At 45.3% G+C, this 72,089-nt stretch overlaps 1 long non-coding RNA gene, 1 other non-coding gene and 3 pseudogenes across 2 annotated transcripts; all 5 read right to left on the reverse strand.

Annotated features, from left to right (window-relative positions):
• Positions 1 to 13,395: 13,395 nt before the first annotated feature.
• Positions 13,396 to 13,604, reverse strand: LOC143990550 (U2 spliceosomal RNA; annotated as a pseudogene).
• An 11,932-nt stretch (positions 13,605 to 25,536) lies between these two features.
• Positions 25,537 to 29,475, reverse strand: LOC143990275 (uncharacterized). The gene is made up of 3 exons (XR_013277258.1): positions 28,603 to 29,475; positions 26,376 to 26,526; positions 25,537 to 26,256 (listed from the first exon to the last, which is right to left on the reverse strand). It is a non-coding gene; the product is annotated as an uncharacterized LOC143990275 (long non-coding RNA).
• A 1,440-nt stretch (positions 29,476 to 30,915) lies between these two features.
• LOC143990500 (U2 spliceosomal RNA) lies at positions 30,916 to 31,102 on the reverse strand. Its single transcript, XR_013277369.1, has one exon. It is a non-coding gene; the product is annotated as a U2 spliceosomal RNA (small nuclear RNA).
• Positions 31,103 to 40,613: 9,511 nt separating this feature from the next.
• LOC143990538 (U2 spliceosomal RNA) lies at positions 40,614 to 40,792 on the reverse strand (annotated as a pseudogene).
• A 12,326-nt stretch (positions 40,793 to 53,118) lies between these two features.
• Positions 53,119 to 53,292, reverse strand: LOC143990470 (U2 spliceosomal RNA; annotated as a pseudogene).
• Between the last annotated feature and the right edge of the window lie 18,797 nt (positions 53,293 to 72,089).

Consider the following 72,089-nt stretch of genomic DNA (forward strand, 5'->3'; position numbering starts at 1 on the left):
TCCATTAAGTGATAATCTCTGAGCAGACTGTGGACCAGTCTGCAACAGTCCTCGATGGACATCCTCTCCCTCTGGTGGATGAGGCGCTTTCTGGCGTACCAGATAGCCTCCTTAAAGCAGCACAGCACCCGCCAGGCACTATCAATGTCCTCCTGTGAATGAGTTCTACAGAAGAGTCCGTTCAACACACCAAAGTGTGTGATAGCAGTCTGTGGTACAAAGTCTTTGAGATCAGGTTCCAGAGCCCTCAACAGGCCCTGTGCAAAGGGACACTCCCAGAAAACATGCAGAGCAGTTTCCTCCTGGATGATGCAAAAGGGGCAGTGTCTGTATCTGCACAGGTTTCTGGCATGCATGAATGTCCTGAGTGGAAACCCCCCTTGGATTGCCATCCATGCCAGATCTTTATGCCTGTTGGTGAGTCTCTTTGAAGAAACATTCCTCCAGACCATTTTGCAAGTGGCTGAAGGGAGGCCTGGAACAGTCTCAACAATGTCCGATGCTCTAATCAACTTGTGGATAGTTTTTGGCTTCCACAAGTCGGGCTTCACTCCCATGTAGCCCCAGCTCCTTAATAAACTTGAAAGTGTCCAAGTAATACCAAGGAGTGTCCCAGTTGTAGGGGATGGAGCTGTCCCATTTGTCCCATCCAAGGGACCTCCAAAGAGGCAGGGGGTCAGGCCTGGGCGAGGTACTGCAACACAGGGAGGATCTCGCTGTGGAGTACCAGTGTTTTACCTTCGATGGTGAGTTCTCGAAGGCTCCAAAGTCGAAACTTCTGTCGCATTTCAGTCAGTCTTTCTTCCCAGGACTTCAGGGCTGCGCCCTCAGCTCCAAACCAGACCCCGAGAATTTTGATGAAGTCTGCTTTGATGCTGGAGGGCATGGGTGCAGATGAAGGCAGGAACCACTTTCCGAAGAGCATGACTTCCGACTTCCCACAGTTGACCTTTGCCCCTGAAGCTTGGCCGAAGTCCTCATAGGTCTGGGCGAGTGTGTCGATGGAGCGCCGGTTGGCACAGAACACCGCCACATCATCCATGTAGAGTGAGCACTTGACCTCCCGTCTGTCTGGTCCTGGTGCGGTCATCCTTCTGATCTCTGGATTTCCGTCTGCTTCGGGCGAAGAGCTCTATACAACAGACAAAAAGCAGAGGTGAGAGAGGGCAGCCTTGTCTGACCCCAGACAACACTGGAAAGGGGTCAGTTTTCCAACTGTTCACCAACACCACACTACAGATGTCATTATACGTTACATTTACATACGAACAAAACATTTCCCCAAGACCAAACCTGCACATACACTCATGAGAGAGACGGTCAAAGGCCTTCTCCTGGTCAAGACTGAGCAGGGCCACGTGCACACGGCGGCAATGAATGTACTGTCCGTGTCCCGGGCAAGCACAAGGCTGTCCGCAATCCTGCGACCAGTAATGCCACAAGTCTGATCCGGGTGGATGATCTTACACAAAATCGTGATCATCCCCTACCTCAGTGACAGAGGCATTCTGCCCTCCACCACCATCTCCTCGTACAGCTCGAGCAGGTCTGGGCCCACGAGATCCCACAGCGTTACATAAAGTTCAACTTGGAGACCATCGCAGCCTGGGGTCCTGCCCCGCCTAAAGGATTTAGTGGCAGAGTGCAGCTCCTCCAACACCAAGGGGGCGTTGATGGCCGATGAACCTGCAGGATCAATTGGGTTAGAGATAGCTGACAGGAACCTGTTGGCTGCCTGTGTGTCTGTTGTTTTCAGGGAGTAGAGGTTGGTGTAGTAGTCGTTGACCACTTGCATCACAGACTCTTTTTCCTTCTCGAGTGTTCTGGTCTCGTCACGCAGCTCTGACAAGGGTGTGTGTCCTGAGTGGAGTTTCCTGAAAAAGAAAGAGTTACACTTCTCACCTTTCTCAAGATTCTCCACCTTGGCATGGAAGACAATGTGCCTGGATTCTTCCTCAAAGTGCCCTTTCAGGCTCTTCTTGGTGTCCTCCAGGTCCTGCCTAACGTCCCAGCCGCAGTGGTGAAGGTCCTGCAGGGACTGCAACTGACGTTGCAGTTTCCTGAGTTCCCTCTTCCTGGCACACACTTGCTGGCGTCCCCTTGCCATAAAGAAGCTGCGCAGCTTGACCTTCGCAAACTCCCACCAGTCACTTACCCTTCCGAAGAATATTTTTTCCTCCGTCCAGGTGGCATAGGCCTCCCGGAGTTCCCCTATCAGTTCCTCATTTTCCAGCAGGGTGCTATTCAGCTTGCAGAAGCCTGGTCCACGGGCAAAGCCCTCGCCCAGGTCACCCCGAAAGTGAATTGCCCTGTGGTCAGAGAAAAAGCAGGGGGTCATAGAGAAATGACAATTCTTGACTGCTCTTGAAGTGAGCATGAAGTCAATCCTGGAATGCACCGATCCCTTGGGTCGGCACCACGAATAGGTTACGGTACCTTTCCCTATGGATCCCACGGCGTCCTGCAAGGAAGCCTCCGAGATCATCTCCCTGAGCAGCCTAGACGTAGCATCAAGTTTTGTGTACATGCTGGAGCTGCGCCCATCCTCCTCTATCGGACAGTTAAAATCACAGCCGATTACTACTGCCCTGGTGGTGACGAGTTGGGTCCGCAGGGTCTGGAAAAGTCCCAGTGGCCTTCGGAGGCTCCTTTGCTTTTTCTGGCTGCTTCTTTCCAGTGCTGGCGGATGGCTTGCCCTGGATCAGGGCTCCAGCGTAAGTCTGGGTCCTCTGGGGGCAGTGTTTAACACATGCTCGGCGACAGCACAGAGGTTACAGGCTTTGGACCTTGGACAATCCTTGGTCTCGTGGCCTGTGCCCCTACAGTTCCTGCAAACAAGTTCTGTACAATCCTTAACCATATGTCCGGTGTGGCTACACCTGTTGCAGGTGTAGGGTATCACGGATTCCCGGGATAGAATAGGATTCCTGCGGAGTTGCCCAGGGAGAAGCACGGCTGCAGGTGCTGGATGTCCCCCGAGGGTCCTGCCTAAATTTGCAGAGCACAGACCACTTAGCTATCCAGAAGCCGTTGGCATTGAGGATTCGGACAGGGTCCTTCACCACGGTGCAGAACCTCTGGATGTAGGTGGCTATGTCCTTACCTGGGTTATGGGGGTTCTTCATGGCCACTGTCACCCTCTTTTCATCCCGTGCAGCGAACTTACGGAAAGGGGATTCAGGACCACTCGTTTTCACCATCTCCCAATACCTTCTGCAGACCTGGAACGACACAAAAGTTATGAAGAAAATACCTTTTGTGAAGGCCTGCACTGCTAGCGTTTCCCCTTTTCTGAACCCCTGCTCCAGTATCATCTTCCTTCCGAAGATCTCTGGGGTCATGTCGGGGACTCTTCCGTCCTCCTCCTTCAGCTGAAGCACGACCGTCTGCTTCATCCAAGGCTCTAGGGTAGGGAGCCCGTCTGCAGGCAGGAATGGCTTGGCTGGTTTTGGCTGGCTGGCGCCGGCGGGGGTAGAGTTGGAGGTTGAGGCAGCAACATTCTTGGGGGCCTCGGAGGAAGTGGCTGGAGTCCTGTAGCCAGATCGGGTAGTCAGCCAGTCCAAAGTTCATTAACCAGATCGGGTAATCAGCCAGGCCGGAAGTCAGGGATCCAAGGAGAGCAACCGCAAGCAGGATAAGAAGCCAGGTGGGATGTCAGCAAGCCAGTCTTGAAACAAACAGAAGGAGATGGTTCCTTGTGATGTGACCAACGCGAAGGCAAATGAAAAAATGAGCAGGAAGGCTTTAAATAGGCAGGTTAGAGGAGCATCATTGGGAACATCTGGTAACTGTGGAAAGAGAAGAGAGCTGGCAATTAGCCGAAAGCTGAGCGGCCAGCCCAGAGGAGGAAGGGCTAAGCCAGCCCTGACAATGTCACCACCTCCTCCATCATTTCCTCCCCTTCCACTTCCACCTCACCGGATAAGACACCTTATCACCTTCATCACATTCTTAGTGTCTACTACTTTTTTGAAGAAGCAGCGGGAGCACCGTTCTCCTTCCTCCATATCTTGGATTTTAGCCTCGAAAATAATTTTCTTGCCCTTCCCCTTCAGTACAGCAGTTCTTTCCTCTCTGGCTTCCTCCAACTCTGCGTCCACCTCCAACCCCATTCTCCTACAGCGATGCAAAAAATGAATTCTGTGCATCAAATGCTCTTCTACCTCCTCGCTCTCGCTCTTTGCGGACCCACCCGCTTGAAGAACCATGCCACCTTCCCTTCCATCCAATCCCACCATAATAATATGTTTTCATGCTTCTTTTTCTCAAGAACCAATTCCTCCAAGAATGTTTCAAAACTCCTACACATATCTTCATCATGTAACACCGAAACATTAAGTTTCCATAGCCCACCACCAAATTTCACACTAACATTCACCTCCGCCTTACATGATACAAGCATATGGTCAGAGAAAAGCACAGCAGCAATAGTGAGATCCACCACACCCAAGGAGTTAGACAAGAAGAAAAAATCAATGCGGATTGATACCGCCTCACTATCAGAGAAAAAGGTATGTGCAGGGGAGTTCCCCTGCGCTGAAACTGCAGCATCCTTTAATCTGAAATTAGTGAATAGATCGTTAAGAAATCTGGAAGTTATATCCACACCCCCATCCCCCGTCCCTCTCCGATCATCACTTTTTCAAACACAGTTAAAATCCCCAACCAAAATCCTAGCCATTCTACCAGGGAGTGATAATCTAAAGCCCCATACACACTATCAGATTATCTGCTGACTTTATCCTTCAGATTTACCAAAATCATGTAGTAGAAGGGCCTGCCTGATTGCATACACATTGAAACTCCTAAGGTTTGTCCTCATATTATATGGTTTTGGTAAATCTGAAGGAAAAACTCAGCAGATAATCTGATAGTAGTGTGTATGGGGCTTTAGGGTCTCCAGAAAATCCCTTTGTTCACTTCTATTAGCTAGGGCATAGCAGTTGATCAAGCGTATTTTCTCACCCACATATTCAAAGACAACAGACAAACGCCTTCCCGGGATCAGTATCTTGTGGGGCACAAGTTGGATATTAGTGTTTTTGATTAAAATGCCCACCCCCTCTGCCCTTGAGCGACAACAAGGTGCCTATACCACCACTCCACTCCTCCATTCCGAAACACCAATAGGACCATCCATCCCACACTCCTGCAAACATATAACATCAGCATTAATCGTACTCATATAATCTAGCACCACCGCATTCTTCCAACTAGATCCCATTCCTCTTACAATCAATGAGCAGGTGGTTAAAGCCATCACAACTAATAGAATCATCCCAGCCATACTGTTCATTCTGATGAGCATCTTCCAAACATTCTCCACCATCCAATCTCATCTGTCTCCTCGTCGGGCCCAGGGAACTAGCCGCCTCGTCACCTGAGGCCCCAGAAGAACATATTGCAAGAGGGGGGTATCTGCCTCGGTCTCTATATCTTCCCCCTCCTCCCGTGCCCGTTTCACAGTCACTTGAAAGACAATTTCAACAGGAAATATCTTTCCTTGGCCACACTCTAGACTTTCTTCACTCCCTGCCTCCATCTCCCGCTTCCCTAACTCATAGCTAGAAGACACCTCTCCAAATGGACCAATAGGGGAAAGCAAATCTTGGCCAATTGGTAAGCCAGCAGTCTCTAGTTCATCCTCATTAGCCCAGTCCATCGCCCCCAAGGGAGCTTGGTGGTGCGCATATGGGGCATTTGTTTCCATCTCCTCTTCATCGCCAGTGGGAATCAGGAACCACTGAAACTTCCACCTGTCCTGCGTTCATGCCCTCCACAGCCACGGTCCCAGGAGCGGCGGGGACCACACCAGTCACATCAGCCACCACCGTAGCCAATACCCCAGTGGGTTCAACCACATCACCGCTCCCTACTGTTTCCTCGGGCACAGCGTCATTGGTCTCATCACGGGGGAGTTTGCCAGTCAGACTCCAAATCTTAGAAGACCCCCTGCCCCTGATCCGCTAGCAGACCTCTGCCCATCCTCTGTATTCATCCCCCCAGCTGCAGCCCCAGCAAAGGTCTTCTTCCACTTATTGTACTCACTGTCTGGCCAGATGACCCACTTTGTGACATATATCACATGTTCTACTTGCCCCACAGTCACTAGCTTTGTGACCTACCTGCTTATAGAACTGACATCTCTGTGAAAAGTCACATTCCATACTGACGTGGCCATAAGTAAAGCATTTTCGGCAATACTTTGGCTGACCCTGGTAGTAAAGGAATCCTCTCTCACCCCATATAGTGAAAGCCGATGGAGGGTGCCTCACCCCCCCCCCCCCCAATACAGTCCTTATCAATCTTAAATCTGGCAGAATCGGTACTTTCCTGTCCAAATCTTAAATCTATTCAATACCTTCTTCCCACCCTTCAACATGTCACAATACCTGGCTAAAAAAGCTCTTACCATAGCAGGATCCGCAATCGGGTTGTACATATGCACTATCACCATCTTCTCATCCTGCATGAATAGCGGTACAACTTCAATACATTTCATCACCTCCGACTCCATCTTTTCTTTAGCTTTCTCAAAAGCATTTAAACGTAAGATACGTATTTAAACGGTAGATACAAACGTAACATAATCATAAATACCTTGTAACGGGAAGTCTTGAAGACATAATATCCGACTTACCCTCACGTTACAGGTATCCATCAAGACCTCGACCACCACCATCTTCAGTGATATCTTGTCTTTAAATTCTGGCTTCATCAAGAATCGAAGAGAGTCCCGTAGTCCACGAGACGCCATTATGATAGGTGCTAAAGGACCAGCCACCTCCAGAATCCTAGGGTACCCCCACAAGGGGTAGAACGCCTCACACCGACCCACCGCGCCCTGTGGGAAACGTCCCACTATCGCCTTCTCGTGGACTTTCAGCAGCATCCTACCCAATAGCAGCAGGGGGTGCACCAATCAAGGAAACGCCCCCAGGCTGAGCAGGACTGGTGCCTTCCGTCAAACCCTCTGACTACGGTACAAGATCGCAGCCAAAAGGCTGAGAAGCGATAACCCAATTATTCTCTTTTCCGAGTGAGCGGCAACCTGGCCCGCAAGAAGAGCTCGCTGAGAGGAGCTGTCCATGCCAGTCTGCCCTTCCCCCACGTCTAGACCGGGCGGAGACGCTGATATGCAACTTTTCACACCTGGCCGGGCTTGCGGCCTAATCCCTTCCTGATGACCTAGATACACATTTCTAACACCTGTCCAACACCTGACAAGCACTTGCTGACCTTGGAGGTGACCAGCAGGTAACCTGCAGCATTAATTGCACACATCCAGATGCTCCTCGTTGATGTTCAACGAGGGAAAATCATTCGCATGTCACTGCCTCCTGGACACATGGACAAAAGCCGAAAGTCAGGGACCCACTAGAGGGAGACACAGGCTGCCGAATGAATACTCAGGCAGGGACTGCTTTTTAGCAAGCTTGCTGTACTAAGGGACAGAAATGGAGCAAAGTCAGCCCTATTTCAATGGCTGAGCTGGGATGCTGCTCTCCAATCTGACTGACATGGGCAGGAAAGAAAAGGAAAAAAAATGCCTAATTTTGGGCCTTGCTGAGAAAGTTCATTTAAACTCTAGCTAGCTGCCTTGTCGAAAAATAGGTCTATTTACTGACTTGCTGATATCATAGGTTTGGCTTCTTGCAACTACTGTCACTTCACCTGCTGCTTCCTGAGAAAAAAAAAATGGAGCGAGCGAGGAGAGAGTGAGAAAGAAAGAAAGAAAGAGGCCAAGAAACTGACACAAAGCAAAAACACCAGTACACACAGGGGTTAAATGCAAGTTTATTGCAAAAATGAACAACAGACAGACAGCTTGTGAGCAAAAGTAACATTGCAAGTGAGTGAAGAAGCAAGCAAAAGCATGAGGAGGAAGGAGAATTTTTGTTTGAATTCATTGTTTCTTTACACTCCAACATCTAGCATCCCATAACACTTCCTTAAGAATAGCAAAAAAAAAAACAGGTCTTTCGTTGTCGCCGCTCTCCTCCCACCAAACCAAAAAAACACCCCAAAAAAATCCACACTTTCCACCTCCACCACACCTTTCACAACCCCTCCACCCTTCTACACACCCTTTTAGCAAAATCACACTCCCAAAAAACATGAACTGCCATCTCCACCCCACCACGTCCTTCACTTGTGCGTGTGTCATCTCTGACCAGGTCTCTTGCTTTTAAAAAGGATTTTGTAAGCAGACAACCCTGAAAGGCCATCCAAGAGACTTCTTTTTGTCTATTGGTACTACCATCTATCAAAAACTTTCCCCAACATTTCTCAGCCGTAGCGGATCTCAGACCAAAAATGTTAGTTACCGGTTACTTTCTTTTCATCCACTTTACAAGATTAATTTTTGATGTTGCACCAACTCCCAAATCACTCAACTTAATCTGCAAAAAGAATTGCTGTAACCGTAAATATAGCGGCGAAGGTACCAAAGCCATAGGTCTTAGGTCTTTTTAACACCACCCCCATTTAAGCATACACCACCCAGCAAGATAACGCATTAATTTTGCAGCATTCCCGTTGGCAGCCCAAATCTTAAAATGGCTAATCCACAATTGGATCACAATAAAATCCTGTACATTTGAAAAGATATACCCTCCAAGTTTCACCTCTCTCATCACAATAACACGGGACACCCTCTCCATTTTTGCCCCCCAAAAGAAGAGAAAAAGGAGTCGGGAAATCTTCTGCAAGGATCTTATACTTGGTGGAAAAATCAAACTGGTATACAGAAGGAGAGGTAAAATCACTGCCTTTTTAACACAAGCACTTTCCCAGAAAGGGTCAACCGTCTCATCCTCCAAAACTCAAATTTTCTGGAAATTTTCTCTATCACCCTTAGTGAGTTACACTGGCTCATTAGATTCCTCTGAAACTGAACCCCCAAAATCTCAATTTCATGAGTGGTTTCCAAGCGGGCTTGCGCAGTATTACAAGTCCCGCTCAATACACACACGGCTCTTTTTCCAATTTACTTGTAAACCAGACATACTTCCAAAAAGTCTTAATTGCAGCTCGGTTCTATTAACATCAACTGGAGAAGAACACAAAAGCGTAACATCATCCATATAACACATGGATTTTTCTCTTATACCCTCCCCCCAGGAATAAAAAAGCCCCGAAAACTTTTGTCCTTTTTGTACATGCCGTAGAAGGGGCTCCATGACACAAATAAAAATAACAGGCGACAGAGGACACCCCTGCCTCACTCCAGAATTCACTCCAAACGGCTCTGACACTTTGCCATTAACCAGCACCTGGCTGGTCATACCTACGTATAATCCTCTGAGGACCCCCAAATTTTGTCGGGGAAGCCCATCTGTTCCAACACCCCAAACAAAAAAGAATGAGCTACTGTATAATAGGCCTTTTTAATGTCAAAGGCAGCTACAGCCAGTGGAAGATTGTTGGACTGGGCATAACAAATAAAATCCCTTAGTAATGTTAAATTGTCGGTAATTCTTCTTCCAGGGACCGCACATGTCTGCCAATCTCCCACCAGGCTTCCAATGACCTGACTAAGCCGACTCGTCAATAATTTAGATATTATTTTGTAATCTACGTTCAGCAGCGTTATTGGTTGCCAATTCTTTAGATCACGATCCTCCCCCTTTTTGTAAAACAAAGTAAGCACACACTCCTTCATAGAAGGTGACAGTTTTCCAGCTTCCACACAGAACCTTATTATCTCCATCAAATGATCTTTAAGTATTGGCCAAAACCTCACATAGAATTCCACGGGGAGCCCATCTTTCCCAGGAGTTTTATTTTTTCGGCATCCTTCTCAACATCCCCTCCATCTCTTCTTCCGTGATCATACTTAACAAGGCATCCACATCCTCACTTCCCAAGCTTCCTCTCAACACCTCACAATACTCCAAGATTTCTTCCTTAGTCGTTCCCGCTTGTTCTTCGTACAAATCCTCATAGAAACGCCTCACCTCCTCCACCACTTCTTCTCCACTCACCTCCCCATTCTCTGTGAGCACGCTCTTAATCACTTTCTTCGCCCCCATGGCTTTCTTAAAGAAGAATCTGGAGCATTGCTCTCCTTCCTCCATGTCTTGCACCTTTGCACGAAAAATAATTAGCTTTCCCTTTTCCTGCAGAAAAAGGCTCCTCTCTTCCCGCACCTTTTCCAATTCATCCTGCACTTCCACCCCCATTTTTTTGCACTTTAGAAGTAGATGTAACCTCTCCACCAAGGCCTTTTCTTTCTCTTTCTTACGCCTTGCTTACTCCACTCCTCCTCTCCTGAAAAAAACACTTATCCGCATTTTAACCCAGTCCCACCACTGCAATATCTCTTTAAACTCCCTCTTGCTTTTCACCAAACGTGCAAAAAAAAAAAACCAAACTTATCGCACGCCTCCTCCTCCTCCAACATCATAGTGTTTAACTTCCACAACCCTCTCCCGAACACAACCCCCTCCTCCAGCCTAAGGGTACAAAAAATAATTTATGGTCAGAAAAAAACAAAAGGTTGGGTACTATAACTTTCCACTGTAACAAACTTGGATGAAAAAAGAAAAATCAATCATAGAGCTAACTGTACCACGATTTGGAAGGTAAGTAGTACTATCCCCCTCCTTTTCCACCGCAGCATCCTTTAGCCGAAAGTCAGCCACAATCTCATTTAACAACCTGGATGAGGAATCCAGCTTCCCTTCTTCTCCAATACCCTCTCTGTCACTGGTTTTCCTAATACAGTTAAAGTCTCCTGCAATTATTGTAGGAATCCTCCCAGGTAGATGTAAATTCAGCATACTAAGAAATTAATTATTTTCTCGCTTATCAGCAGGGGCGTAACAATTGAAAAGTCTGAATCTACACCCAGCATACTCTAACACAACCAATAGCAGTCTTCCCGGAACAATCACTTCTTGTGCCACTATCACCACTCGCGGATTTCTAATAAGCACTCCCACACCTTCACATCTTGTTGCACAAGCCACAGACCATGCACTCCCCCCGTCTCCATTCTTGAGGTCCCGGAATTCTCTCTACCCCGCATTCCTGCAGGCAAAATATATCAACCTTGCATTCAGCCAGGCTTTCAAAAAACGCAGCTCGCCGCCAACCAGACCACACACCCCTCACATTGATAGAACAGACAGTTAAGGCCATAAAAAGGAAAATGTTCTCAGCCATAGCAAGTCTTTTGAAGAAGTCATTCCATATCCTTCTCACTTCTTCCTTGCCTACCCCTACTTTCTTTCTGCCATCTTTTCGGACCAGGAGAACTGGCAGACTCTAATTCAGAGTCTCCAGATAGGGCTATATGAAGTGACCCCCTCCCCACTCTCAGAATCTACTTCTTCAATTCTGGCTCTTTTCCCAGACACCTCCTCCCCTTCTACCGTCGAAGGCACAAAGCGCTGTCCACACTCCAGGTCTTCCTCTTCCTCCTCCTTCCATTTCTTCCTCACTGTCTGAGAGATCTCCGATCAATCTAGCCACACTCTGCCCTGACACCGAGGTTTCTGCCCCACTTACTGCACCACCATCTTCTGGAAAAACATCCTGCTGCATAGGTTCATCCTCCTCTTCTCCAGATACCACCCCTTCTTCTATACCAGGTGACGGATCCCCAGTCTCAGAGCCGGCCACTCCAGCCTCCACTTTCTTAACAGCAGAAGCTGATGCACTACCCACTCCATCAACCTGATCCCCCTTACTTCCGGTATCAGCCTCCTCGGCTGTGGCAGGGCGAGGAGCACCAGACAGGGCCGCATCATTATTAACTTCCGCGGGTCCCCCCGGTCCCTCTCCTCACGCCACCGTAATGCCTCGGCCAATTTTTCCCCTTGGCATCAATCCTCTGCTGGATCCTCTTGCTTGACATGAAATCTGAAAACGTTTCTTTTTCTTTCTGGTGCTTATCACACTGTCTCACCAGGTGACCTTCTCTTTTGCAGGTGTCACACACTCTCTAGCTTCGGAACAGTCACTTGCAGCATGTCCAGCCATATTGCAAAAACGACACACTACTCCCTCATCACAATCTGCGCTCACGTGCCCATATTTATAAAATTTTCGGCAATATTTTGGCTGTCCGGGATAGAAAGGGAAGCCCCTTTTCCCCTCCTATGGTAAAGACAGCTGGCGGCCTCTTCACCCCACCAATACATTCTTCATCTTTCTTAAAGCGCCCCTAAAACTTGTATTTTCCTGACCAGATACCGAATTTATTTAGCACTTTATCTCCGCCCTTTAGGTCTTCACAGTATGTGCTCAAGTAAGCCCATACTAAAGCCAGATCTGCAAAGGGATTATAGAGATGGACCGTAATCACCGTCTCCTCCTGCATAAAAAGAGGTTGCATCTCAAACAGCTCCAAAATCTCATCTTTCTTTACATTAGCTTCTTTCGAAAATCCTCCAGCACACCTCGGAAGAACAGAAAGTGATATCATAAGTCCCCTGCTGGGGAAAATTCCGAAGGCACATAATTTTCTTTAACTTGACATCAAAGGCTCCCATCAGCAGCTCCACGACTACCGTCCTCAACGTAACCATTGTTCTCGCCTCTGGCTTAACCAGGAATCGCAGCGAATCGCGTAAGCCTCGACCCTCATGGTGGAGCAAGCCCCCCTATTGCGCTGATATGCATCTTTTCACACCTGGCCAGGCTTGCGGCCTAATCCCTTCCTGTTGACCTAGATACACATTTCTAACACCTGTCCAACACCTGACAAGCACTTGCTGACCTTGGAAGTGACCAGCAGGCAGCCAGCAGCACTAATTGCACACATCCAGGTGCTCCTCGTTGCTGCTCAACGAGGGAAAAACATTTGCATGGCACTGCCTCCTGGACACGTGGACAAAAGCCGAAAGTCAGGGACCCACTAGAGGGAGACACAGGCTGCCGAATGAATACTCAGGCAGGAACTGCTTTTTAGCAAGCTTGCTGTACTAAGGGACAGAAATGGAGCAAAGTCAGCCCTATTGCAATGGCTGAGCTGGGCTGCTGCTCTCCAAACTGACTGACTGACATGGGCAGGAAAAAAGGCCTCATTTTGGGCCTTGCATAGAAAGTTAATTCAAACTCTAGCTAGCTGCCTTGTCGAAATGTGTCTACTTGCTGACTTCCTAGGTTTGGCTTCTTGACACAACTACTGCCACTTCACCTGCTGCTTCCTGAGCAAAAAAAATATTGAGCGAGCAAGGAGGGAGGGAGAAAGGCCAAGAAAATGACACGAAGCAAAAACACCAGTACACACAGGGATTAAATGCAAGTTTATTGCAAAAATGAACAACAGACAGACAGCTTGTGAGCAAAAGTGGCATTGCAAGTGAGTGAGGAAGAAAGCAAAAGGATGAGGAGGAAGGAGAATTTGTTGTTTGAATTCTTTCTGTTTTTGGAAACTGCATAAGAGAGGGGTGCACCGGTCCTGGAGGTACTGCAATACCAGGTTGATGCGTGGAGTGGGCAGAGAAAGCTCTTCTTTCATCTCCCTGTTCTAAAAATTAATTTAATATATGGTCCCCACATAGGGGGACGTATCAGATATTAAACTGATAAAAACAGATTTTCTATTTTATTTTTTATTTTATTTTTTTTAACTGATCAGAGTGAAACGGTACATGGCATTAAATGTCTCACCATGAGGCTTCCACAGTACCACGTCCTTCATCATTCCAGTTCCAACCACACACAACAAACATACAACACACCTAATAGCACATTTATACTACGCTATAAAACATAAAAACTACACTAAACATTCTTACCTAAAACCAAACATAAGGGATGACTTTAAACCCACCTCCCAAAAACCTCAACATCCGACCTCACACGCCACATTCTTACCTTAAACCCCCAACCCTGCCATTCACAACTACAACTTGCAAAACTGTTACCTTAAACCCACATTTAAACCTTAAAAATCATAAAGCACTACTCTATATTAACACATTCTTACTTACAAATAAAACATAAGGCATTACTTTTGAACCCACCACCCAAAACATCTAACAATCATCATCCAGACCAGAATCCACACCTATAAACCCACCTACCCTAACATTCATAAATCAAATACGCAATTCATACCATGTTGTTGATCCGAAACCTCCAGTCTACGCCTACTCGCACCAGATTACTCCAGGTTGATCTCTTCCATATTGCATTGCTTCTATCCTCACCAATCCTCCGAACCGATCCTAGATAAACCGTATGTAGTATAGCCAGATCCCTACTACAACATTGGCTTACGGATGTTTGGTATTTCCTCATGACCAATTGGTACCTCATATCCCATAGGGATTCCTTCAAAACAAACCACCACCCAAGATTTTCTCCATCCACTTTGCACAACCCTGCTCCTGTCAACAAGCTTCTATACAACAGTTTGCATTTAGAAAGTTCCTCAAAGAACATCATAAGTCATTGACGTACCTTCACTGCATACCAACTGTCCCACAGCACATGCTTTGTGGACTCCACACCAGCACATCCCTCTCTGAGGCAACAGTCAGTTGATAGAATGTCCCTTCGCTTGAGGAACTCTCGTGTCGGAAGGGCATCCTGCAAAACCAACCAGGCCACATCTCTTTGACGATTAGACACCCCAATCACCTCTAATGCACACCACGCCCTTGCTGCTTCACAAGATCTAAGGCCGGCAATATTACAAACCTTAGTTTCATTGTACAGGAGTTTCCTAACCTTTTTAGGATCACCACTCTCAACTCCTAATACCCCAAGACCATACGCCTCTATCACCTGAGCTAATTTTTTATAATGGGTAGAAAGGAAAAAGGAGACAGGCCTCACCAATTCCCTCTTACTCCACCCCCATCTCCAGAATAACCATCCACCCATGTACTCCATCATTTTCCCAGTTCTACCCCCTACCTTCAAAGTTCTCCAAGACAACAGCCAAGTGTGCATATTGATGAATTTCTCAAGATCAGGGAAGTCCAGCCCACCTAGCTGTAATGGACGTCTCACCAGCTCTCTACTAACCCGTTCCATTACAGAACCCCACAGAAAGGTGAAAAGGGCCTTATTTGTTTTAATAAGCCATACCTTCCCAGGAGAGAGTACCACTGCTGTGTACAAGATTAATGGAAGTATCACCGCTTTAATGATCAAGATCTTCCCTCTCAAAGTTTAGCTCATGCGTACTCCAAAAATCCAGCTTTCTTTTTATTTTACTCAACAGATCATTATAGCTCTCAACACCATTCACCTTTTATCACAAACTATGCCCAGCACTTTCACATTGTTCTTAATTTCCAATCTGGTGTTGTTCACCTCCCTCCCTAAATTGCACAGACAGCTCTTTGCCCAATTCACCTTCATTTGAGACATGGAGCAAAAAATCTCAGCCTGTAGGCCAAACCTATAGAATTCCCGCTGGGAGGAACCCACCAATACCACATCATCCATGTAGGCCATGGATTTTACCAACTCACCTCCCGCTCCTGGTATAGAGAAGCCCTTACAAACCTTATCCACCTGGATGTATTTCAGGAAAGGCTCAATCACACAGATAAAAGCGATTGGGGATAAGGGACAACCTGTCTCACGTCCGACTTCACTTTGAACCCGTTTGTCAAGACCCCATTTACCACAACTTTACTCATCACACCAGTATAGAAGCCTTTAATTACTCCCAAGAGTCATTCAGGGAACCCCAAACTCCTCATAACCTGAAGCATAAAGGTGTGTGAGACCCGATCAAAGGCCTTCTCAAGGTCCAGCGACTCTACTGTCAAAGGAACATTATTCTTTCCTGCATAACTTATCATATCCCTCAGAAGAATAAGATTGTCAGACAACCTCCTCCCTCGGATCGCACAGGTCTGCCAGGGACCCAAAACCTTGCCCACAACGTTCTTAAGCTTATTGGAAACCACCTTCGCAGCAACCTTATAGTTTGTATTAAGCAAGGTAATGGGCCTCCAATTCCTCAAGTTCTCTTTCGCACCTTTCTTAAAAATTAGGGTTATGACCCCCTCCTTCATTGAACTAGACACCCTTTGGGATAAAAATACCTCTTTTTTATTATCTCAAAAAACTCCTGATCGATATCCCAGAAGTTGAGGTAAAATTCTACCGGGAGACCCCCAGGTGTCTTACATCCAGGATCTTACAATAATTAAACATTTCAGAAACCTCCTCCAGCCCATATCCAGCAAATAGTTTCCTATAAAAAATTTCCACCTCCTCCACCACCTTATCACCCTTTACCTGCCTCCCATCCACCGACACCAACACATCTTTATTCCCACATACCTTTTTGAAGAAGTAGCGGGAACATTTTTCATTCTCCTCAGCAAACTTTGTCCTTGCTTGAAAGACAATTTTCCTGCCTTTCTCCTGAACAAACCCTCTAATATCATCCTTAACCATCCTAATCTCATCCTCCACCTCCTTACCCAACTCTCTGAAGATAAAGAGGGTTTTCAGTCTCGCATTAAGACGTGCAAACTCCTCCCTCTTCTCCATTGCTTTCCTCCTCCCCCATCTCTGGAAGAAAATTTTGATTGCACTTTTAGCCCAATCCCACCACTCCAAACGATCTCTAAAGTATACCTTCCTTTGGACCAAATAACCAAACAAAGCCTTAAAATCCTCCTCCACCACCCCATCTCCCAAAATTGAGGCATTCCGCTTCCATTCCCCCGGACCAAAAGTAACCTTAGAATCCAAATTAAATTTAACCTGAATTCCCTTATGATCCGAAAAAAAACACAGAAAAATTGGAAAATTCTTCTGTCTTCAGGCTTCTGGAACAAAAAAGAAAATCTATCCTAGACTTCACCTTCCCAGTCTCAGAATAAAAAGTAAAGCGGTCATCATCCAAATTGGCTTTCTTACCTAAATCAAACAAACCTAGGTCATTTAATAATATTATTAAGAATGGTTCCAGACCTATCCATCCCACCTCCACATCCACCAACCTTGTCCGCTGCATCCCTGATAGTATTAAAATCCCCTGCCACAATAACTGGTGTCCTCCCAGTTAATTATAATTGTAAATCCTGCAAAAAAGCAATCCTCTCACACTTGTCAGCAGGGGCATACATATTAAATAACTAAATTTAAACCCAGAATAATCAGCAAAAATCATAACACACCTACTTGGTGAAATAATTTTATACTCAAACTTTAATCTTATTATTTTTAATCAGAATGCCTACTCCAGCATTCCTATTTTCCGATGCAGGTGACCAGAAAGCTTCACCTTTCCACTCATCCTGCTTAGGAGCATAACGCAAACCACACTCTAAACTAAATAAAAAATCCAAAATGACCGCTCTTCTTCTGACAGCAGAGCGGATGGACCTAACATTAAGGGATGCAACTGAAACGGCCATTAGACAAAAAATAAAGAGAGCCAATTTATTCAATAAAGCCATCATTTTTTAACAGAATTATCCACTGAGATATCCATTTCTCTACTTCCTGTAACTGCCCGCACAGGAGTCTCCAAATAATCCCCATCATCAGATAATGAAATGTGACGTTAGGAGAGCTTCTGATTCTGTCTTCTGTCTTTTGACTGCAGTACCCATTTCTTCCTCATCACTGTCTTTGCATCTCTGCCCTGGTGTTATTTGAGCACTGTCATTCTGCTCCATTCTTTCTCCCCAATCTTCATTTTCAATCTGCAAAGGGTTAATTTGATCTGCTCTTTCTCCTCCCTTCACCACATCCATTACACTCTCCCTTACAGCCACTGACCCATCTATATGCATATTCCCGGCGTCAGGCTCCACCCCCCTCAGGCTTCCTCTTTTCATTCACAACACCTCCCACAATCCGCCCTTCCGCCGGCACCACGCCCCCCTCCGTGAAACAGACGGCTTTAGCTACATTAACATTAACAGTGGCAGGGACACCGACACTCCCCCCGGAGGCTCTGGCGCCATCTTCCTCCCCGCCGTCTGCCGCTCCTTCCATCTCCTCCTCCCCCTCACACGGTACACCATGCTCTAAGATAAGCCCCAGAGTACAGGACTTATCCGCCTCAGAAAAAGCAGGTTTAGGCTCCTACCCCACAGACACTGGAGCGCTCCTAGTCCTGGGGACATCCACCCTCCTCACAGCCTCCACAAAGGTATATACACTACCAGTCCCCATTCTCTGAGGGCAGTCCTTTGCAAGATGCCCACACCTTCTGGGCAACTTACACTCCCTTGCTATATGATTAGGGTCTCCACACAGCCTGCATCTAATTTTCTTATTACATTCACCACTAGAGTGGCCATACTCGTAACAAGACCTACAAAAGGTTGGTTGCCCAGTAAAAAATAAAGAGCACCTCTCCCCAGCCACAGTAAAGAAAGGAGGGGGTAAAGAGTAACCCAAAATCCCTTTCTTAAATTTAACTTTAAAGCGATATTTGCTTCTAAACATCCCCCAAGTATTTTTCACTTTCACCCCCCCGTCCACCTCCTTGCAGTATTTAAACAAAAATAACCTTAGCATCCCTTTCTCCAGGAAGAGGTTATAGAGATGAATAATGACATCACGCCTCTCCGTATCGAACAGCAGGTAAATATCCACATTTTCAAACACCTCACATCCACTTCGCTTGTTATACTCATCCACTACTCTAAAGCAGGTATCCTCCGAAAAAAACGATACGTCGTAAGTGCCAGTCGCAGGAAAATCCTGGATGGCATGGATATCACCTACCGCAATATCTAGTTCCTTCAGCAACAGCTCCTCGATTACTCTCCTTATTGGGTATTCTCTTTTTTTTCTGGTCGCCCAACCAGTCTTAGGGATTTGTTCAGCACACGATGTGCCATTGCTGCACACCGCTGCAAATGATGCCCACGAAAAATCTCTTGGACCCCCACAAGGGCAATCTAGAGTCTCCTTCCACCGACCAGTAGAGTTTTTTGATTGAAAATGTATACTTTATTTTGCAAGAAAATATACAAAACAACAAATACTTTGAACAGGGTACATTCCACTCTGTACTGTGACGCAGAGCATAAATACACTACATAACAATACAGTTCCAAGCATACAAATAAATTACATTCATCCTGCGGTATGATGCCCGATGTATAACACAACCCTCAGGGTAGGATGGGACATACAATATAATATCTAAATTGAATCAAAGATGACGATAATGGACATAATACAATGATAAATATGCATTTAATTGATACAATAAATATGATACACATTAGTAAAACATTGTTGAAACATCATATAAAATAACATAGTAAACAAGGTATCATATAATGTGATCAATATAAGCAGTACGTCCAGAATAGTCAACGGAACAGTATAAACATGTAGTATTAAATAAATAACTCATCCAAATAAAACCCATGGTATGGACATGGTTGCTGTGACATGACATCAAATATATAAGCTCTATGCGTTTCGTGGATTTGTATCCACTCATCAGGAGCAGTTTAAATAGGGATGTCTAAAATAAATAAATAATAAGTAAATAATATTCAATTCACACAGGAAGAGAGGGTGCAGCAACTACAATCCTAACACTCTTACCTGTGAATGTAAAATAGATTTGTAGAGAAACATTACAATAGGACTTTTTCCCCCTCCTCCCATTTTCCTTCTATTTTCGATGTTATTAGGGATGGAGACCTAGGTGCTGGATAGTTCTGGTCTCATATAAAGTCCCACCCATTCTTTCTTTTCATGATGCCTGATGTGTTGCGCAGAGTAATACCCCGAACCATCACATCATGCATGATGCCGCATTGCCCTGAAAGCATTACAGAAAACATGTCAGAAAAATCAGGTCCTACTGTCATAGACAAAGTCAGTCTGTGACAGTCCCTGATGGACATCCTCTCCCTCTGGTGGATGAGGCGCTTTCTAGTAATACCACGTAAGTCCTCCATTGCACACTCCTGTACGCAAATAATATCGGCCTTCACTGATTCCAGGTAGTCCATAACCAGAGCTCTCCTCCCACCAGCCTTTAGACTTCTAACATTCAAAGAGGCCACAATAAGAGCCATCATCGCAAAAGAATAAGTCTAGCCATCCATTAAAGATATCATTATCTTTTATATATTATTATATCATATCATTATTCCTTCTGAGAGTCAGTCCCCTCCTGAACCACTCTCTGTCTTCTCCTTGGACAAGGCGAACTGGCGGCCTCCTCCTCTGAGACCCCAGATAAGGCAATGTGCAGGCAGCCTTCTTCCCCACTCTCTACTTCTTCCTCCTCCAATCGGGTCTGGTTACCAGCTGAGTCTCTGATTCAGAGGACACAATCATCTGCTGACCACACTCCAAACTTTCCTCACTATCGTCATCATCCATCTCTTCCTCTTCTTCCTCACTAGAGGAAATATTCCTAACCAGTACCAATTCTGGAAAAGGGCTAGATGCCGGACTGGCATCTGGGTCTGCTCCTTCAATAAAGACCTCTACTCCCTCCTGGAAAACCTGGGAACATCCAGCCGTCTAATTGATCTCCATCTCCTCTTCTCTTCGGGGGGAGCTGCTTCCGCATCAAGACCACCCACGTGATCTCCTACTTGATCCTCGGCCATCTCTGAAGCTGCGGGGCAGGAGCGACATCAGCCGCAGCTGCAGCGACATCACCTGGTTCCCCTACTCCACCACTCCCACCTGCAGCATCATTGGGTGGAGCGTCATCGGCTGCAGACTCCGGGGTTCCACTGGCACAGCTTCCTTCATCGGGAGCCGTCTACTCAGCACCCCTTCCTTGTCTACCCATCTGCTCCTTGTTCCCCCATCCCATTCTGGTACTTGCCCGTTTCATCCTTTCCCTCGCATAATCAGGGCATTGTTTTGCCAGATGTCCCTCATGTTTGCAAATGTCACACAAAGCTAAAGACTGTAAAGCCGGAAAATTATGACCCATCTGTTGACAAAATCTGCATCTCAGTCATATCACACACGTCACTGGTATGGCCATATGTTAAACACTTTCTGCAGTATTTCGGCTTACCTTGATAAAACAAAAAAAAAAACTTTCCCCCCCAATTGTGAACACAGGAGGTGGCCGCCTCACTCCCCCAATACAGTCTCGATCCAACTTAAACCTGCCGAAAAATCTGTATTTACCAGACCAAATTTTGTACCTATTCAGGATCAGCTCTCCTCCTCTCAAAGTCTCGCAGTAGTTATCTAGAAAAGCCCTAACCAGGGCGGGATCGGCAAACAGATTATACATATGTACTACAATAATTTTTTCCTCCTCCATAAATAACGGTATAACCTGCACAAACTTCAACACTCCTTCTCCCTTCATTTTTTCCGCTTCTTCAAAGATATTCCAGCAGATCGCTGTGGAAGTAAATGTGACATCATAAATCCCCTGATTGGGAAAATTCTGTAGACACATAATATCACTCACCCGGATGTTGAAAAGGCCCGTCAAAATGTCCACGACCACGGTCTTCAATGATACTTGCTCCTTAGGCCTCATGCACACGAGACGCAGATGAAACCTCTGCAGAAACGCGCGTTTTGCCGCGTTTGCATGCCGCGTTTAGACGCGTTTAGACGCGTTTGCGTTTAAACGCGTTTATAAAGATAACATCATGTAGACCCTCCCCAAGCTCTCAAAGCATGTTTTTTTAACTATTTCTGCTATTTTGATCAGAGTGAGCAGCAGCAGCATAGAGAGCAGTTGTACACTTGCATTTGCCTCTCTTTCTGTGGTATATATTTTGAAATGGATCCCATATTGAATATATGTCAGGAAATGCTCCTGATGTTGCTCTTGATGAGACAGCAACATCGTCGCAAATTTCGTGAGAGGTCCAGAGTCAGAGCTCGTCGATATTGGACCCATCCGTTGATGGGACAGCGAATGTCCCTTGGATATTTCACAAACATGTATGTTCAGCTGCGTACCTACCCCGACAAGTTTTTTAATTTTAGCACCATTGTCACATTTGATCTGCTGTTAGAAAAAGTACGACCTGGTCTGACATTCGTGGACACCAATATGAGAAACAGTGTGTCACCAGAGGAACGTCTGTTGGTAACGATCAGGTATGTGTATATATTTTAAAAATATATTTATCTATAGATGCACAGTTAAAAAAATTTCTCTGTCCTTTTAAAAAAAAAATTATGTCTATTTATAGTAAATTATCCAATTTTTTAAAATATCTAAAATTTTATTCTCCCAATTTTTAACATGTTTTCATAGAATATATTAATATAAAACAATATTAAAATAGTTAATTATTTATTTTTTAATCTTAATATGTTTTTATTCTTTTTTTCTATTTTCAAATTGATTTATTTAAAAGCAAATCTATGTTAATTAGATTTTTTATAATTGTTTTCAATTTATTTGACCAATTTTTTAATATATTTTCATCGTGAAATATGTACTGATTAATATATTTAAATTTATTGCTGCAGTATATGGTATTATTATATTTTTAATGCCTTATTAAAATATCCATAATCCTAACACTAACCATTCATCCTAACCCTAAACAATAACACTAACCCTAACACTAACCCTAACCCCTAACACTAACCCCACCCCTAACAGCTAACCATATCCCTTACACAAACCCTAACCCTAAACAACCCTAATCCAACCAAAAAATCATAAACAATAACCCTAACCCTAACACCCAACCCTAATGACCAAATTATATTGCCGCTGATGGTCACAGTTGACTTTGAGGCCATGTATCTTTGCAGAAAAGTGCAGGACATTTTGCGACCCGACTTTGGATATGTTGTAGTGCTAGATCCACAGTGTCAGCATACCGAATTTGGGGTTCCTGGCAATAAATGGCCCCAAGATATGGGCCCCCAAAGTCGGGTCTCAAAAAGTCATTCTCTGCAGAAAAGTGCATGACTTTTTGCGACCTGACTTTGGGGCCCCCTATCTCGGGGCCACTTAGTGAGAGGATCCTCAAATTTGGATATGTTATTGTCCTAGATCCACAGTGTCAGCATACCGAATTTGGGGTTCCTGGCACTAAGTGGCCCCAAGATATGGGCTCCCAAAGTCGGGTCGCAAAATGTCATTCTCTGATGCAGAAAAGTGCATGACTTTTTGCGACCCGACTTTGGGGCCCCCTATCTCGGGCCACTTAGTGAGAGGATCCTCAAATTTGGATATGTTGTTGTTCTAGATCCACAGTGTCAGCATACCGAATTTGGGGTTCCTGGCAATAAGTGGCCCCAAGATATGGGCCCCCAAAGTCGGGTCGCAAAATGTCATTCTCTGATGCCGAAAAGTGCATGACTTTTTGCGACCCGACTTTGGGGCCCCCTATCTCGGGGCCACTTAGTGAGAGGATCCTCAAATTTGGATATGTTGTTGTCCTAGATCCACAGTGTCAGCATACCGAATTTGGGGTTCCTGGCAATAAGTGGCCCCAAGATATGGGCCCCCAAAGTCGGGTCGCAAAATGTCATTCTCTGATGCAGAAAAGTGCATGACTTTTTGCGACCCGACTTTGGGGCCCCCTATCTCGGGGCCACTTAGCGAGAGGATCCTCAAATTTGGATATGTTGTTGTCCTAGATCCACAGTGTCAGCATACCGAATTTGGGGTTCCTGGCAATAAGTGGCCCCAAGATATGGGCCCCCAAAGTCGGGTCGCAAAATGTCATTCTCTGATGCAGAAAAGTGCATGACTTTTTGCGACCCGACTTTGGGGCCCCCTATCTCGCGGCCACTTAGTGAGAGGATCCTCAAATTTGGATATGTTATTGTCCTAGATCCACAGTGTCAGCATACCGAATTTGGGGTTCCTGCCAATAAGTGGCCCCAAGATATGGGCCCCCAAAGTCGGGTCTCAAAAAGTCATTCTCTGATTCAGAAAAGTGCATGACTTTTTGCGACCCGACTTTGGGGCCCCCTATCTCGGGGCCACTTAGTGAAAGGATCCTCAAATTTGGATATGTTGTTGTCCTAGATCCACAGTGTCAGCATACCGAATTTGGGGTTCCTGGCACTAAGTGGCCCCAAGATATGGGCCCCCAAAGTCGGGTCGCAAAATGTCATTCGCTGATGCAGAAAAGTGCATGACTGCAGTATAATCCTATGGTGCCATATTCAGCTCCAAAACAATGTGCTTTAAAACATTGATTCACGTATATATACAGTATTCATTTTATTATATTGAAAAAATATATATTTATACTTGTTATTAATGAACACATTATATCTAATAAATTATTATTTTTTTAAATTTAGGTTTCTGGCAACCGGTCAATCATATGCATCTCTACATCATTATTTTTTAATGGGCGTTTCCACTATTTCCAAAGTCGTACGAGAAACCAGCACTATACTTTGGGAGGTGCTACACAGAGAGGTAATGCCAGTTCCAACACACTGTATGTGGCAGAACATAATTAATGAATTTTGGGAAAAAACTAACTTCCCAAACTGTATTGGAGCACTGGACGGCAAACATGTACGCGTCAAAAAGCCACCAAAGTCGGGCTCTATGTACTTTAATTATAAGAAATATTTTTCAATTGTGTTGCTTGCACTAGCTGACGCCAAATCTAAATTTATATGTGTTGATGTTGGAGCATACGGCAGTCAAGGGGATTCTCGTATTTTTAGAGAATCGGCCATGGGCCGTCGCATACATGAAGGTTGCTTTGGAATTCCGGGTTGGAGGCCTCTTCCCAACACTACAGAGCCCATACTACCTGCTGTCATTGTGGCTGATGAGGCATTCGGCCTTTCTGAAAATATAATGAGACCATACAGTGGACAAGGACATAGTTATCCAGAAAAAATCTTCAATTACAGATTAAGTCGTGCAAGACGCGTTGTGGAATGTGCATTTGGGATAAGTGCAGGAAAATGGCGGGTACTACTAAGTACAATGCAGTTAGATGTTGAAAACGCTATCCAAGTAGTACTTGCATGCTGTGTTCTCCATAACTTTGTAATTGAAAATGATAGAATATCCACAGATCCTGCCCCTCCCAACACCAATCAGAACATTCAATACATGGACCTATGCCCAACAGGCAGAGCAATGACCATTCGAAACAATTTTGCAGAATACTTTGTTTCACCTGTTGGTAGCGTGCCCTGGCAGGATACCCATATTTAGTCTGATTGCTAGCTCAAAGTTATTGACATTTTTGAAAAATGCTACTGTGGTTCATTCAGTTTAAATAAAGGATTTTTTCTTTGTCCCAATTTTTTATTATATTTATATTTTTTAATGTAAGCATGTTACTTTGTTTCACTTGGTAATTATTTTTTAATATAATTTCTAGGTTACTGTATTATAACCATCGATAAACACTTTAAATTATGGAGAATGGGCATGAATACTGTAATCTCGTAAAACCTTATGGGATTATAATGTCTTAGATTAAAAAAAGGATGTGATAATGTAACACTTCTCTAAATATAGAGCCACCAAAAATATATATAAATGTATATAAATAAAACATTTCATTACATTTCAACTTAACCACACATCTAATATTCATGGACACCAATTCATAATTTTCAAATATTATTTCTTTATTAAAAGAAAATTTAAAATCTAAAAATGAAAGAAAATATAAAATGCATTATAACCAAAAAGTGCAAACAGTATCATATTTCTTCAAAATCAAACATTTTACAAACAGTGCAAATATAAAAAAATTAAGTGCAAAAGGATGTGCAAAAGTGATAACTAAGAATATGAACAATAAAGGTAAAAAAACACATTAAATTGTAAAAATTAAATTATAAATTCTGATATGTCCCATAGGTATCCTGGGAACTTTCCTCAACGGAGGAAGGATTAGTCATCCTTTGCTGAAGGGGTGGGAGCTGGGACATTATCTGTGGCATAAATGGTGTGGCCATCGTTGAAGACATAGCATATTGTCCAGTCGGTCTCTGTGTATGTAACACGTTAGCTGGAACTCCCTGGCTATATGCTGAACTTCGTTGGCTTGGTATATCCATGAGAGGAGTCTGCATCCCCCCTTGGACAATATTCAGTGGTGGTGGGGGCCGCGACTGTCTTTCTGCATTAAGACAGGCCACTATATAACAATAAATATTTTCACGGCATTGACGCTCGCGGTCTTCAGACAACTGTTCAAGTATAACATACAGGCTACGGCAAAAAATACTGCGCCCATTATTTAAGTCCAGGAAGACATCACTCCGATGTCTTTCCTGGCGTAGCTCTTCTACCAAATTTAGAATGTTTGTTTCCACCCTGGTCGGTTCCTGGTCTATCTCACGCGACCGACGCCCCCTTGGCCTGCTTCTTGCAGGAGATCTACTGCGATCACCCTTGAATAAAATAAAATACATACAGTTATTGACATATACATCTTGCACTTATATGACCAAAAGTAATGATGATACATTCTTTTTTTATAAAAAATCAGAGACCATAGGTTGTGTTATACCTGTATTGAAGCAACAGGTGTTTCAGGGTCGCGTGAGATTGGAACAGTGGACAAAGACAAACTCCCTTGTGACGTACTTGCCACATCCTCCATTTCAGGTACAATATCCTGATGGACACTGCCTTCATCCTCCGAAATGTTGGATGTTGTCCTTTAAATAATAATGTTTAAGTACAGTTAGACATGTGCACAGTTTAAAATGTTATTATTTTTTTCTTCACAACCCTAAGCCTATCCCCTAACACCAAACCCCCACCCACCAACCTAAAAAAAAACCCTAGACATAACACTAACCCAACTACTCAATACAAACCCTAAACCCTAAGCCCGAAATTAAACCAAAAACTATCCCTAATTGCTAACCCTAAACCTAACCCATTTTTGCTAAACTTAACAATAACCCAGAATTGCTAACCGTAAACCCTAATTGCTAACCCTTACCCCTCTTTGCTAACCATAAATAATTGCTAACCCTAACCCTAAACTCTAATTGATAACCCTAACCCCTATTCAGTAAGCATAACCCCCATTTGCTAACCGTAAACCCTAATTGCTGACACTAACCCTAATTGCTAACCCTAAACCTAAATTGATAAGCCTAACCCTAAACCCCAATTGCTAACCCTAACCCTAAACCCTAATTGCTAACCCTAACCCCTATTTGGTAACCATAAACCCTAATTGCTGACACTAACCCTAATTGCTAACCCTAAACCTAAATTGATAACCCTAACCCTAAACCCCAATTACTAACCCTAACCCTAAACCCTAATTGCTAACCCTAACCCCTATTTGATAACCATAAACCCTAATTGCTGACACTAACCCTAACCCTAATTGCTAACCTTAAACCTAAATTGATAAGCCTAACCCTAAACCCTAATTGCTAACCCTAACGCCTATTTGGTAACCATAAACCTTAATTGCTGACACTAACCCTAACCCTAATTGCTAACCCTAAACCTAAATTGATAAGCCTAACCCTAAACCCTAATTGCTAACCCTAACCCCTATTTAGTAACCATAAACCCTAATTGCTGACACTAACCCTAACCCTAATTGCTAACCCTAAACGTAAATTGATAAGCCTAACCCTAAACCACAATTACTAACCCTAACCCTAAACCCTAATTGCTAACCCTAACGCCTATTTGGTAACCATAAACCTTAATTGCTGACACTAACCCTAACCCTAATTGCTAACCCTAAACCTAAATTGATAAGCCTAACCCTAAACCCTAATTGCTAACCCTAACCCCTATTTGGTAACCATAAACCCTAATTGCTGACACTAACCCTAACCCTAATTGCTAACCCTAAACCTAAATTGCTAACCCTAACCCTAAACCCTAATTACTAACCCTAACCCTAAACCTTAATTGATAACCGTAACCCCTATTTGGTAACCATAACCCTACCTGCTAACACTAATCCCTATTTGATAACCCTCAGCACTACCCATACTCCATTAGCATAATACTAACCACCGGACCGAATCAGAATCCCTAACCCCTTAACCTTAGCTATAACCAATGCCCTTGCCTTACTGTCACCCTTAAGCACTAACCCCTAACATAACTCTAAGGTTAATGGATGGGAGATGGAGAGAAAAGAAGAACTGGAGGAGAGGTGTAGGAAGAAAGAAGGGGGAGGGTGAGGGGACTAGAGTGAGTGAGAAGATCAGAGGGAGAGAGGGAGGTGGAAAGGCAGTGACTCAACTATAAGGGAGGAGGGAGTGAGAGGGGGGGAGAGGGAGTAGAATAGCAGAGGGAGAGAGGGAGGTGGAGAGGCAGTGAATGAAATAAAGATGGAGGAGGGAGTGAGAGAGGCAGAGTGAGATAGAATATGAGAAGAGGAGGGGGTGATGGAGAGGGACAGTGGGTTGAGATGCATACATAAATACATACATACATGCATACAAAACAAAATAATGTAACAATTAAATTTAATATATTAACGGATAATATATTATCCAGTCAAAAATTACTCTTCAAAAAAAAATTTTTTATAAATGTATTATCTATTTTAAACCCAAAAAATAGAGAAAATTATATAAAAAATATACCGAAAAAATTAGAATAGAAAAATTAAAAATATAAATAACATATATTAAAATAAAAAAATAAAGAATTTATATCTCAAGTTAAAATTTTAAAAATGTTACTTTTAAAAAAAAATTTATGTTACAAAATAATATAAATTGATAAATAAATTTAAGTTTACTTACGCTCTTGAAATTATACTGTCCCTCAAAAAAGACAATTGGTTGGTCAAGGGGTGTGCTTTGTAGGTGGATTGGGCTCCACTGCGGTTAGAGTCTTTTTCTTTTTTGAGATCTCTCTTGACTCTGTCAGACAAAGATCTCCATCTCTTTTGAAATGATGCCACTGTGCAATGATTAAAAATCAACTTAAAAACTGAAAATACAAATTAACATACCCCAAAATTTTGACCAAATATAGATTGAACTTACCTCTACTTTCTTGCTGGGATCTGGAGAGGTCTTCCCAGTTTGGGGTCAACTCTTTGGCAACATTTTCCCATGTCCTTTGTTTTGCAATTCGGTCAGGGTACAATTCATGGGATTTGTCCCATAATTGAACATAGTTCTGAATAACTTCAATTAACTGGTTTTGGCTCACATCAGACGTCATTTTGAGAGATGTGTCTTCAAAGATGGCAATCCAAGGTGTGGACAAGCCTAGCTTGGGGGAAGGGGGGTGGCTTGTGGAAAAAAGTTTCAGTTTCATGAAGGATGGGTGTTCTACATGGAAACATGGTGGGGGAGGAGGGCTGACTAGACATTAAGTTTTTAAAAGACAATGCTATGGCTTGGCCAGACTAGGTGGAGTCACTGATTAGATTAGAAATTGGATGAGTATTTGGGGAAAAGAAGTGGAGGAATTCCTCATTGTACAAGCTAATGGAAACACTAGAGATATTATGGGATTGTGTCACAAAGTAAATACGCTCTATGAATTATATAAAGTAATTACAACTTTTTCCTAACATTTTTTATTGTTTTCTATGAGTTTCAATCATATTTCTGAATTTTCAGGTACCAAAAATTGGGTTCCTTTAAAAACGCATATAAACGCAAACGCGGTTGCCGCGTTTAGCCGCGTTTTGCGTCTGAAACGCAGAAATTTTTGTTTCTGAGCGCATTTTTTTGCTTCTGGAAAAACGAGATTAAACGCAACTGCATATAAACGGAAAAAAACGAGACTGTGTGCATGGACACATAGGATAACATTGAATGAGTTCAGGTGCAGTTGAAAAAACTGTCCAACTGCATCTGAACGCGCGTTTAACTGCGGCTCGTGTGCATGAGGCCTTACAGCCTGGCTAAACCAGAAATCACAACGAGTCTTTCAACCCATGATTTGCCATGTTGAAAAAGGGTCCACAGATCCGCCTGCTCACCTATGGGAGACCCCCACAGCTCCGCCAACCGACCGATGTACCTTCGCCTTCAGAAAGGCGATCACTTCCTGTCGCTCGGGCACTAATCCTAAAGCCAATAGCAGCAAGGGGGTCCTCCGAAAAGGGACGCTCCCCCCAAGGCCGACTGTCTGGTACCCCGGGCACCTCTTGACTAAGTCTCCTACAGTAAGACTGCACTGGATCTTAGCCAAAAGGCCGAGAAGCGATAACCCAATTATTCTCTTTTCCGAGTGGCGCCCTGCCCGCAACCAAGAGCTCACTGAGAGCAGCTGCCCAGGCCCCACATCTAGACTGGGCGGAGACGCTGATACGCAATTTTTCACACCTGGCTCCGGGTTTACGAGCCTAATCCCTTCCTGATGACCTAGATACCAATACACATTTCTAACACCTGTCCAACACCTTGACAAGCACTTGCAGACCTTGGAAATGACCAGCAGGCAGCCAGCAGCACTAAATGCACACATCCAGGTGCTCCTCGTTGATGCTCAAGGAGGGAAAATGATCTGCATGAGACCGCCTCCTGGACACGGGGACGAAAGCCGAAAGGCTGGGACCCACTAGAGGGAGACGCAGGCTGCTGAATGAATACTGAGGCAGGGACTGCTTTGGAGCAAGCTGGCTGTACTAAGGGACAGAAATGGAGCATATTCGGCACCTATTGCAATGGCTGAGCTGGGCTGCTGCTGCTCTCCAAACTGACTGACATGGGCAGGAAAAAAGGCCTCCTTTTGGGCCTTGTTGAGAAAGTTCATTCAAACTCTAGCTAGCTGCCTTGTAGAAATGTGTCTACTTGCTGACTTGACAGGGTTGGCTTCTTGCAACTACTGCCACTTCACCTGCTGCTTCCTGAGCAAAAAAATATTGAGCGAGCGAGGAAGGAGGGAGGGAGAAAGAAAGGCCAAGAAACTGACACAAAGCAAAAACACCAGTACACACAGGGATTCAACGCAAATTTATTGCAAAAATTAACAACATACAGCTTGTGAGCAGCAAAAGTAACATTGCAAGTGAGTGAGCAAGCAAGCAAAAGGATGAGGAGGATGGAGGAGAATTTGCTGTTTGAATTCATTCTGTTTTTGGAAACTGCATAAGAGAGGGGTGCACCGGTCCTGGAGGTACTGCAATACCAGGTCGATGCGTGGAGTGGACAGAGCAAGCTCTTCTTCCATCTCCCTGTTCTAAAAATCCATTTAATATATGGTCCCCAGATAGGGGACGTATCAGATATTAAACTGATAAGAACAGATTTTTTTTTTTTTATTCTTTTATTTAAAAGTTTCACAGATAAAATACATAGAAAACATAAATCAAAACACATATGTACAAAATAAAATGACATAACATTTGTAAAACATATGTGACAATAAGAAATACATTTTCAGACAAAAACAGAAATTTTTACAATATTTACATAACCCACCCACGTCCCTCCCCAAGAAACCCACCCACGTCCCTCCCCAAGAAACCCACCCACGTCCCTCCCCAAGAAACCCACCCACGTCCCTCCCCAAGAAACCCACCCACGTCCCTCCCCAAGAAACCCACCCACGTCCCTAACCCCACCCACAAAAAAACAACACTCATAATATCAACAAAATAACAATAGCAATTCCATAACAATCATAAAGATAACAAGAAAATGACAAGAAAAATACAAAATAACAACGATAATAAGGTAATAAGAAAATTTTCACATCATCAAAAAAAGTAACATAATAATTTCCAAAGAAAAAACAATAATAACAAAAATAACAAATAACCCACTTCCACCCTTCGTGATAAACAACATCAAAGACTATCCCTAACATATACTGTCCCTCCACCCTATCCCTACACAAACATACTCACTCCTAAACACTTACTCCACGCTGTCCCTTTATCACCACCTGCACTCACCCTGAAAAAACAGAAAAAAGGTTAATCATCAAAAAACAAAAATATCAATAACATAGACCCAAAATACACACTATATACACCATTGCTTCCATTCCCCCAATTTCCATAACTTTCGTGCATCACCCTCACCAAGTTTCTTAAAATCATAATATGCATAATTACAAATTTTCGATCGGACCATGGCCACACATTCTCTCACTTTAACAACCTCCTGCCTAAAAATCAAAATATTACGCACATCCCACAAACATTCCTTAACACAATTCACCACTATCCACAACAATCTCTCCTCATTCCTCCCTAAATTACACAAACCATATAGCACCATCTCATACGTCACCCTATCAACATCAGTCAAACCCTTAACCATCTTCTCCATCCTAAACCACACCTTCTTGGCATAGCGACATTCCCAAAACACATGCACCACCCTCTCAATCCCTCCACACCCCGGTCTCGGGCACACCTCGCTATCCACAAATCTTCTTCTCCTCTGAAACTCCCTTGTAGGCAAACACCCATGCACCCCCATCCATGCAACATCCTTCTGTCTATTATCCACTCCCTTACAGCACACGTTCTTCCAGACTTTCTTACATTCAGCTACTCTCAAACCACCTATCCCCTCCACTTCCTCCCTTCCTTTCAACAACAGCATAACCTTCTTACTCTCACACCACACGTCACGCGTCACATCTTGCAAAACATACCTCCTCATACACCTATCAATCCTCACATAAAACCAAGGCGCAACAAAACATACAGGCTTCCTCAGATCAACATCATACAACTTATACTTCAGCAACACACTCCCACATGCATATCTCGCCATACACCCCGCAACATTCTCTTTCCCACTTAACCTCACACACATACTTACATACTTTATAACCAAAAACTTCTCAATATTCACCATACCTTTCCCACCATTCAACACACCTTTCATAACTTTCTCCCTCTTAAACTTCTCAATTTTTGACGATCAAAAAAACGAAAAACACACTCTCACAATCTGCTTCATTACTCTATCCGGAGCCGGAAAAACATAATATAAAAATAACAAAATCGGAACCACAACAGCTTTCACAACCAACACCTTCCCATCCAACGATAAAGTCCTTAGAGACCAGAAATCCACTTTCTTCTTCACTTTCGCCAAAATATCCTGCCAACTCTCTCTCCCATACAAATCTGCATCAAACTTAACCCCCAAAACCCTCAAACCACCAACACAAAACTTCCAACCACATTGTTCAATCCCACCCCATATTCCAAACAACTTACACTCACTTTTCCCCATATTCACACGGAAACCACTTGCCATACAAAAAATCTCAATCAAAAGCTTCACTCTCTTCAACCCCATCATATCCTTACAAATTACAGTAACATCATCCATACACCCAATCACTTTCAAAACTCTACCACCACTCCCTGGCACCTCCACCCCTCTCACACACTTGTCTTTTGCCAACATCCTCAACAAAGGTTCAATCACACAAACAAATAATACAGGCGATAACGGGCATCCCTGTCTTACTCCCGACCCAATCCCTATATCGGAAGTCATCCACCCATTCACCAACACTTGACTTACCATACCCCTATACAAAACCTTGATCCACCCAATCAAAGCCTCAGGTATCCCCATCCTCCTCAACACGTTAAACATAAACCCATGCGACACCCTATCATACACCTTCTCAAAATCCACAGCCAACACCGCCACCTCCTGCTTCCTCTCCTTACCATACCATAATACATCCCTCAGGCACACCAAACTTTCCACAATAGACCTCCCAGGCACTGCACACACTTGCTCTTCTCCCACCAATTTCTCCACCACCACACGCAACCTATTTGCCAACACTTTCGCCACAATCTTATAATCAACATTCAACAACGATATAGGCCTCCAATTCCTCAAATCATGCTTGTCCCCCTTTTTATAAATTAAAACAATCACACTTTTCAGCATTGATTCAGGCATCCTCCCCTCCTCCAAAACCTTCATCACCATCTCATACACACAATCACCAATCACATCCCAAAACGTACAATAAAACTCAACTGGCAAACCATCACATCCAGGCATCTTACCCCTTTTCATACTCCCAAGACATTCATCAATCTCACCCTTACTCACTTTTTCCCCTAGCATACTCCTATCCTCCACATCCAGACACATTTCAACCTGTTCCAACACTTCCTTTTCAACCCTCTCATTCCTCCTCTTCTCTGCATACAAATTGGAATAAAACTTCCAAATTTCCTCTCCCACCCTTTCTTTCCCATTCACTACCAGCCCATTCTCATCCAACACACTCGACAATTCCACCTTCCCACCATACACCTTTTTAAAGAAAAAACGCGTACACTTCTCATCCTTCTCCTTCACCACCATCCTTGCTTGAGAAATAATCTCTCTCCCCCTCCGCTCCATAAAAACTCTCAACTTCCCCCTTGCTTCCACCAACTCACATCCCACATTCTCCCCCCATTCCCTCAGTTCTTCCAAATACACCAACCTCTTCAACCACCATTCATACGCCTCACGCTCCTTTTTCGCAATCTCACAACCCTTCCTCACAAAAAACCTCTTAGTCTGCACTTTCACCCACTCCCACCACTCAATTACACTCAAAAAATCATTCCTCCTCCTTTTAAACTTCTCAAACAACACAACATACTCACTCTTGACACTTTCATCTTCCAACAACTCCACATTCAACTTCCATACACCTTTACCATACATTACCTCCGAACCCATACTCACAACACATTCGATCCGGCCATGGTCCGTGAAAGGCTCCCGCCGTATGGTAAAAGATTCCGGCTGCAAGTTTTTAGAAATAAAACAAAAATCAATCCTAGACTGTACAAACCCCTTATCACTAAAATAAGAAAACCCACCACCTTCCCCCACATCCCTTAACCCAAACAAAGGTAACACCTCCCCCAACTCCTTCCCAGACTTATCCACATCCCCACCACCACCTCCACCACCACACCTATCCCCACTATGCAAAATACAATTAAAATCATCCAACACAATAATAGGATCCCTCCCCCCTAAAAACAACTTCATCTTCTCAAACAACTCCAACCTCCCCTTCTTATCAACAGGTGCATAAACACAGAATAACTTAAAAACAACACCCCCAAACTCCAAAAACACAAGCAAACACCGTCCCACCTCCACCTCCACCTTCCTTTAAAACCTTAATCTTATTATTCCTAATCAAAACACACACACACCACTACCCCTACACCGACCTAAAGACCACACCGCATCACCAAGGGGCCACCTTGCGGTATGCGATTCTTCCCTCAAATTGCAGTCTTGCAGGCAAAAAATATCGGCAGCATATCCGGCCAAGATCTTAAAAATGGCTGCCTGCCTGCCAGCAGTCCCAATACTTCTGCAATTGAGGGAAGACACTCGTAAGTCCATAGAAAATTAGGAAGGGATCATATCTCTGTCATGACTTCTTTCCTTTTTTCCTGACTCTACTGCTGGACCTAGTCTTTTTGGAGCCCACCCCTGCCCCGGGACTGCCTCCCGTTTTTCCCTTTGTCTTCTCCACCGTTCCCTCTGGCACCCTGCAGTACCCCATAACCTCCTGCAGATCAGAGACCTGGCCAGTGCTCACATAAGATGGAGCCAGTGAGGAGTCCGAGTCGATTGCCGCCTCAGATGGACCAGGTGTTCCAGGGTCAGGAGAGTCCGGGTAAGAGCCTATAACCTGGGAGGGAGAAGGAGCCTCAGGGACCTCCAACTTCCTCTTAAGGGAAGCCTGCCCTACCTCCATCCCCTCCTCCTCCTGCTCCTCACCGCTGCCCTCCGCCTCCCCCTCGGCCATGAGGTGCCCAGGGACACTCTCCTTTGGCACAGGAGAGGCCTCCACGGTGTCAACAGGGGAGGGGCCTGGCTCACCCTCCATAGGTGGGCAGACATCAGCCCGCACCACCACTTCCTCAGGTAGCTCTGCGGCCCGTCCCCCGGAGGTCACAGCGGTGATTGGTACAGGCCCTCTGGCCACATCCGCATAGGACAACACCTTTTTAACCTCCGCCGCCTCCACTGCTTTCACTGGTGCAACCTCAGCAGTGGGCCCAGATGTTCGGGACACCTTGGGGCACTGTCTCGCAAGGTGTGTCCTACTGCCGCAGATGTGGCAGCTCTTGCTCTCCGGACACTGGCCAGCTCCATGACCCTGTTTAAAACAATTGCGGCAAGTCAGACCCGCCCCGCACTGCTCCTTGGTGTGCCCAAAGGTGAAGCACTGGCGGCAGAAGAGGGGCTGACCAGGGTACCAAAGGTAGCCGCGATTCCTCCCGATGGAGAAAGACTGAGGGGGGTGTCGGATTCCCCCTATACCCTCCGAATCAGGCCTAAATGTAACCCAAAATTTACGCTGCCCGTTAAAGGTGCCGAGAACATTTGTCAGTTTCACGCCTGCTGAAACTGACTCGCAGTACCTGAACAAAAAGGCAGCGATCTCCTCATCCTGTACAAATGGATTGTACATATGCACAGTGATGGGGAGCCGCACTTTCGTCTCGCTACACAAAAATACGATCCCTTCCAGCATTTCGTCTCCTTCCTTCTCGCTTTTCCGCAGCATACATGTTTGCAGGTCCTCCTTTTTCCAGAACGTAACGTCATACATCCCAGTGGTAGGGAAACACTGCATGCAAAAAATGCTTTCTCTCGGCATCCCAAAAAAGTCCTCGATCAGCTGCTTCTGGACAAAATGCAGACCGACGTCGTTCCTCCTAGACTCGGTTACGACCAGCCTCAAAGTGTTGGGTGCGCTCGGTGGCCCCACCATCACTCACGCCCACCAATCCCACAGCCACATAAAAATGGTAGGGAAAGGCGATCGCAACTCGTTCACTCCCGGTGGCGTCCCCCCCAATAGCAGCATGGGATGCACCCGAAGGAAACACCCCAAGGCCGAGAGGGACTGGCACCGGTCGTTACCTAATGGCACAGACCAAGACAGAAAACTGCACTTGGTCTTAGCCAAAAGGCCGAGAAGCGATAACCCAATTATTCTCTTTTCCAGAGCGAGCGGCGCAACGCCCGCAAGCCAGAGCTCACTGAGAGCTGCTGCTGATGCCCTGGCCCCTGCCTGTCTGCCCTTCCCCCGCGTTTAGACCGGGGGGAGACGCTGATTAGCAACTTTTCACACCTGGCCTGACCAAGCTGTCTAATCCCCTGCTGATGACCTAGATAGCAATCCACAATTTCTAACACCTGTCCAACACCTTTGCGAGCACCTGCTGACCCTGGCAATGACCAGCAGGCAGCCAGCAGCAACAATTGCACTCATCTAGTTGCTTCTCGTTGCTGCTCTACCAGGGAAAAGCATTTGCATGAGACCGCCTCCTGGGACACGTGGACGAAAGCCGAAAAGGCTGGGACCCACTAGAGGGAGACACAGGCTGCTGAATGAATACTCAGGCAGTAACTGCTTTTCAGCAAGCTGGTTGTACGAAGGGACTGGAATGGAGCAAAGTCAAGCCTATTGCAATGGCTGAGCTGGCTGGACATGGCTAGGAAAAAAAGGCCTAATTTTTGGGCCTGGCCTAGGAAGTGCATTCATACTCGAGCTAGCTGCCTTGTCGAAATGTGTCTACTTGCTGACTTCCTAGGTTTGGCTTCTTGCAACTACTGCCACTTCACCTGCTGCTTCCTGAGCAAAAAAATATTGAGCGAGCGAGGAAGGAGGGAGGGAGAAAGAAAGGCCAAGAAACTGACACAAAGCAAAAACACCAGTACACACAGGGATTCAACGCAAATTTATTGCAAAAATTAACAACATACAGCTTGTGAGCAGCAAAAGTAACATTGCAAGTGAGTGAGCAAGCAAGCAAAAGGATGAGGATAAAATAGGAAAACCCCCCACCTTCACCCACATCCCTTAACCCAAATAAACGTAAAACCTCCCCCAACTCCTTCCCAGACTTCTCTACATCCCCTCCACCACCACACCTATCCCCACTTCGCAAAATACAATTAAAGTCACCCAACACAATAATAGGATCCCTCCCCCCTAAAAACAACTTAATTTTATCAAATAATTCCAAACTCCCCTTTTTATCAACCGGTGCATAAACAGAAAATAACTTAAAAACAACACCCCCAAACTCCAAAAACACAAGCAAACACCGTCCCACCTCCACCTTCCTTTAAAACCTTAATCTTCTTATTCTTAATTAAAACACCCACACCACTACTCCTGCACCGACCTAAAGACCACACCGCATCACCAAGAGGCCACCTTCCGGTATGCGGTTCTTCCCTCAAATTTCAGTCTTGCAGGCAAAAAATATCGGCAGCATATCCGCCCAAGATCTTAAAAATGGCTGCCTGCCTGCCAGCAGTCCCTATACTTCTGCAATTGAGGGATAACACTCGTAAGTCCATAGAAAATTAGGAAGGGATCATATCTCTGTCATGACTTCTTCTTTCCTTTTTTCCCGACTCTACTACTGGCCCTAGTTTTTTTAGGTCCCACCCCCACCCCAAAACTGCTTCCCGCTTTTCCCTTTGTCTTCTCCACCTTCCCCTCTGGCACCCTGCAGTACCCCATAACCTCCTGCAGATGGGAGACCTGGCCAGTGCACACATAAGACAGAGCCAGCGAGGAGTCCGAGTCGATTGCCGCCTCAGATGGACCAGGTGTTCCAGGGTCAGAAGAGTCCGAGTAAGAGCCTATAACCTGGGAGGGAGAAGGAGACCCGGGAACCTCCAGCTTCCTTTTAAGGGAAGGCTGCCCTACCTCCATCCCCTCCTCCTCCTCCAGCTCCTCACCGCTGCCCTCCGGCTCCCCCTCAGCCATGAGGTGCCCAGGGACACTCTCCTTTGGCACAGAAGAAGCCCCCACAGTGTCAACAGGGGAGGGGCCTGGCTCACCCTCCATAGGTGGGCAGACATCAGCCCGCACCGCCACTTCCTCGGGTAGCTCTGTGGCCCGTCCCTCAGAGGTCAGAGCGACGACTGGTACAGGCCCTCTGGCCAAATCCGCATAGGACAACACCTTCTTAACCACTTCCGCCTCCACTGCTTTTACCGGCGCAGCCTCCACAGTGGGCCCATATGTTCGGGACACCTTTGGCACTGTCTCGCGAGGTGTGTCCTACTGCCGCAGATGTACAGCTCTTGCTCTCCGGACATTGACTGAGATCCGTGACCCTGCTTAAAACAATTGCGGCAAGTCAGACCCGCCCCGCACTCGTCCTTGGTGTGCTCAAAGGTGAAGCACTGCCGGCAGAAGAGGGGCTGACCAGGGTACCAAAGGTAACCACGATTCCTTCCGATGGAGAAAGACTGAGGAGGTTGTCAGATTCCCCCTATACCCTCCAAATCAGGCCGAAACGTAACCCAAAATTTACGCTGCCCATTAAAGTTACCGAGCACATTTGTCAGTTTCACGCCTGCTGAAACTGACTCGCAGTACCTGAACAAAAAGGCAGCGATCTCCTCATCCTGTACAAAGGGATTGTACATATGCACAGTAATGGGGAACCGCACTTTCGTCTCACTACACAAAAATAGTATCCCTTCCAGCATTTCGTCGCCTTCTTTCTCGCCCTTCCGCAGCATACATGTTTGCAGATCTTCCTTCTTCCAGAACGTAACGTCATACATCCCAGTGGTAGGGAAACACCGCATGCAAAAAATGCTTTCTCTTGGCATCCCAAAAAAGTCCTCGAGCAGCTGTTCTGGATAAGATGCAAACCGACGTCATTCCTCCTAGGCTCGGTCACGACCAGCCTCAAAGTGTTGAGTGCGCTTGATGGCCCCACCATCACTTACACCCACCTATCCCACAGCCACATAAAAATGGTAGGGAAGGCGATCGCAACACGTACACCTACGGTGGCGTCCCCCCCAATAGCAACATGGGATGCACTGGAAGGAAACACCCCAAGGCCGAGAGGAACTGGCATCGGTCGTTAACTAAAGGCACAGACCAAAACAAACTGCACTTGGTCTTAGCCAAAAGGCTGAGAAGCGATAACCCAATTAGTCTCTTTTCTGAGCAAGCGGTGCCCTGCCCGCAACCAAGAGCTCACTGTGAGCAGCTGCCCAGGCCCCACGTCTGCCCTTCCCCCCACGTCTAGACCGGGTGGAGACGCTGATACGCAACTTTTCACACCTGGCCCTGGGCTTGCGGCCTAATCCCTTCCTGATGATCTAGATACCAATACACATTTCTAACACCTGTCCAACACCTTGACAAGCACTTGCTGACCTTGGAAGTGACCAGCAGGCAACCAGCAGCACTAAATGCACACATCCAGGTGCTCCTCGTTAATGCTCAATGAGGGAAAATCATTTGCATGAGACCGCCTCCTGGACACGTGGATGAAAGCCGACAGTCAGGGACCCACTAGAGGGAGACACAGGCTGCGGAATGAATACTCAGGCAGGGACAGAAATGGAGCAAAGTCAGCCCTATTGCAATGGCTGAGCTGGGCTGCTGCTCTCCAACCTGACTGACATGGGCAGGAAAAAAAGGCCTCATTTTGGGCCTTGCATAGAAAGTTCATTCAAACTCGAGCTAGCTGCCTTGTCGAAATGTGTCTACTTGCTGACTTGATAGGTTTGGCTTCTTGCAACTACTGCCACTTCACCTGCTGCTCCTTTCCTGAGCAAAAAAATATTAAGCGAGTGAGGAGGGAGGGATAAAGAAAGGCCAAGAAACTGACACGAAGCAAAAACACCAGTACACACAGGGGTTCAACGCAAATTTATTGCAAAAATTAACAACATACAGTTTGTGAGCAGCAAAAGTAACATTGTGAGTGAGCAAGCAAAAGGATGAGGATGGAGGAGAATTTGTTGTTTGAATTCATTCTGTTTTTTCAAACTGCATAAGAGAGGGGTGCACTGGTCCTAGAGGTACTGCAATACCAGGTCGATGCATGGAGTGGACAGAGCAAGCTCTTCTTCCATCTCCCTGTTCTAAAAATCCATTTTAATATATGGTCCCCAGATAGGGGACGTATCAGATATTAAACTGATAAGAACAGATTTTTTATTTTTTTTTTCACGCTATTTAGATTGAATCACAGACTCAAAACTTAACTCTTCACCGAACCGTCAAATGAGCCGTGTTGCTTACATCATACTAGCGTATACTTACAAAAAATAAAGCATAGATAAAAACTCTTATTTACAAAATAACTCCATTACCCTTCCCCCTCCCGCCACCTCCTAAAATTCCACAGCACATCCGCCTCTTCTACTCCCATACTTCTCCTTTCTACTACCAACATATAAAACATTTTAGCCAACATCCAGTCTTTTTCAGCCAGCACCATTCTCTTTTTTACCAAGGCACACCGCGTCTCCCGTATCACCTCCCTAAAAATTGCAGAAAAAATGAACAATTTGCACTGAACCTTTTTCCCACCCTCCACTAAACCTAACACACCAGACTCATATGTAATCTTATCAATTCCAACCACCCTCTTCACAAAACCTTCCACCAACCTCCAAACCTTCTTAACAAAACCACACTCCCAAAACATATGTCTTATACTTTCTTGTCCTCCACAGCCTTTTCTTACACAGATCTCCGTCCTCACCAAATCCCTTGCCTTCAAAAAGGCTGCTGTTGGTAAACAATTATTCAGAGACATCCACACCACCTCCCTCTGCCTTTTGGTTATACTTCTAATTGCCATATTCCTCCAACATTGCTCTGTCTTCTTAAGGACCAGACCAAAAATGTTTGTTATTTAACTCATTCCTCCTTAACCAGCCCCAAAGAATTCCTTTTTTCATTGCTCCTTGCCCTAATTCGTTCAACTGGTTCACCTCAAAAAATGTCTTCATCCTCAAATAAAGTACTGACTGAATCAGCGACATAGGCCTCCTCAAATCCTTCTCGCACCACCCCCATTTCAATAACGGACATCCAATCAGATACCTCATTAATGCTGCGATATTCCCCCCCCCCCCCCGCTGAGAGTCTTAAAACGGTTAATTACCATTGAACTTCCAGGAAGCGTTCTATATTTGGAAAGTTAAAACCTCCATTAGCTACTGATTTCACCACTACTTCTCTCTTCACCTTCTCCATTTTTGATCCCCAAAAAAACATAAAAAGCAGTCTATTCATTTTCTGTGTCCAACGCTTATTTGGGGGAAAAATAACTGCAGAATAAACCAAAAGTGGCAAAATGACAGATTTCACAATCAAGGTCTTCCCAGACAGCGTTAGCCGTCTCAGTTTCCAAAACTCCAACTTCCTCTTGACCTTCTCCACCACTTTCTCCGTATTCTTCTGGAGCCCTAGCTTCCACTCAAAGACTACGCCAAGAACTTCCACTTCCTCCACCTCCTTCAACCAGCTCCTAGATACTTCACAAATTCCACTTAGTACACAAACACTACTCTTACCCCAATTTACACTTAGGCCTGACATTCCCCCGAAGATGTCCAGTTGAAGCTCCGCTCTCGCAAGATCCTTCATCGAGCTACACAAAAAAGATACATCGTCCATGTAGCACATCGTCTTGACCTTCACATTCTCACATCCAGGTAGAAACAAGCCCCTGAATCCTTTATCTTGGATCACATTCCTCAACAAAGGTTCCATTACACAAATAAAGGCAGTCGAGGGAAAGAGGACATCCCTGCCTTACCCCCGACTTAACTCGAACTGCTCTGGATAATTTTCCATTGATCAAAATCCGACTGTTCATTCCTTCATACAGACACTTTATCAGATTCACATTCTTCAGGAAAACCCATCTGTCGCAATACTACGAACAGGTACTGGTGTGATACGCGATCATACGCGTTCTCCAGATCTATTCCCGCAACCGCCAATGACATATTATTACTCTGGGCATAGGAAGTCAAGTCCCTTAGCAAGATAAGATTATCCCCGATCCTTCTACCCGGGACCGCTCATACTTGACCTTCTCCAATCACTTGATTCATCATCCTCTGCATTCTGTTAGCCAGCAACTTAGCCAGAATCTTATAATCACAGTTTAATAAGGTGATCGGCCTCCAATTTTTGATGTCTCGAAAGTCTCCTTTCTTATATAATAGCGTGATTATCCCTTCCCTCATTGACTCCGAAGTTCTCTTACCTTCCACACATTCTTTAATTACTTCGCACACCTGATCCTTTATCACCGGCCAGCACTTGGACTAAAACTCAATGGGTAACCCATCTCCACCTGGCGTCTTGTTACTTTTCATCCCTTTCAACACCCCCTCCACCTCCAATTCAGTCACTGGATCGAGTAAACTTTTGGCATCTTCAGTACGCAGGTTCCCCTTCACCGCCTCACAATAGTCTTCCATCTCTTCCTTCGACACATCCTCACCTCCCCCATATAATTCTTCATAAAAGGATCTCACCGCCTCTTCCATCCTTTCACTGGACACCTCTTCCTCACCATCCAACACAGTGCGAAAGACTTTCCTCGTCCCATAAGATTTTTTAAAGAAGAACCTAGAACATTTTTCATCCTCCTCCATTAACTCTACTTTTGCCCTAAATACAATCCCCTTCCCACGTTCCTTCAAGCTCATATTGCTCGCTTCCCATACTTCCTTAATTTCCTCCTCCACTTCCACACCCATACTTCTACACCGATATAGAAAATGCAATTTATCAAGCAACCTTGCATCCTCCTCCTGTCTCCTATCAGCTCTCTCCTTCCCCAGTCTTCTAAAATAGCCACGATCTTCCCCTTAGCCCAATCCCACCACGACAGTAAGTCCCCAAAATCATGCTTCCTCTTCACCAAGCTCTCAAAAAAGGGTGCATACACCTCCACCAACCCCTCTACATTCAGCAAAGACACATTAAGTTTCCACACATCTTTCCCAAACTCTACACCAGTCTTTAAATCAAAAGTCCTGAGTAGCAATACATGATCCGAAAAGGTAACTGGATTCACTTTGTAATCCAATATCTCCAAAAATTGTGAAGAGAAAATAAAATTGATCCTGGACCGTACTGTACCCTTGTCTGAGAAGTATGTAAAGGATACGTTCTCTTTCTCAATTTCCACATCTACAAGATGAAAATCCTCCACCAACTCATTCAGAGCCCCAGAGTATATATCCATCCCTCCGCCTTCCCCTGTGCCTTGTCTCTCCTCCCCCCTCCTGACACAGTTAAAGTCCCCCCACTAAGACTGTGGGAATCCTCCCGGGCAAAAGCAACCTCAACGTATTAAAGAACACGCATCTCTCATTCTTCTCTGCAGGAGCATAACAGTTTATCACCCGTACTTTCTTCTCATGCACCTCAAAAACTGCCATTTGCATCCTCCCAGGCACCAAAACGTAATGGGTCACACACTGTATCATGGGATTTTTTACCAAAATTCCCACCCCCTCACTTTGCAAATCACATTCCATAAAAACATCCCACTCTTCCAATCATCCTTTATCACCCTCTCCACACCACATTCCTGCACACAAATCAGATCAGCCTTAATATTGTTCAGTTCATCAAATACTGCTGCCCTCTTCCAACCAGAACAGATACTCCTCACAATGAGCGCCATTGTAAGGAAAAAATTAAACAAAACACCGGCCATAACGAAACGTTTAAAAGTCCATCCTAGACTCAGCCATACTAGCATCCTGTACTCCAGCTTGATTTCTCTGTCTCCTCCTAGAAAATGGAGAGCTGGCAGATTCTTCCGAATCCCCATCTTCATCAGCCACCGGGGCAGCTCCCCCCTCCACCGCCCCTTTCTCCACCCGAGCCTTCTTCCGTGATGACTCACCAGTGGGATTTTCTAAAGAAATAACCAGTGGTTGCCCACACGGCAAACTAGCCTCACTGTCCAAAACAGCCATTTCATCATCCTCTTCTTTTCCTCCACCACCATTCTCTTCCACTTCCTCCTCCTCTTCTTCTACTGAAGACAGTCCACTCATAAGGGCTAACAACATTCCTGGACTAGACATCATCCCCTCCATATCTAGGGCTACATTCTCCCCTTCTGCTAGAACACTGTCTTGTTCTTCAACTGGCTCTTGATGTACCGTACCAGCCACCGCTCCACCACCTTCACTTGCAGCAACTGCCCAATGCCAGCTTAGCCGCTCTTTCCTCAAAAGCCGCCCATCTTTTTGAAGCAAAATACTGATCACACTGCTTTGCCAAGTGCCCTGGTTCTTTACAGATGTCACACCATCTTTGTTCCTTAAAGTCCTTCGAAAAATGACCCTCTCTTTTACAGAACCTACACTTGGCCTTTTTATCACAGTCAATACTTGCGCGCCCATACATGCAGCACTTTCGGCAATAAACTGGCTGTCCCGGATAGAAGAGAAACCCCCTCTCTTCTCTGATTGTAAATACCGCTGGGGGCCCCCTCACTCCACCCACACAAGTCACATCCATCTTAAACTTCCCAAAAAATTTGTACTTCCCCGACCAGATTCCAAATTTATTCTTCACCTTCTCCCCTCCCTTTAAAGTGTCACGATATGACTGCAAAAAAGCCCTTACTAAATTAATGTCCGCAAATGGATTGTACATATGGACTGCGATAGGTTTTTCCTCCTGCATAAATAATGGCATCACTTCTACTTTTTCCATCACATCTTCACCTGCTGCTCATCTTGCAGCTTCATAAGCGTTCCAACAAACCTCAGAAGAAACAAAGGTTACATCATAAATGCGTTGCTGTGAGAAGTCTTGCAGACACATCTAGAAATTCCATCAAGATATCCACTACGATCGTCCGCAGATTCACTTCATTCTTGAAGTGCAACGAGTCTCTCAAACCTCGGTTCGCCATGTTCTTGGTGCAGTAAATCACCAGCCGCCCCAGACTCCAGCAAAAGGGGATCCCGGGAAAACACCCTTACCGACCTACCGCCCCTGTGGGACTACTACCCACAATCGCCCTCTCATCAACTTCCAGCAGCATCCTACCCAATAGCAGCAGGGGGTGCACCAATCAAGGAAACACCCCCAGACGGAGCAGGACTGGTGCTTTCCATAAACCCTCTGACTCCGACACAAGATCGCAGCCAAAAGGCCGAGAAGAGATAACCCAATTATTCTCTTTTCCGAGCGAGAGGCGCCCTGCCCGCAACCAAAAACTCACTGAGAGCAGCTGCCCAGGGCCCCCCCATCTGCCCTTCCCCCGCAACTAAACCGGGCGGAGATGCTGATACGCAACTTTTCACACCTGGCCCCGGGCTTGCGGTCTCGGAGGAAGTGGCTGGAGCGGGGTTCTTCTTTTTCTTTCCGGTCTTCTTTTCGCTCTTCCCCATCGTCTTGGAGATGGAAGTCGCTTCAGGTGTTCTTAGGCAGCTTCCTTCTGGTTCCTTGACGTCTTCGCTCTTTTTCGTAGCCTTTACAAAGGCTCTAGCATCTACTGCCTGGAGGTAGTAATGCGGAGAGGGGGGGGAGGAGGGAAGACCGCTATCTCGTTCCTTGTGGGGGCTAAGCCTCTAGCCCAATAGCAGCAAGTAGGTGAAGCTGAATTTAATCAATGATCCTACAAGGCCGAGCAGAGAGTACCCCACAAGGACCTAATGGCTTGGATAGATACAAGTGGTTCTCAACGTCCTAGCTGTGAAGCAGAGACACCCCTAAAGGCTATAGTCGATTTTTTTATTTTTTTTTAATCCCGTCTGCATGAATCGTGTACTCTGAACTCCTTCAATCAACTCTCCAGAGACTGAGCAACGTTCTTTACATCATTCAGGTAAGTATTTTGTATCAAAACTTCTTAAAAACCATTAAAAATAAAACGGACAAACAAAACCCACCTCCTAAATAACTATCGCAAATTCCACCTCCCAAAATTCCAGAAAACATCTGCCTCCTCCACACCCAACTTTTTCCGATCATATAACAAGACATAGTACAACTTAGGCCGCGTACACACGCGGGGACTGTTCGCTCAACTTTGTCCGCTGAACAGTGTTTCGGCGGACAGTCCGCTCGTGTGTGGGCTTTCAGCGGACAGTTTCAGCGGACAGTCTGCTGAACAAAGTTTTTCGGAAATTCCGAAAAACTGTCCGCTGAAACTTTGTTTCAGCGAACAGTCCCCTCGTGTGTAGGCTTGTTTGTCAAACTAAGTTCCGCGCATGCTCAGAAAGGATTTACACGCCGAAGTTTGCATTGCAGTGTATAGGACGTCGTTTTCTAGTCCCGTCGTACGTGCCGTTCACGTCATCGCGCACGGTTTCAGCGGACTGTTCGTTCGTCGTGTGTGGGCAAGTCCGTCCATGCTAATTTTGAGCGGACTGTCCGCTGAAACTGTTTGACGGACAAAGTTGGGCGAACAGTCCCCGCGTGTGTACGCGGCCTTTCTCAAAACTCACTCTGCACATTCTTCCTCAGACACGACAAAACTCCCTTTCCTATAACCGCACCTTGCTTCCCAAACCACCTCTTTCACAATCGCTGAAAAAATCCACCCTCGCCTCTTCTTCACATCAGACCCACCACCCACCAAACCATATAAAATCTAATTCTGTGTAATCTCCTCCACCTCCAACACATTTTTTACAAAACCCGCCAACCTTTCCCACACATTTCATACAAAAGAGCACCCCAAAAACACATGTCCTACTCTTTCAATTCCACCACATCCTTCCCTCACACATTTCTCATCTCTCGCCAAGTCTCTAGATTTCAGAAAGGTCATTGTCATCAAAACTTCATGAAAACCCATCCAAACAATCTCTTTTTGTTTATTGGTCACACCATCCATTTCCAAGTTCCTCCAACACTCTTCCGCCTGTTTTGTCCTTAAATCAGCAATGTTGGAAACCACCTCCTCCTTCCTTAGCCATTTAACCAAAGTGTTTTTTTACTATTGCGCCATTCCCCAGGTCCCTCAGACCAGTCTCATCATACCATGTCTTAAGCTTGGTGTAGTAAGGAGGGGGCACAAGAGCCACCGGTTTTGTCAGATCCCGTGCCCCCCAACCTCACCTCACCACAAACCACCCCATCAAATAACGCATAAAGCACATGGTTTTTCCTCCATTCAAAAAGGCCTTATAATGTAGCAACCAAAAAATGACTCTATTTTAGGAAAATTGTAACCTCCCATCTTAACTTTTTTAGAAACAGTAGATCTTGCCACCCGCTCCATCTTAGAACCCCCAAAAAAGGTAAAAAGAAGTCTTTCAATTTTCTGTAACCACCTTTTGTTAAAAGGAAAAATGACCCCAAAATAAAGTAACAAAGGCAGACAAACCGCCTTTACAATCAAAACTTTTCCGGACAGATGACGCAACTTCAATAAATGAAATTGTTTAGATAATTTCTCCACACACTTTGTTGCATTCTCTTGGTTCCGTAAGTTTCTTTCAAAATGTATATCCAACACACTAATGGTCTGGACTTTACTAATTTTGTTTGAAGAGATGTCATCTGGTCCACTCAAAGTACACACTGCACTCTTACTCCAGTTCACCCGCATTCCTGCGACACTTCCAAAGAGTTGCAACTGTAGTTCTGCCCTAGCAAGATCCCTTCTTGATTTACATAAAAAGGTCACGTCATCCATGTAGCATAAAGACTTTAACCCGCTCCCATTACTACCCGGAACAAAAAAGCCTTCAAAAGCCTTATGTTGTGCATGTTGAAGAAGAGGTTCTATAATGCAAATGAACAAAACCGGGGACAGGGGACACCCCTGCCTTACCCCCGATTTTATCCCAAAAGGGTCCGACAGGATCTCATTAATCATGACTCTACAATTTACATTTTGTATAAAGACTCCCAAACCATGCTTACTAAACTATCCAGAAAACCCAGCCTTCTCAGGACGTGAAACATAAACTGGTGAGAAACCCTATTGTACGTATGGATGGCCGAATGGTTCGCCCGGCAGTCGTTTCACGGCGAATTTCGGCTGTTCGCAGTCCGCCCGATCGGCAGACTATTGCTGCCGTTCACCCGGCGGACTTCCGTGTTTACTGTGTAAAAGAACTTTGACCTATGATGACACATCCATCATGGGGTACAGGACAGCCAACTGAGACATTACAGCACATGGACACTTGGACATTCCCCCTAACTTATAAATAGACCCGATCCGGCGGCCATTTTACATTCTTTCTTCTGTCACTATAGGGAGAGGTTGCAGTGACCCAAATCGCTAGCTATTTGGTACACAAAAGTTATTTTCAGGACTGGTATAGGTGTTAGGTGTAGTTCAGGATATAGGTTTGAGACACTGCTGTGCTACTGATTGTTGCAGCAGCCTGAGTGTCTTTTGTAAGTTTAGAGAAAGGGACAGGACAGTGTGTCTGCTGCAGGGACAGTCAGTTTAATCATTAGCTGTTACTATCAGGTCCACAAAAGTGCTATTCAAGTTATTGTTCCAGCAGCCTCTGTTTTGTCAGTTTATATAGGGAAGCTGTGTGTGAGGCAGTGAGGGACAGTCAGTTTAATCAGTCGCTGTTACTATTAGGTCCACAAAGGTTCTTTTCAGGACTGGTATCAGTGGTATGGTAATAGGCTTGTACACGTATAATATTCTTTCTTCCAAATATAGAAAGAATATTATACTTGACTGCTGCCCTTCTGCTGCAGTCTGCTAATCAATCACAACCTACTTGTTCCACAAAGGTCCTTTATAAGGACTGGTAAGGTCTAGGGTGCTACAGTACATAGGGTTGAGTGAGGTACAGTCTGCTATTCCATAAGGACTGGTATAGGTCCACAATACATAGGGTTGAGGTGCACTACTGCTGACCGCTGACCTATACTGCAGCAGTCTTTCATCAGTGAATAAAATAAAGAATCCTGCGCAAATCGTGCCACTGAACAAATGGATGATAAATATAAATATAAAAAAATAAATAAAACAAGAGTCAATGAAAAATCATATAAATAGACACACCGATGAGTGTAGGTGTATGGTGAAAAAACTTGAGAAAGAACTCAAAAAATCGGTGTCTATTTATATGATTTTTCATTGACTCTAGTTTTTTTTTTTTTTTTTATATTTATATTTATCATCCATTTGTTCAGTGGCACGATTTGCGCAGGATTCTTTATTTTATTCATTTATGCGATAGTTTGTGTTTACTATTTTTGTCCCGCCGCATTTTTGTATTATTTAGCAGCACTTGCACTTTCTTCACCCCACTGGTTGGTTTATTATACCTTGAAACATTTTCTATTTTTTATGTACATAGATTTATTTCACGTTTAGCACTTAGTGGCGCGAGGGTCAATTTTTCACAGTCTTTCATCAGTATAGGGACTGAGAGTTTTGTCACAGGGTCATTTAAAAAATGACAGGCAGAGGAAGAGGCAGGCCCTTCCGCAGGGGTGGTAGGGGTAGGGCAGGAGCAACAGGCTTGAGCCAAAGTGGGAAGTTGCAGAAGGTGCGTTCAATTACTTTAAAGGACGCACCAGACTTGGTTGAGTGGCTCACTCAGCCTTACTCTTCTGCACCCTCCTCACCCTCTTGATCTGCACCCTCTTCTTCACTCTCTGCTATGTGCACCCCCAAAGACACTACCACCAACACCACCACCACCACCACATACCTTCCGCTTGAGTCACAGGAATTATTTTCCGATCCATATCAAGACATTTCTGATGCGCAGCCACTCTTGGTATTGGATCAGGAAGAGGAGGTAGCAACAACCGCTACTCAGCAGTCTGACGATAGTACCCAGATCAGCCCAAGGAGGAGGTTGGTCCCCGGAGTTGCTGCCTACTCCGAGATCTCTACTTATAGCGGTGGGGAAGGTGACGTTGATGATGACGTGTCTAGTGATGTCACGTGGCTGCCCACAAGAGAGGAAGAGGAGGGGAGTTCAGAGGGAGATATGGACCAGCAGATAAGGAGGAGAAGCAGGAATAACTTACATTGCACAGGAGGGACAAAGCAGACTGCAAATGTATCAGGAGCGAGTCATCGACTATGTATGGTCACATCTGGCACTCCCAGGACACCGGCACATGGCTCCGCAGTGTGGGCTTTTTTTAACGTGTCCGCTGCTGACAGTAGCGTTGCCATCTGCAATCTTTGCAGTCAAAGCATTAGTCGCGGTAAGCCCAACACTCACCTAGGGACGACCGCCTTAAGAAGGCACATGAGCAGCCATCACCGAGCCCAGTGGGAGCAACGGAACACACAAAGCCACACTCCAGGCTCTGAAGAACCGGAGAGCTGGCGGATTCCTCACTAGAATCCCCATCCTTAGGTATTCCCCCTTCACCTTCCACCCCACCAGTCCAGGACGGATCTGCCCTGGGTCTTTTACTAGCGTAAGTGTCAGGTGCAGTACAGGAATCCTCAATCCTCTGGCTGCATTCAATACTACTAACACTGTCCATTTCAGCATCATCTTCCTCCGAATCCCTGTCCGACAAACTTCCAAAAAGTTACGATGAATCCCTCTCTCCCAGAAGGGCATCCTCATTCACAACTCCATCCTTCTCCTCTTCTTGTTCACCAAGGGGGCACTGAACCTCACCAACGCCATATTCACCTGGCACGGCATCTGTGGTATCAGAGCATGCACCTCCACCTGCCACACTGTCTGCAGCAGCCGTGGTTGTGCCTTCCCCTCCCTCCACATCATCTGCCCGCTCATTAGGCACAACATCATTGACCGGGTGCTCCGGAGGGCTACTGTGAGGGTCCACTTGCACATAACCAGCCCCTCCCGAACTCTCCTTTGCACCATCTGACGGTCTCTGTTTCCTGCTCTCTCTCCTTTCCTTCGCTGGTAAGGTGGTAGCCCGCCAATCCTTCCTTGCAGCCTGATAAGTCCAACACTGTTTAGCCATGTGACCAGGTTCCTTACAAATGTCACACACTCTACCTTCCTTACATTCACGAGCCAAATGTCCACCTTTCCCACAAAAACGACACTTTAAACCTTGATTACATTCACTACTGGTATGTTCATACATCATGCACTTCCTGCAATAACGGGGCTGTCCGGGGTAAAAAAGAAAACCCCGTTCTCCTCCAATAGTGAATACTGCAGGGGGTCTCCTGACTCCTCCCACACAGCTTGAGTGATTCTTAAAGGATCCGTAGAAACGGTACTTCCCGGACCAGATCTGGAAGTTATTGAAAACCTTCTCCCTACCTCTCAAGTTATCACAGTAGTTACTTAGGAAAGCTTTCACTAAACTCACATCTGCAAACCTGGCCTCACCAGAAAACAAAGCGAATCCCAAATACCCCGGACCGCCATTTTGGTGCATGAGATGCACCAGCCGCCTTCAGGTCCTGCTGCTTTCCTATGGGGGCCCCCGCAAGGGGAAACCCCCACAGTTCCGCCAACCACCCAAAGAAAAAGTCGCCTTCAGAAGGGCGACCGCTTCCCGTTGCCCGGGGACTAAGCCTAAGGCCAATAGCAACAAGGGTGGCCCTCCGAAAAGGGATGCTCCCCCCAAGGCCGACCGTCGGGTACCCCGGGCACCTTTCAACCAAGTCGCTCACAGTAAAACTGCACTGGATCTTGGCCAAAAGGCAGAGAAGCGATAACCCAATTATTCTCTTTTCCAAGCGAGCGGCGCCCTGCCCGCAACCCAGAGCTCACTGAGAGCTGCTGCCCTGGCCCGCCTGCCCTTCCCCCTATCTAGACCGGGCGGAGACGCTGATCCGCAATTTTTCACACCTGGCCTGGGCTTGCGGTCTAATCTTTTCCTGATGACCTAGATACCAATCCACATTTCTAACACCTGTCCAACACCTTGACAAGCACTTGCTGACCTTGGAAGTGACCAGCAGGCAGCCAGCAGCACTAAATGCACACATCCAGGTGCTCCTCGTTGATGCTCAATGAGGGAAAATCATTTGCATGAGACCGCCTCCTGGACACGTGGACGAAAGCCGACCGTCATGGACCAACTAGAGGGAGACACAGGATGTGCGGAATGAATATTCAGGCAGGGCCTGCTTTTGAGCAAGCTGGCTGTACTAAGGGACAGAAATGGAGCAAAGTCAGCCCTATTGCAATGGCTGAGCTGGGCTGCTGCTCTTCAACCTGACTGACATGGGAAGAAAAAAAGGCCTCCTTTTGGGCCTTGCATAGAAAGTTCATTCAAACTCTAGCTAGCTGCCTTGTCGAAATGTGTCTACTTGCTGACTGACTTGATAGGTTTGGCTTCTTGCAACTACTGCCACTTCACCTGCTGCTTCCTGAGAAAAAAAAATTGAGCGAGCAAGGAGTGAGGGAGGGAGAAAGAAAGGCCAAGAAACTGACACAAAGCAAAAACACCAGTACACACAGGGGTTAAACGCAAATTTATTGCAAAAATGAACAACATACAGACAGCTTGTGAGCAAAAGTAACATTGCAAGTGAGTGAGCAAGCAAGCAAAAGGATGAGGATGGAGGAGAATTTGTTGTTTGAATTCATTCTGTTTTTGGAAACTGCATAAAAGAGGGGTGCACCGGTCCTGGAGGTACTGCAATACCAGGTCGATGCGTGGAGTGGACAGAGCAAGCTCTTCTTCCATCTCCCGGTTCTAAAAATCCATTTAATATATGGTCCCCAGATGGGGGACGTATCAGATATTAAACTGATAAGAACAGATTTTTTTGATTGAAAATATATACTTAATTTGGCAAGAAAATATACACAAAAACAAATACTTTGAACAGGGTACATTCCACTCTGTACTGCGACGCAGTGCATAAATACACTACATAACAATACAGTTCCAAGCATACAAATAAATTACATTCATCCTGCGGTATGATGCCTGATGTGTTGCGCAGAGTAATAATACCCCGAAACATCACATCATGCATGATGCCGCATTACCCCGAAAGCATTACGGAAAACATGTAATAAAAATCAAGTCATACTGCCATAGTCAAAGTCAAATGGCATTTTAATGAGCAACAGGTCCTCCTTAAAGTCCATCAAGTGATGCTCTCTGAGCAGACTGTGAATCAGTCTGCGACAGTCCTCGATGGACATCCTCTCCCTCTGGTGGATGAGGCGCTTTCTGGCACACCAAACAGCGTCCTTAAAGCAACACAGCACCCGCAAGGCACTGTCAATGTCCTCCTGTGAATGAGTTCCACAAAAGAGTCTGTTCCACAGACTGCTATCACACACTTTGGTGTGTTGAACTAAGTCTTTGAGATCAGGTTCCAGAGCCGTCAACAGGCCCTGTGCAAAGGGACACTCACAGAAACATGCAGAGCAGTTTCCTCCTGGATGATGCAAAAGGGGCAGTGTCTGTATCTGCACAGGTTTCTGGCATGCATGAATGTCCTGAGTGGAAACCCCCCTTGGATTGGCATCCATGCCAGATCTTTGTGCCTGTTGGTGAGTCTCTTTGAAAAAACATTCCTCCAGACCACTTTACAAGTGGCTGAAGGGAGGCCTGGAACAGTCTCAACAATATCCGATGCTCTAATCAACTTGTGGATAGTTTTTGGCTTCCACAAGTCGGGCTTCACTCCATGTAGCCCCAGCTCCCTAATAAACTTGAAAGTGTCCAAGTAGTACCAAGGAGTCTCCCAGTTGTAGGGGATGGAGCTGTCCCATTTGTCCCATCCAAGGGACCTCCAAAGAGGCAGGAGGAAGAAACGGGACATGGAGTTACCACCAGAGTCTACAGTTCTGTCCACCAAAGTTCTGCGGATGCAGTTACAGGCAAAGAAGACCCTCAGTAGAGTGGCGATGTCGGGCACGCCCCTTACCGCCCTTGAGGGGTTCCTTGAACATAACTGCCCGCTTTACTCTGTCCATTTTGGAGCTCCAGATGAAGTGAAACACTGCCCTGGTGATGGCCTTGCAGGTGTTAACCCGGGGGGGCCAGGCCTGGTCGAGGTACTGCAACACAAAGAGGATCTCGCTGCAGAGTGCCAGTGTTTTACCTTTTGATGGTGAGTTCTCGGAGGCTCCAAAGTCCAAACTTTTGTTGCATTTTAGACAGTCTTTCTTCCCAGGACTTCAGGGCTGCGCCCTCTGCTCCAAACCAGACCCCGAGAATTTTGATGAAGTCTGCTTTGATGCTGAAGGGCATGGGTGCAGAAGAAGGTAGGAACCACTTTCCGAAGAGCATGATTTCCCGCAGTTGACCTTTCCCCTGAAGCTTGCCCGAAGTCCTGAAAGGTCTGGGCGAGTGTGTTGATGGAGCGCCGGTCGGCACAGAACACCATCACATCATCCATGTAGAGTGAGCACTTGACCTCCCGTCTGTCCGTTCCTGGTGCGGTGATCCCTCTGATCTCTGGGTTTCGTCTGGTGCTTCGGACGAAGAGCTCTATACAACAGACAAAAAGCAGAGGTGAGAGAGGGCAGCCTTGTCTGACCCCAGATGACACTGGAAAGGGGTCAGTTTTCCAACCTTCACCAACACCACACTATAGATGTCATTATACATAACATTTACATATGACCAAACATTTCCCCAAGACCAAACATGCGCAGAGCGCTGCACATAAACTCGTGAGACACGGTCAAAGGCCTTCTCCTGGTCAAGACTGACCAGGGCCGTGTGCACACGGTGGCTATGAATGTACTGGACCGTGTCCCGGACAGGAATGCCACAAGTCTGATCCGGGTGGATGATCTGTCCGATGACAGACTTCAGCCTGTTGGCCAGAACTTTGTTGAGGATTTTGTAGTCCACGTTCAGAAGAGAGATCAGACGCCAATTTTTTAGGTCCGATCTCTCCCCCTTGCGCTTATACAGAATCGTGATCATCCCCTCCCTTAGAGTCGGAGGCATTCTGCCCTCTACCACCATCTCCTCGTACAGCTCAAGCAGGTCCGGGCCCACGAGATCCCACAGCGTTACATAAAGTTCAACTGGGAGACCATCGTAGCCCGGGGTACTGCCCCACCAAAAGGATTTAGCGGCAGAGTGCAGCTCCTCCAACACCAAGGGGGTGTTAATGGCCGATGAACCTGCAGGATCAATTGGGTTAGAGATACCTGACAGGAACCTGTCGGCTGCCTGTGTGTCTGTTGTTTTCAGGGAGTAGAGGTTGGTGTAGTAGTCGCTGACCACTTGCATCACGGCCTCTTTTCCCTTCTGGAGTGTTCCGGTCTCGTCACACAGCTCTGACAAGGGTGTGTGTCCTGAGTGGAGTTTCCTGAAATAGATTTACACTTCTCACCTTTCTCAAGATTCTCCACCTTGGCACGGAAGACAATGTGCCTAGATTCTTCCTCAAAGTGCCCTTTCAGGCTCTTCTTGGTGTCCTCCAGGTCCTGCCTAACGTCCCAGCCACAGTGATGAAGGTCCTGCAGGGACTGCAACTGACGTTGCAGTCTCCTGAGTTCCCTCTTCCTGGCACACACTTGCTGGCGTCCCCTTGCCTGAAAGAAGCTGCGCAGCTTGACCTTCGCTAACTCCCACCAGTCACTTACCCTTCCGAAGAATCGCTTTTCCTCCGTCCAGGTGGCATAGGCCTCCCGGAGTTCCCCCATAAATTCCTCATTTTCCAGCAGGGTACTATTCAGCTTCCAGGAGCTTGGTCCCCGGGCAAAGCCCTCGCCCAGGTCACCCCGAAAGCGAATAGCCCTGTGGTCAGAGAAAAAGCAGGGGATCATGGAGACATCGCGATGCTTGACTGCTCTTGAAGTGAGCACGAAGTCGATCCTGGAACGCACCGATCCATCGGGTCGGCACCACGAGTAGTTCACAGTACCTTTCCCTATGGATCCCACGGCATCCTGCAAGGAAGCCTCCGAGATCATCTCCTTGAGCAGCCTAGATGTAGCATCAAGTTTTGCGTACATGCTGGAGCTGCGCCCATCCTCCTCTATTGGACAGTTAAAATCACCGCCGATTACTACTGCCCTGGTGGTGACGAGTTGGGTCCGCAGGGTCTGGAAAAGTTCCAGCCGCTCATTCTTATCTGGGGGGGTGTACACGTTGATGAGTCTAATTGGCTCTCCCACCCACGAGCCGTCTGACCAGAAGATGGCCACAGACTAGCTCATGGATGGAGTCAACCGTGAAGCGCCTACCCCTGACGAGAATGGCTACCCCTGCAGACTTACTATCGCCACCACCGGACCAGTAGGAGGGACCAAGGATCCACTGGGAGGTCAGATGTGTGTACCTCCTCAGAGGAGGAAGTGCGCACTTCTGGAGCATGTAGACATCACTGTGCTGAGTGGAAAGAAATGTCAGTGCTGCTTGCCTTCTAGATGCATCCTTGATACTCCTCACATTAATGGAAAAGATTGAGATCTCTGCCATAATGAAAAAGGGTATGAGGTTTAGTCAGTAAGGGACCGAACTTACCTCCCCGGAGGGGGGGGTCTTCCGTTGCTTCCTCTGTTTGTCCTGTGTTCTCGGTCAGACCGTGCTCCTCCAGGACAGTCTCCATCATCTTTTGGTTGATGTTGATGTGGAGGTTGAGGGCGAGGTCAGGCTCAGGGTCGGCCATGACCACCTCCTCTCCCCCCACATCCTCATCCTCCATCCCTTGCCGACTTGTGTTCTTCCACTATTGGCTCTGATCCATGGCTTTTGCACTGGTCCCCATTAGGCCTTTTAGTGGAGGTGGCGGGTTCCTCTGCTGTTGGACTCGTAGGCTTCCATTTCCGGCTTCCTGAGGGTCCACTGGTGGGGGTGGAAGGGAGGGCGGGCAAGTCCTCCAGGGAGGACAGGTCCAGGGTGGGGAGGGTCTCCTCCAGCGCAGAGGTGGTGGGTGGGGGTGTGCTGGAGGCAAGGGCTGGGGCCTGGGCAGGGGAAGGGGTCTGGGCTGGGGCAGGGGCGGGGGTAGGGGTGGTGGGCTTACCAGTGGTCTTCCGAGGTTCTTTTGCTGTTTCCGGCTGCTTCTTCCCGCTGCTGCCGGATGGTTTGCCCTGGATCAGGGCTCCAGCGTAAGACCAGGTCATCTGGGGGCAGTGTTTAAACACATGCTCGGCCGCTCCGCAAAGGTTGCAGGCTTTGGACCTTGGACAATCCTTGGTCTCGTGGCCTGTGACCTTACAGAACCAAGCTCTGTGCAATCCTTACCCATATGTCTGGGGTGGCTACACCTGTTACAGGTGTAGGGTATCCCGGGTAGTAAAGGATTCCTGCAGAGTTGCCCAGGGAGAAGCACGGCTGCAGGTGCTGGATGTTCCCCGAAGGGTCCTTCCTGAACTTGCAGAGCACAGACCACTTACCTATCCAGAAGCCGTTGGCATGGAGGATTCAGACAGGGTCCTTCACCGCGGTGCAGAACCTCTGGAGGCAAGTAGCTATGTCCTTACCTGGGGTATGGGGGCTCCTCATGGCCACCGTCACCCACTTTTCGTCCTGTGTTATGGGGCAGTTTGCAGCGAACTTACGGAAAGGGGATTCAGGACCTCTCGTCTTTACCATCTCCCAGTACATTCTGCAGACCTGGAACGACACAAAAGTTATAAAGAAAATACCTTTTGTGAAGGCCTGCACCAAAAGCATTTCCGCTTTGCTGAACCCCTGCTCCAGTATCATCTTCTTTCCGAAGATCTCCGGGGTCATGTCGGGGACTCTTCCGTCCACCTCCTTCAGCTGCAGCACAACCGTCTGCTTCATCCAAGGCTCTAGGACAAGGCAAGCATGGCTTGGCTGGTTTCGGCTGGCTGGTGCCGGCCGGGGTGGAGGTTGAGGCCGCGACATTCTCTGGGGCCTCGAAGGAAGTGGCTGGAGCGGGGTTCTTCTTGTTCTTTCCGGTCTTCTTTTCGCTCTTCCCCATCGTCTTGGAGATGGAAGTCGCTTTAGGTGTTCTTAGGCAGCTTCCTTCTGGTTCCTCGACGTCTTCGCTCTTTTTAGTAGCCTTTACAAAGGCTCTAGCATCTACTGCCCAGAGGTAGTAATGCGGAGGAGGGGGGAGGAGGGAAGACCGCAATCTTGTTCCTTGTGGGGGCTAAGCCTCTAGCCCAATAGCAGCAAGTAGGTGAAGCTGAATTTAATCAACGATCCTACAAGGCCGAGCAGAGGGTACCCCACAAGGCTTGGATAGATACAAGTGGTTTTCAACATCCTAGCTATGAAACAGACACCCCTAAAGGCTATAGTCGATTTTTTTTTTTTTTTAATGAACTGATCAGAGTGAAACGGTACACAACATTAAATGTCTCACCATGAGGCTTCCACAGTACCACTTCCTTCATCATTGCAGTTCCACTCACACACAACAACCATACAACACACCTAATAGTCCATTATACAACACGATAACATAAAAGACTACACTAAACATTCATACCTAAAACCAAGTATAAGGGATGACTTTAAACCCACCTCCCAAAAACTCAACCTCCGACCTCTCATGCCACATTCTTACCTTAAAACCCCCAACCCTACCATTCACAACTACAACTTGCAAAACCGTTAGCCTAAAAACACGTTTAAAATCTTAAAGAAATCATAACGCACTACCCTATCTTAACACGTTCTCACTTACAAACAAAAATAAGGCATTATTTTTACCCACCACCCAAAACATCTAATAATCATCCATCCACACCAGGATCCACACCTAAAAAACCACCTACCCTAACATTCATAAATCAAATGCGCGATTCATACCATGTCGTTGATCCGAAACCTTCAGTCTACGCCTACTCGCACCAGATTACTCCAGGTTGATCTCTTCCATATAGCATTGCTCCTATCCTCACCAATCCTCCGAACCAATCCTATCAATCGTACCTCAGTTACGCGATTCATACCATCTTAATCCGAAACCTTCAGACTACACCACCTCGCATCGGATACCTTCAAAATTCTCTTCCATATTCATTTGCTCCTAATCCCGCCAATCAACCCACCCCTACTCGTACAAATTGATTCCACCTCCTTCTCCTCCAAACCCTAACACTTGGCTTCCCCCATCACCTTCACATCATACAGAAAAGCCGTATGTAACCTCATTAACATCATCTTGCAACAATCTCTAATATCCACCTCCTCCTTCCTCACCACCAACTGATTCCTCACATCCCATAGCAACTCCTTATAAACAAAACACTGTATCCACATCAATTCCTTACCCTCCACCTTACCCAATCCTACACCAGTTAACAAGCTCATATAGTTAACTTTACTCTATATACTTTACATATTCTGTCCAAGAATACACCAAAACATGTCCGTAACTTTTTCGCATATTCACACTCCCAAAAAACATGTCTTACATCCTCTACACCCCCACACCCTTCCCTAGGACATTTATCCGACCGGATAATATCCCGCCCTTTCAAGAAGCTCCTCGGTGACGAGCCTTCGTGAAGCGCCAACCAAGCCACGTCTCTCTGTCTGTTTGTCATCCCTTCCACTCCTAAAGCTTCCCAAGCTTTGGCTGCCTCATTTGACCTTAATGTTCGAATGTTACAGACAATGGTTTGTTTACCAAATATTCCTTTCACCTTCTTTTTATCCCCTCTTTTTATCCCCTCCATCCAACCCTAATTCTTGTAATCCGTATTCTACACCAATATTCTCCAATTTCTTATACTGTCTTGGGGGAACAAAAAAAAAGTGTTTCCCCAAATCCACTCCACACCATCCCAATCTTCTAAAAATCCAGCCTCCCATATACCTCATCATCCCCAATGTTCGTCCACCTGCTACCAGCGATTTAAATACCATTAACCAATAATTTAGATCGACAAATTTAACCAAATGAGGGAAGCCCAAACCCCCCAAACAGCACGATCTCTTCACTATTTCTCTTGCGATTCGCTCCATTTTTGAACCCCACAAAAACGTAAACAGAATCTTATTCACTTTCATCATCCATATGTTTCCCATTGGCAAAACTATTGCAGTATATACCACCAACAGAAGTATAACCGCCTTCAACACCAATACTTTCCCTCTCAACGTCAAGTCTCGCATCGCCCAAAAATCCGTTTTCATCTTAACTTTCTCCGCCAACTCCTCATAACATTTCCTCCCTTTCAAAGATTGTGGAAAAAGAGTTGAAAATTTTTGGTATTAGGTTTGACCAATCAACTTATTATTTTGTATACTTACTTCAGTTCCAAGGTTACATAAACTGCTTTTGTTCCAGTTCACTCTCATCATTGACGCCATACAGTATATAGGTCCGTTATCAGACGCACTCCATCAACTTCTCTTTGTGATGTAGATACAGCAACCACATCATCCATATAAGCCATCGTTTTAACACTCTTACCCCCTCCTCCTGTAATCATGAAACCTTTGCATATTTTCTCTCTCTGAATGCTTTTCAGTAACGGCTCTATGATACAAATGAACGCCAGAGGTGACAAAGGACACCCCTGCCTAACCCCAGATTTAATTTGGAAAGGGGCGCTCAGATTACCATTTACAACCACACGACTATGAATACCTTCATAAAAGCCCTTAATTACTTTCAGGAGACCTTTTGGAATCCCCAACCTTCCCATCGCATACTGCATGAACTTGTGTGACACCCTATCGTATGCTTTTTCCAGCTCTAAGGACACAACCACTAAAGGCCTATAGTTCCTTCCAGCGTAAGAAACCATATCTCTTAACAGGATCAACTTGTCTGAAATCCTTTTTCCTTTCAAAGCACAAGTCTGCCAAGGTCCTATTACTTTTCCCAATACTTCATTTAACCTATTTGCCACCACTTTAGCTACGACCTTATAATCGGTATTCAAAAGTGTTATAGGTCTCCAATTTCTCGTGTCTTCTTTATCCCCTTTTTTATGAATTAACGTGATCACTCCCTCTCTCATAGAAGATGATATTGTTCCTTTCTTAAACACCTCCCTCACCACCTCACACACCTCCCCTCCAATCGTTTCCCAAAATTATATGTCAAATTCTGCAGTCAATCCGTCACAACCAGGGGTCTTATTTTTAGCCATTCCATTAAACGCCTCCTTAATTTCTATATCATTTATCTCTCTCTCCAACCACTCTTGCTCCTCACCTCCTAAACATTCATCCATCACTTAACAATACACCTTCATCTCTTCCTCCTCCATTTCATATCCCTTAAACTGCTCTTTAAAGAAACCCTCCACTTCTTTTATTACACCTTCCCCTTCCACCCTCCTTCCTCCCACATTGACAGCCACCAACACATCCTTCCTTCCACATAATTTCTTAAAGAAATATCTTGAACACTTCTCATTTAATTCCATATGTTGAATTTTAGCCTGAAACATGATATTGTTACCCTTCTCCTTCATAAATTCTTTCCTTTCTTCCTTCACAATCCTCAATTCCTCCTCCACATCCATGTTCAGCTCTTTAAAATGTTGTAGAGTCTTAATTCTCCATCCCAATCTCTCATAAATCTCCTTCCTTCTCCTTGCCCTCCTCCTTCCCCATGCTTTGAAGAAAGAACCAAACCTGCGTTTTACCCAATCCCACCACTCCAATAAGTTCTCAAAATCACACTTCTTCTTCAACAAATGCTTATATAATCGATTAAAATCCTCCCTAACCTCCACATCTTCCAATAATAAATTGTTTAATTTCCATAACCCTCTGCCAAAATTAATGGAACTCTCAAATAAAAAAGTAGCCTTTATTCCTCTATGATCCAAGAAGAAAACGTCAAACAAACCATAATCCTTAAATTTCAAAGTTCTTGAGCATGACAAAAAATCTATACGAGACTTTACCCTCCCAGTCTCCGAGAAAAAAGTAACATTTTCCCCCGCTACACCCAAATCCTTCCCAACATCAGAAAAGCAAAAATCCAAAATTATATTATTTAATAAGGTACTTGATCCATCTAGACCACCTCCACCCATCCTATCCGACCTTTCCCTTACAGTATTGAAGTCACCCACTACCATAGTTGGGATTCTTCCACTCAAATGCAATTGTAAATCTTGCAAAAAACGTATTCTATCCGGTCTCCCTGCCGGAGCATACACATTAATCCTAAACTTAAAATTTGCAATTTCAAAAATTGCTGACATACATCTGCCTGGAACCAGAATTTTATATTCCACCACTTTTAAACCTTTTGTTTCTTACGAAAAATCCCACAGCACAATTTTGTTATCTCCAGCCGGTGACCATACTGCCTACCCCTTCCACTCATTTATCCCAGGGGAATATTTTATGCTGCATTCCTGCAAACAAAAAATATCATAATTCAACCCTGCCAAAAAAATCAAAAATGACCGCTCTCCTACTAACCGCTTAAATTGAGCGGACATTCAGAGATGCCACCGTCACTGCCATTATTGCAGAAATATATCAAGGAAAACCAAAAACGTACTTAAGTCTTCCTCTCTAAGCCACCTCCTTTACTGTCCCCAGCCCGCCCCCTCCTAGCTGCCACTACCCGGGACACAGGAGATTCTCCTTCATCTGAAGGAGAAATCATACCTAGCAGACTCTCTGTTTCTGTCCTAGGCTTTTTCCTAATTGCGGCTTCTTCATCTTCTTCACTTTCTTTAGTTCTCTGACCAGGAGTCACACCACCACTATCCTCCATCTCCATTCTAGATCCCCAGTCCGCATCCGACATTCTGGCAGGTACAGGGTTAATCTCCCCCCCACTGCAATTACCCTCTGTCACATCCATTTTTGCACCTTCCACCATCCTTTTACCTTCTCCAGCCTCCAAACTTCGTTTTAACTCTAATTCTCTCACTAAATTTACCTGTAAAGTATTAATTTGCATAATTGCCGCTCTGCCACTCCCACACCTCCCTCTATTCCCTGCTCCTCATTTTAACACAGCACTTTCTTTGTCTGCAATCACACACGAGGCAACAGTATCAACCCCCACACATGGCGTCTCAGCGCCATCTTCACCTCTCCCCCTTTCCTCTACACGCACCTCTACACCAGCTTCCGTACGCCCCACCACCGCCTTCTCCATCTGCTCTTCCTCCTCACGCGCCCCACATTCTAAGATTAACTTTCTCTTTAACCACTGCAATCTCTGCAAGTTTTGCTGCATCAGCCTGCACCTCCGGAACCACCTGCCGGCCCCGAATTTTGCCCCCCCCCCCTACCGCATCAGCAAAAGAAAAAATACGACATCCTGCCTTCTCCTTCTCAGGACAATTCCTGGCAAAATGCCCTGATTCATCACACAAATCGCACCTTCTGTCCTGTGTGCTATCTTTTGCCATGGTATTCTCAGAGCCACATTGTCTACACCTCATTGACGCACTACACTCTTCTTTAACATGCCCATATTTAAAACATGTCCTGCAGAAAGGAGGTTACCCAGAAAAAAAACAAAGAACACCTTTCTCCTGCAATTGTGAAAAAAGGTGGGGGCAAAGTATAAACTCCTTTCTCATCAACATTTAAACTTAATCTTACTTCTATATAAACCATACAAATTTTTAACCTTAGTCCCCCTATCAATAGTTGTACAATACTTAGAAAGATAAATCCTTACCACCTCCTGCTCTAAGAAGGGATTATAAAAATGAACAACGACGTGTCGAAAAGGGGCTCAATCTCCACATGCTCCCAGATGCCAGTATCACATCTTCCACGATATTGTTCATAGGCTCTCAAGCATACGTCCTCGGAATAAAACAAGACATCATAAACTCCAGTTGCAGGAAAATCCTGCAAAGCGTAGATATCGCTTACCGTTAGGTCCAGATCTTCAAATAGATAATCTTCAATAATTTTCTTCACAGTAATTGTCTTCCTTTTCTCTGGTCCGACCACCAGTCTCAAAGATTTAGGCAAAATCCTCTTCGCCATCTTTCCGTGAAATACGATCAAAAACTCTGGATTCCCCAAAAGGGGAGAGCCAGAGCGTCGCTTCAACCAATCGATAGGAGTTTCCCCACACCGATCGCAGCCAAAAGGCCGAGAAGCGATAACCCAATTATTCTCTTTTCCAAGCGAGCGGCGCCCTGCCTGCAACCCAGAGCTCACTGAGAGCAGCTGCCCTGGCCGCCAGTCTGCCCTTCCCCCGCGTCTAGACCGGGCGGAGACGCCGATACGCAACTTTTCACACCTGGCCTGGGCTTACGGCCTAATCCCTTCCTGATGACCTAGATACCAATACACATTCTTAACACCTGTCCAACACCTTGACAAGCACTTGCTGACCTTGGAAATGACCAGCAGGCAGCCAGCAGCACTGCCCCCATGGCCTTCTTAAAAAAGAATCTAGAGCATTGTTCCCCTTCTTCCATATCCCTCACTTTTGCACTAAAAATTATTTGTTTTCCTTTTTCCTGCAAAAGGACACTTCTCTCCTTCCGTACCTCCTCCAGCTCCTCCTCCACTTCAACACCCAATTTTTTAAGTTTTAGTAACAGATGTAATCTTTGTACCAGGGCTTCCTCTCTCTCCTTTTTCCTCCTTGCCCTTTCTACACCAGCTTTCTTGGAAAAAAACACCTATTTGAAACTTAACCCAATCCCACCATTGCAATATTTCACCAAATTCTTTTTTCCTTTTTACCAAGTGTGTAAAATAAACTTCAAACTTAGCACACACCTTCTCCTCCTCCTCTAAAATCATGGTATTCAATTCCCACAACCTGCTCCCAAAACTAACCCCCTCCTCCAATATGAGAGTGCAAGAAATCATCTTATGGTCTGAAAACCAAATATTCAGACAGAATTAATAAAATCGATTCTTGAACTGACAGAACCTCGATCAGAAAAGTAAGTGTGAGAAGTATTCCCCCTCTCCTTTTCCTCTGCAAGATCCATTAACCTAAAGTCCGCCACCATCTCATTTAGTAATTTGGATGATGAATCCAATGTACCCTCCTCCCCGGCACCATTTCTATCACCTACTTTCCTAATACAATTAAAGTCTACAATTGTAGGCATCCTTCCGAGTAAATATAGCTTTAAAACATTACGGAACTCGTTCCTATCATGTCTGTCTGCAGGGGCATAGCAGTTAAAAAGTCTAAATGTACACCCCACATATTCCAGAACAGCCAACAACAGTCTTCCCGGCACAATCACTTCTTGCGATACTATCACCAGCTTAGGATTTTTAATAAGTATGCCCACTCCTTCACATCTTAAATCGCAAGCAGGAGCCCACGCACTCCCCCCATGCTTCCATTCATGAGGTTCAGGAACTCGCTCTTTACCACATTCCTGTAAGCAAAAAATATCCGCTCTGCATTCAGCAAGCTTATCAAAAACAGTTGCCCGCCTCCACCCAGCCTTTACACTTCTCACATTTATAGAACCGATGGTTAAGGCCATCAGAAAAAGAAAAAGTATTTTCTCAGCTATATTAGATCTTTGAAAAGAAGTCATTCCATACTCTCATCTTCATTCTCTTGCTTCTTCCTTTGACTCTTTGGTCCAGGAGAACTGGCGGACTCTAATTCAGAGTCCCCAGAAAGGGTAATATGTAATGACCCATCCCCGCTCCCCGAGTCCTCTCCTTCAATCCGAACTCTTTTACTTGACGAATCTCCTCCCTCCAATGATGAGGGTACAAAGTGCTGTTTACACTCTAAAGTCTTCTCCTTCTCCTCCAGATTCCTCCATCACCTCCTCACTATCCAATAGGTCACCAATCAAGCGAGACATCCTCCGCCTTATTCCAGAAGCTGATGTTTCTGCTTCAATTACTCCATCCAATTCTTCAGGTGCATCCTCCTGTTGCATCCCCTCTTCTTCACCAATTCTGGACACCACCTCTTCTTCACCTGGCGAAGAGCCCCCAGCTTCAGAACCAGCTACTCCAACCTCCACTCCACCAGCAGAAGCTGAAGCATCGCCAGATCCGTCGATCGAAGGCCCTCCATCCCTAGGCACGGCTTCCTCAGCTGTGGTTGGGCAAGGCTTGCCAGATGGGGCCGCATCATTATTTACTTCCGCGGGTCCCCCCTGGGCTCACTTCCCCATACCACTATCTTGCCTCGGCCACACTCTCCCTTTAGCGTTTTAATCTCTGCTGGATCCTATCCCGAGCCACAATGTCTGCAAAAGTCTCCTTAGCATCCTGATACTTATCACATTTCTTAGCAAAGTGACCTTCCATTTTACAAATGTCACAAACCTTAGATTCGGTACAGTTTTTCGCAGCATGTCCTGCTTGGTTACAAAGACGGCATGTTACTCCTTCATCACAAACGGCACTCAGATGTCCATACTTAATACACTTATGGCAATACTTAGATTGACCGGGGTAGAAGAAGAAACCTCTCTCACCCTCAATGGTAAACACAGCACGAGGTCTTTTCACTCCACCAATACAGTCCTCGTCTTTCTTAAAGTTCCCAAAAAAACTGTACTTCCCTGTCCATATACCATATTTATTTAACACCTTGTCTCCTCCTCTTAGGTTTTCGCAATATGTCCCCAAAAACGCCCATACCAATGCCACATCCGCAAAGGGATTATATAAATGGACAGTAATCATCTTTTCCTCTTGCAAAAAAAGAGGCTGAGCTTCAATTAACTCCAACTCTAACCAGGAATCGCAATGAATCTTTCAATCCACGCGCTATCGCTCCTCGTTGCCTGGGGACTAATCCTACGGCCAATAGCAGCAAGGGGGGCCCTTCGAAAAGGGACACTCCCCCCAAGGCCGACCCTCGGGTACCCCAGGCACCTCCTGACCAGGACCAAATGCAGCAGATTTTTTTTTTTTCCCGTCAGCATGAATCGTATACTCTGAACTCCTTCAATCAACTCTCCAGAGACCGAGCAACGTTCTTTACATCATCCAGGTAAGTAATTTTCTATCAAAAACTCTTAAATGGACATTAAAAAAAAATTAAGAAAAACACCTTTTAATTACCTATCCCAACCTCCACCCCCCAAAATTCCAGAAAACATCTGCCTCCTCCACACCCAACATTTTCCTATCATACAACAAAACATAGTACATTTTACTCAACACTCACTCTGCACATTCTTCCTCGGACACAACCAAACTCCTTTTCCTATAACCACATCTTGCTTCCCAAACCACCTCTTTCACAATTGCTGAAAAAATCCACCCTCTCCTCCTCTTCACATCAGACCCACCACCCACCAAACCATATAAAATTTAAATGTGGAAAGATTTGGAAATCTGCGCCACTAACCCTATTTAAAAATAATGAAAAATACCTAAAGAATTAATAACATACAAATAAATGAATAAATGTTTGTTACCTATTATATAAATAACATTGGTATTGCACAAATTTAATTGAGCAAAAAGGACATTAAAAGATAAATAATATAGAACAGAAAAAACAGCTTGAAGAGAGCCAAAGCTGAGAGATAAAGTCCACGGTGTATGTTCTTATCAGGACACCGCGGTGAATCCACATGAAACTGCAAACCAGTGGCCGTCACCGAGAATAAGATGCACTTACCAGATACAGGTCAAATTGTAGCCTTAATAGTAAATCATCCGTGTCATTATCCTTGCGTCAAACGCTAACTGATCTGCTATCCCCAGTATATGGCAGCATCGCAAAAAAACAACTTTCACGGTCAGCAAACGGGTATATCACCAGCATTAGCCCAAGAAAGAGACAGATGCCTCCATAGTGTAAAACCATTCAGGTATTTTATTAAACTATAAACGATTGCACTTACGTAAGATATCCATTAAAACAGCAAAAAGATAAATCTCACCGCGGTGTCCTGATAAGAACATACACAGTGGACTTTATCTCTCAGCTTTGGCTCTCTTCAAGCAGTTTTTTCTGTTTATATATTTATCTTTTAATGTCCTTTTTGCTCAATTAATTTGTGAGATACCAATGTTATTTATATAATAGGTAACAAACATTTATTAATTTATTTGTATGTTATTAATTCTTTAGGTATTTTTCATTATTTTTAAATAGGGTTAGTGGTGCAGCTTTCCAAATCTTTCCACAATTTACTCTAGTGTATGTATCCCACTCAGAGCTGCGGCCTTTATTCTAGTATATATTTTTTATATTATATATTTTTTACGTTTTATTTTTTCATTTTTTTTATTTTAGTTTTCACCTGAGCGCAGTTTGTTTTCTATTTATATAAAATTAAATACTGTGTAATCTCCTTCACCTCCAACACATTTTCCACAAAGCCCGCCAACCTTCCCCACACATTACGAACAAAAGAGCACTCCAAAAACACGTGTCTTACACTTTCCGATCCACAACATCCTTACCTCACACATCTTTCATCTCTCGCCAAGTCTCTAGATTTCAAAAAGGTCATTGTCTTTAAAACTTCATGAAAGCCCATCCAAACAATCTCTTTTTGTTTATTTGTCACACCTTCCATTTCCAGATTCCTCCAACACTCTTCCGTCTGCTTTGTCCTTAGGTCAGCAATGTTGGAAACCACCTCCCCCTTCCTTAACCATTTTACCAAGGTATTTTTAACTACTGCGCCACTCCCCAGATCCCTCAGACCAGTCATGTCATACCATGTCTTAAGTTTGCTGTAATAGGGAGGAGGCACGAGAGCCACAGACTTTGTCAGATCCCGCACTCCCCAACCCCACCGCACCACAAACCACCCCATCAGATAACGCATGAAGCACATGGTTTTTCCTCCATTCAAAAAGGCCTTTAGTGTAACAACCAAAAAGGCATTCCCAAGAAAGACTCTACCTTAGGAAAGTTGTGCCCTCCCATCCTCACTTCTTTAAAAACAGTAGCTCTTTTAAAAAAAGAAGTCTTTCAATTTTCTGCAACCACCTTTTGTTAAAAGGAAAAATAACACAAAAATAGAGTAACAAAGGCAGGCAGACTGCCTTTTACGATCAGAACTTTCCCGGACAAAGTCAAATGACGTAACTTCCATAAATCCAATTTTTTGGATAACTTCTCCACACATTTAGTTGCATTCCCTTGGTTCTGTAGATTTTTTTCAAAAAGGATACCAAACACATTAATTGACTTGACCTTATTAATTTTGCTTGAAGAGATGTCCTCTGGACCGCTTAAAGTACACACTGCACTCTTGCCCCAGTTTACCCGCATTCCTGCAACACTTCCAAAAATCTGCAACTGTAGCTCTGCCCTACAAGGTCTCTCCTCGATTTGCATAAAAAAGTCACGTCATCCATATAGCAGAGAGACTTCAACCTGCTCCCATTACCGCCTGGAACAAAAAAGCCTTCAAAAGCCTTATCATGTTGTGCATGTTGAAGAAGAGGTTCCATAACGCAAATAAACAAAACTGGGGACAGGGGACACCCCTGCCTTACCCCAGATTTTATCCCAAAAGGTTCCAACAGGATCCCATTAATCATAACTCTGCTAGTGACATTTGTATAGAGGCTCCCAACCATGTCTACAACCTTGTCCGGAAAACCCAACCTTCTCAGGACGTGAAACAAAAACTGATGGGAACCCCTATAATAAGCTTTTTCCAGGTCAAAACCAGCTACAGCCAAAGATAAGTTATTGCATTGTGCGTAAAAAGCCAGGTCTCTCAATATCAGATTATCCGTGATCCTCCTCCCAGGTATCGCACATACTTGCGAATCACCAATCACTTTCCCAATAACTTCTTTCACTCTATCCGGAAAATTTTTTGCAAAAATGTTATAGTCCACGTTTAAAAGAATTATGGGTCTCCAATTTTTAATATCCTTTTCTTCCCCTTTTTTTTGAAAAGCAGTACAATAACTCCTTCTTTCATAGAGGTTGACAATTTTCCTGATATCATGCAATACCTTAGTACTTCAACCAGATGGGATTTAAGGATAGCCCAAAACTTAAGATAGAATTCTACAGGCAATCCATCCCTTCCTGGGGTCTTATTTCTTGCCATACTCTTTAAAAAAAAAATCAATCTCTGCTTCTCCTACCGCATCTGCCAAAAAGACACTTTCCTCTTGTCCCAAACTTTCCGGTAGGATGTCACAATATTATTTCACCTCCTCCAACGTGGCCTCCCCTTCTCCTCCATAAAGATCTTGGTAAAAGTTCCTCACACCATCACGCATTCTTTTACCTTCTACTTCCTCTTGTCCATCCAACATCCTCTGCATTATTTTTTTGGGACTAAAGGCCTTTTTAAAGAAAAATCTTGAGCACTTATCTTGTTCCATATTTTGCACTTTTGCATAAAAATTATGCCTTTCCCTTTTTCTTTTATCATCCTTCTCCTTTCCTCCTGTACTGTCTTTAACTCCTCCTCTACCTCCAAACCCATCCTTTTACAGTACATGAGTACAAAAAATGCACTCTTTCCATCAACCTCCTCCCAGCCTCTCTTTTTTTCCTTGCCCTCTCCACACCCACCTTCTTGAAAAAGGAAGCCACTTGACCTTTAACCCATTCCCACCATTCCAGCAGACCTTCAAAATCCCTTTTCCTATCTTCCAAAGTCTTAGAAAAGGGAACTAAAACGCCCAACTACCTCTTCATCCAGGAGTAGACAATTTAATTTCCATAGCTCTCTACCGACCTCAAACCAAAAGTACCGCAAATCAAAGAATGGTCTGAAAAGAACATAGGGAAAGCTTCATATGACACACTTTTCAGGAACCGGGACAAAAAAATAAAGTCTATTCGTGACCTAACAGTCCCTTTATCAGAGTGGTAAGTAAAGGTAATGTCTCTTTTTTCTATCTCCACAGCTACATCACGCATACCAAAGTCTCTAATAATATCGTTTAGGACCCTGGACGTAGCATCCAACCCTCCATCACTACTGGTCCCCTGATGGTCTTCAACCCTTCTCACACAGTTGAAATCACCCACCAAAACAGTTGGAATTCTACCAGGTAAGTATATTTTTAGTATGTCAAGAAACTTAATTCTGTTTCTTTTTTCAGCAGGGGCATAACAGTTGAACAATCTCACACGTTGTCCCAAAAAGTCCAGAGTCACAACTTGCATTCGTCCAGGGATTATCACTTCATGCGCCACAATTTTGACATTTGGATTCTTTACCACCACACCAACCCCTTCACTCTTAGATACACATGCTAACGCCCATACTGACGGACCCCATGACCAATCTACTGAGGGATCACACATTACTCCACATTCTTGCAAACATACCACATCCGTATTATTATACTTGTTAATTTCGTCAAAAACAGCAACTCTCCTATCTTTAGCCACAATGCTTCTGACATTGATGGATCCTACTGTCAGAGCCATCAAAAAAAGGAAAAAACACACCACCATAACAAAAAAACCTTAAAAGTCCATCCTGCTCTCATCCTCATTCTCTCCAGACAAACTTTTCTGCCTCCTCCGGGGAACCGGAGAGCTGGCGGATTCCTCACTAGAATCCCCATCCTTAGATATTCCCCTTTTCACCCTCTACCCCACCGGTCCAGGACACATCCGCCCTGGGCCTTTTACTAGCGGAAGTGTCAGGTGCAGTACAGGAATCCTCAATCCTCTGGCCGCATTCAATACTACTAACACTGTCCATTTCATCTTCATCTTCCTCCGAATCACTGTCCGATAAACTTCCAAAAAGTTGCGATGAATCCTTCTCTCCCAGAGGGGCATCCTCATTCAAAACGCCACACTTTTCCTCTTCTTGTTCACCAGGGGGGC

This window comes from Lithobates pipiens, unplaced genomic scaffold, assembly GCF_037356315.1.
Source record: "Lithobates pipiens isolate NorthernLeopardFrog02 unplaced genomic scaffold, aLitPip1_a1.2 Scaffold_18, whole genome shotgun sequence".
NCBI classification, from domain to species: domain Eukaryota; kingdom Metazoa; phylum Chordata; class Amphibia; order Anura; family Ranidae; genus Lithobates; species Lithobates pipiens.